Source organism: Miscanthus floridulus, chromosome 9 (assembly GCF_019320115.1).
Source record: "Miscanthus floridulus cultivar M001 chromosome 9, ASM1932011v1, whole genome shotgun sequence".
NCBI classification, from domain to species: Eukaryota; Viridiplantae; Streptophyta; class Magnoliopsida; order Poales; family Poaceae; genus Miscanthus; species Miscanthus floridulus.
Window position 1 is genome coordinate 106,268,209 of NC_089588.1, and position 72,089 is coordinate 106,340,297.

At 44.7% G+C, this 72,089-nt stretch overlaps 3 protein-coding genes across 4 annotated transcripts; all 3 read left to right on the forward strand.

The window, feature by feature from the left end:
• The first annotated feature begins 3,134 nt into the window (after positions 1-3,134).
• LOC136482556 (glutathione S-transferase T1-like) lies at positions 3,135-7,696 on the forward strand. Of its 2 annotated transcripts, none has more exons than XM_066479772.1 (7): positions 3,135-3,434; positions 3,515-3,588; positions 3,842-3,902; positions 4,548-4,601; positions 5,320-5,399; positions 5,856-6,064; positions 7,156-7,696. In XM_066479772.1, the coding sequence occupies exons 1-7, from the start codon at positions 3,151-3,153 to the stop codon at positions 7,372-7,374; spliced, it is 981 nt and encodes a 326-aa protein (XP_066335869.1). In that variant the 5' UTR covers positions 3,135-3,150; the 3' UTR covers positions 7,375-7,696. The 2 variants fall into 2 exon arrangements, with proteins under 2 accessions (XP_066335869.1, XP_066335870.1); XM_066479773.1 differs by having other exon boundaries at positions 3,135-3,430.
• Positions 7,697-25,160: 17,464 nt separating this feature from the next.
• Positions 25,161-25,712, forward strand: LOC136480510 (uncharacterized). Its single transcript, XM_066478033.1, has 2 exons — positions 25,161-25,320; positions 25,465-25,712. The coding sequence occupies exons 1-2, from the start codon at positions 25,161-25,163 to the stop codon at positions 25,710-25,712; spliced, it is 408 nt and encodes a 135-aa protein (XP_066334130.1).
• An 8,885-nt stretch (positions 25,713-34,597) lies between these two features.
• LOC136484062 (DEAD-box ATP-dependent RNA helicase 52C-like) lies at positions 34,598-42,308 on the forward strand. The gene is made up of 6 exons (XM_066481226.1): positions 34,598-35,501; positions 35,609-35,692; positions 36,392-36,634; positions 40,368-40,526; positions 40,623-40,736; positions 41,178-42,308. Exons 1-6 carry the CDS (start codon positions 34,770-34,772, stop codon positions 41,691-41,693), a joined length of 1,848 nt encoding a protein of 615 aa, XP_066337323.1. The 5' UTR covers positions 34,598-34,769; the 3' UTR covers positions 41,694-42,308.
• The last annotated feature ends 29,781 nt before the right edge of the window (positions 42,309-72,089 follow it).

A 72,089-nucleotide genomic window follows, 5' to 3' on the forward strand; every position in this document is an offset into this window, starting at 1 on the left:
AATAATGGGCATGGCTCTCTATACTAGCCTGACTGGCATGGCTCTACCAAATGAGAATAAGAGTATAGGACTGCGAAAACAGATTTGCTTTAGTTTCCTTTCATGCCCTAAGCATTTCTAATAAGGCTCCTAAATAGGTAGCCTACGACCCTACTTTTTGACGACAGAGTAAAAAGAAAAACACAATCAACGGGGCCCCACTTAGATCTCTATTATTTTATGGAGGCTCTTAAATCTACCTAAAGATGGCAACGGGCACAAAATATCCGCGTGCCCGCGGATAAAAAACCCGATGGGCATGGATATGGGTTTAAGTTTGTGCCCACGGGCACGGGCATGGGTGTGATTCTAAACCCGATGGATATTTGCTCGTGGGCATGGAAAATGATATCCACACCCGCAAACCCGCTAGACCCGCGCCAATGACCCTATAAGTCTATATACGGTTGTATGTCTTTATTCGTGTTAATTTGTGATGACTTGAGATACACTAATCTAGACGTACTTTTGATTACTCTTGTATGGTCAATGTGTCATACTTTATCTAATGTTGAGATATAGACGTTTATTTTTTGATATATTGTTTCTTACTTGCTATTAAGATATGGTTGGTGCTTTGTTGCTTCATTTTTGCGAGTATACGGGTGTGCCCGCGGGCATGTGATATCCGCGGATAGCGGGCACGGGCATGGTTTTCTACCCGTGATGGTTAACAGGCGCGGGCACGGGCACGGATTTTTGCTCGTGGGTATGGATATCTAGGGCTAGTATCCGCGCGGATTTTACCCGTTGCCATCTTTAAATCTACCCCTTGGCCCTATCACCCAGGGGTATATAGTGAGCTCCCTACTTTCTTTTTGGAAATTTTCCTCCTGCACAACTCATTGTCGCACCTCTTCTTTTTCATGCTGACTCTTTCCTGTGCTATCACCCTATTTCCCTCTCGACACGGCTCCCCTCTTGGCACCTATCCTGTCCTCGGCGAGGTTCACTCAACCTTGGTGTGGCATCTCCGGTGCTCCTCGCCCTCATAGCTCAGTCGATTGGAACAACGGCATAGGCGACTCGAACGACAATGGTGCTCCTCGCCCTCATGTCCCCACGCCCACATAGCTCAGTCAGTTGAAATAACAATGGATATGACCAAATGGCAAGTTGGTCCCCATTTGCCACTGTCTACAGGAATGGATTTGATGGTCCTAATAGGAGGGCTCCCGTTATATTGGACGAAAAAACAGACCATCAAAAATACACTACCGGACTCCTTGAGTTTGCCGAGTGCCCGAAACACTCGGCAAAAGACATAAAACACTCGGCAAATGGTTCGCCGAGTGTAACACTCGGCGAACAGCACTCGCCAAAAACAGTGACGGCAAAGCCAACTTTGCCGAGTGTCTTTTATCGGGCACTCGGCAAAGCCTTTGCCGAGTGCCCGACACTCGGCAAAGTTGAAACCGAAAAAAACCCGAAAAAAATGGGAATTTTTATCCAAAAAATTTTTTATCGATGGAGGACCCCACCGGCCAGCGCCCACCCATCTCCGACATTTTTTGCGTGAATTTCATGGCTACGTGGACGACGCGATTCATACCCGAGACCTCCCGCTGTGCACGTACCTCCTCTACCACTACACCACACTCTCACGTGTGTCTAGATTCCGTTTTAGTTCCCAATATATTATACTAAACCGAGTGTAAATTGCATGTTTGAGGCCCTAAACGAATTCAAATAAAAAAGTTGTAAACTACAAAGTTTCATAACTTTTCGAGATCTACACTTTTAGTTTAGGAAGTTTTTCCATCCGAGATCGTTTACAAAATTTGAATTTTAAAATTTTGAAATTCAAACACAGTTTTGCATGACAAGATTTTTTCAAATCAAAAAGTTGTCAACTACAATGTTTCATAACTTTTCGAGATCTACAGAGTTTATTTTGGTTGGTTTTTCATCCGAGGTCGTTTGAAAAGTTCAAATTTTAAAATTTTGAAATTCAAACGCAGTTTTGCATGACAAGATGTTTTCAAATCAAAAAGTTGCCAATTACAAAGTTTCATAACTTTTCGAGATCTACAAAGTTTATTTTGGTTGTTTGGTCATCTGTTCATCCGACATGGTCGTTCTAACATTGTTCACAAATCTTATATATCTCTCTTGTAGTTTCATAAACTACAAGAGAGATATGTTAGATTTGTGAACAAATATATTTTCACTTTGTCGTATGAAGAAAAGACCAAAACAAACATTGTACATCTTGATGAGTTATACAACTTTGTAGTTGAAAACTTTTTCATTTGAATTAATTTACTGCTTCAAAATGTGCTTTGAAATTTTCTTTGCCGAGTGTCAAAAAAAACACTCGGCAAAGAAGCTCTTTGCCGAGTGTCAAAAAAAAACACTCGGCAAAGAGACTCTTTGCCGAGTGTTAAAAAAACACTCGACAAAGAGCCTCTTTACCGAGTGTCAAAAAAAACACTCGGCAAAGGCGTCTTTGCCGAGTGCCCGAAAAACAACACTCGGCAAATCACCTGGCACTCGGCAAAGAGCCGGTCTCCGGTAGTGATAAGTAAAGCCCTCAAATCAAGAGTAAGACCAGAGTCCTGATTTGAGGTCACCTGTTGAAGTTGATCTAATACACTAAAGTATTTGCTAGTTTGAAAAAAAAAGGAAAAAAGCCCTCATAAGGTATAGATCTTTGTACCTAAATGTCATATACTCTTTCCATTCAAAAAATAATACAATTCTAGAATAATGTCATGCTTTACCAGCTTAAGTTTGACCAATTATATATAAAAAAATATTAATAGTTATGGTATTAAATAAATACTATTAGATTAATTATGAAATTTATTTTTATAATAAATTTATTTAAAATCATAAATGTAAATATCATTTAATAGAGACTTGGTCAAACGTGAATATTTTAACGGGCACGCAATCTATACATGTATTCTTTTTTTTTTTTTGACCGAGCGAGCATGATCTTTGTTTATTTGTGTACGTTTGCTTTGTCAGTACCTTTTTCTTATTATTATTACTCCATTTTCCTTTCATGAGTCAATGTCAGTCGTTGAAATGGAGATGGTTGCCACGTAGTGAAGCTAGCAGCGCAGCGGCTGCAGAGCTCCAACCCCAAGCGCAGCGGCAACGGAGATGGTTGCCACGTGTCGAGTGAGTCAATCTCTTCCTCCGTGTTTTCTCCACGCGAGGAGCAGAGACAAGAAGCAAGATTCGTTTTCGTCAGCAGCGGAACAGCAGAGCGCAGCGGCTGCAGAGCTCCAACCCCAAGTGCTTTGTGCCAGACACCCGGAAGCGGAAGCGAGTCCGGGCCGAGAAGCTTCCAGATTTCCTTGCGAAGCCCCGCCATGTCGCCAATCAAGGTATACGCCCACAGGTGGTCCCAACCCTGCCGCGCCGTCATCATCTTCTGCAGGTAGGTCTGCACTCTGCTCCGTTCGGTTCTTCAAGCAGTCCGGTCGCTCGATTCTTGAATCTTGATGTCCGCCGCCGCGTGCAGGGTGAACAAGATCGATTTCGAGGAGGTCACGGTGGATCTGTTCAAGTCTCACAGCCTTACCCCTGAATTCAAAAGTACCCCCTTTTCCCCTCATTAGTCACCGTCCTCATGCTCATCCGAATCCTGATTTCCGTCCTCTTTCTGGCCAATATTGCTGCAATTGTTTAAACTGTGTCTCAAATTGAGTGTGAATTATTATGTGTACTATGCTAATCAATAGTATGTACATATGTTCTTTCACTAGTAGTGGTGGAAAATCCATGAAACTCATCTGGCTAGTATTTGCCGAGCTGCTTGATTTCCTCTGATTGCTGCTCCTCTCTTCAGAGATAAACCCAATGGGACAAGTTCCAGCGATAGTCGATGGAAGGTTTAAACTTTTTGAAAGGTGCGCCTTATCAAAACTCGTATGGGTGAATTCCCCTGATTTATGAGTTGCCTGCTGATTGTCCCTAACTTTGTTGAAACCTCATCTATAAACATTCACTAACATAGATTCAGTACATTTGGCTTCATTGCTATTTAAAAATATGTTTGTTCACTTTTTTCCTTTTGCCTTCGACATATGTAATTTACAAACCAATGTTATTTTAATTCTGACAAGCACAAAAAGGGCTAGGAGGCATCTTCCCAAGCGAATGTTATAGACCTTGCTATAAGTTTGTTTAATCACAGTCCATGTAACTAGGACCACCCTTTAGAAGTATCTGTTTCATTATGTGTATCATCCTTTACATGCTTCAACTTTGCTAATAATACTACTGATATTAAATATGTGTAGTATCTCTAGTATAGTTTTCCAAGGCTTCTACTACATGTTGCATAGATCCGGAGATTTGGTTTAAAGAAATTGTAAGGAGATTGGATATAGCAGCCTAATGCTATCTGCAGCAGCCTGTAATTTGAGTTGCCAACGATTAGGTGCCTCTGCCCTTGTTTTGCAGAGCACTGATCCAACTCTCATCTCCTCACCTCAAATACCTTCACAATGGATAATTGACTTACTGTGATGAAACTTGACATTTTTTGACAGTCATGCCATTTTGAGGTATCTTGCGTCGGTCTTCCCTGGAGTTGCAGATCACTGGTACATTACATAACAGAAATGATTCCCAATTTATTTTTCTTTAAAGTTGCTGTTTCTTCTGGACTACCTTTTGCAAACTGTATTACATTGAATTGTTGTGTGCTTCTGTAACTTGTAAGCTGATGACATTTATAAATGATTTGCTTTGTGCAGCATATAAAATATTTCCCTGTAAGATTCAAAGTAATGAGTTTGATGTAGTCTAATCAAGTTATAAACTCATTTTTTTCAGTTTTGTTTTGTATTAGTATGTCAAAGAGGAGATCTGTCTCTTCATGAAAATTGAATTATTTCAGTAACTTCAGAGCTGATGAGTTTGTACAGAGAATTTGAGTTTTTTAGCCACTATGAAGATGTTTTGTTTTACCATTTAAGTAGCAAGGCTGGCAGAAGCTATACCAAACTTTTCCAGAAACCTAGTCAACTTTCCGGCAATGATTGATTTGTTGAAGTAGTTATATTGAAGCTGGATCATGATTCATAAGGCAGGATCATGTTGCTTAGTTGCTAGAGCTGGATTGCTTGAATTGATTAATTTTTCTATAACAAGTACTCAAAGTAAGCATATTTCTTAATGCAGAATGGGTCTATATCAGAAAATTAATAAGTAGCCTTACTTGAACAGGATAATGTGTGTTCTATTTTGATGATTGTTGCGAGTCATATATCTTCCTTGCTAATCTTGGAGCCACTGTTTTTTACATTTTGTATGATACAGGTATCCAGCTGACTTGTTTACCAGAGCCAAAATTGAATCAATCTTGGATTGGCATCACTTAAATTTGCGTCTTGGTGCAGGTGAGAACCAAAGTTACTCATGGAAGGTACCTCTAGGCTATTGTGGAGTAATCATTTACCATAAATTATTTCGGTATTTGGTTTGCATCCTATCCATCTTATAATCCTGTGAATTTGGCGGGATGGCACCAGTACTTATTTGTGTTCTAGCCTTGAGCTTATGGTGCATGTCGTAGTGATGGAATAATCCATTCTACTCCTCAAACTGAACAAATAGGTTATGTTTGGATTTAGTGTTGAAGGCTCCACTGATCATCTGGTTTGTTTTAACCCAACACCTTTTATGTATTCACTTGAGATTGTGCAGTGCAGTCAGACATCAATTATCTTTCAATGGAAATAGGCGATCCTCCAAAACTGTGCTGGGTCATACTTTTTTCATCCACCTAGTAATGTAGTTTTGTGTCTCAAAAAAATACCCCCTTTATCATATATTGATTGTTTATGCCTGTGCAGGAACCTTTGTATACTACACTGCATTGGCACCTTTTCTTGGCCTTAGGCCACGTCCAGATGCTACAAAACATGCAGAAAAAGTGCTGATGATGCAATCCCTGGCAAGGATTGAATCCGTATGGCTGAAAGGTGACGCCAAGTTTTTACTGGGTAGTCCCCAGCCATCAATCGCAGATCTAAGCCTTGTTTGTGAGATAATGCAATTGGAGGTGTGTACGTTCCTTATTTAAATCCATTGTGTATGTTTTCCTTGTCAGGAGTTAAAGTTTGGTGCCATTGCAGCATGGGCATAACACTAGGCCTGCTGTATTTGTTCTATCTTTTTATTAGAGTCTGTCTACTAGACAATTATGTGTTTTATACAATTCCAACACATGAATTTTTTTTCACCATAAGATTAAGATCCAACAGCCTCCATCTTCTTCTACCTCTAGCCTTCTTCTACCTCCAGACAATCACAAAATCACAGATCCACAGATCATAGATCACATATCACAGAAAACAATTTTTTTTCTATGGAAGGACAAATTACAGCCTCCACCGTTCGTCATGGGTCGTCACGTCGTGTTCCCCTGGCCGGGCGCGATTCTCCATGCGGACTGCTGGTGCTGCGCACTGCTCGACACAGTGAGCCAGGGCGCGATTCTCCATGCGGACTGTTGGTGCTGCGCACTGCTCGACAGTGAGCCAGTCGAGGCGCAGAAAGCGCAGTGCTGGTGCTGCGCCGCCGCGTGTTCTGTGCTAAAAAATTGATGTATTTTTTACATAAAACATACGTGTGTTGTATAGCATTCCTGTTTATTAAGATCAAAATGCAGACTTCAATGCTGTTTATTAGTAGCGAATGACAGTGCGATAATTTTTAATTAAGAAGGTTAAGAGCTATACCAGTGTTCAAACAGTGCTCCTAGGATAATGACTAATTGCAATTCATTGAAAAAAAAACTACTTGAATAGAGTGTTCCTTAGGTTTTTTTTTTTTTATGGCAAGAGTGTTCCTTAGGTTGGTGACATTTCCATACCTTTACCTAATATATATTTTGTATGGTCCGAAGCCTGAGAGCTGCCTATAGCTTTGGTCACAGCTCGTGCCCCTGATCGAATTTCTGCTTTCCATGTTTGTTTTTTGTGTTTAATTATCCTCTACTTGGTAGCAAGAGGAAGGCCATAATTCACTGTGGTATTTGCCTTCAATTGTGGTAGAGTTGCACTAGAATGCTGTTTTCTCATTAGACTCAAGAGTTTGTGAGATTATGTTTATCTGCAGTGTTATGTTATTGTGTTAACACATGGCTTGTAGGCTCTTGGTGATGATATGCGGAACAAATTTCTGGGAGGTCATGAGAGGATCCTCACTTGGATCGACAATGTGAGGAAAGCCACAAGTCCTCACTTTGACGAAGCCCACATGTTCCTCTTCGAAGTGAAGGCACAAATGCAAAGCAAGGCCGCTGCTGCAGCAGCAAAACAGGGTGGTTCTGAGGCAAGCTCAAAGCTCAAATTCGCATCGAAGCTTTGATAGATTGTGTTGAGAGAAGCGACGAGGGTTCAGTATAGGTAGATAGAATGAAAGAAGAGTATAGACAATGACAAGAGACAACTGGTTGTGTGTCCAGCATTTTGCTGCCTAGGGCCTGGATTTTCCTGTGGGTAAAAAGGATCCGATCCTTTGGTATGGTAATGTGCAACTCCTAATTTCAGTTTTATGCTTAATTTTGACTAACATAGCGCGAAAGGGTGCCTAGGCACACACTTCCTAGGTTGAAGTAGGAATTATTTGTAAATATGACGTCACTTGAGGGAGTACTTTCCAAATCTACCAAACTGGCTCAAAAACCAAACCGAGGCCTCTGTCTTCCCCTTTGTTCATGCTTGATAGAGATCTAGGGTTAGAGATATAAGAAGGGACGATGCTATGATATATCAAATTCTTCCATTGAAGAGTAAAATCGTGGGAATTTAGAGCATCCTAGTCTTGTTTCCCACATTTTGCATCTCCATTTTTTTAGTGGATTGTTTGCTTGTTTCTGCTTCTTATTTTTCTACGCAAAGGATTTTCACGTAAATCATAGTGCTGCTGAGAACACTGAGGACTAAGGTGGGGCACATGTTTTTTTCTGTTCTCAACATTGCACCATTCGAAGGCACATTGAAAAATCGAGGCTCCGTGTTGGCAAGAGATGACAGAGTTACCCACCAATGATATGAAAAAGTACTTTCATGCAATCGAATCCCGTCGTGACATCGTGTGGAAAAAGTGAAAAGTGGACTCAGCCTTTGAGCCATTCCCTAAGGGTAGGGCCAACGCTGATCAACATGAGTAGTGGTTTGAGGTTAAAGTTGTCTGCCATATAGATATAAACAGTTCGGAGATTTCTTCACAGCGCAGGCTGTTACTGCCTATTAAATGCTGGCCTCAGTGTTCCTTCTTTCATATAGCTTGTTCGCTTGCTAGTTTCAGCCAGGGCTTATCAGCCATGATACAGTGTTTTTCTCTCACGACAAACCAACACTAACTAGATTTATCAGTCTAGAAACCAACCAGCGAACAGGTTGATAGACTCTCAGCCCTGATAAAAGGTGTAGCAGACCTTCAACTTTTGGCAATGCGCTCTCTAGTGGTAGCTTATCTCTTTTGTCAGACCAAGCAGCTGCAGCTTCTGCAGGCAGCACTGGTGCCCTGCGGAACCACTATCCAAACAAACGTGTACAATGCATGCGAACATGGAAACTGGGGCATATAGCCACCATGTAGCGTTGGGACGGCCTAATGCTCCCACGTGTGGAAAAGGTGAAAAATGGACCAAGCCTTTGAGCCATTTCCTAAGGCCTTCTCCAACGCTGATTTTTTACTTACAGCTCCAAAGGTCATGTAGGATCGGATAGAAAAAGTAAGTGCTCTATAGTTGTCATAGTGGCTTATAGAAGCTACATATGCTTAGGAGAGATAATATGGTTCATGCTAAAAAAGAAGAGGGAGAGAAAATAAAGGTGATGCATGATGAAAGAAAAAGCTTCTGTGTAAACCACAAGTAATAATGGTTTGTATTGTGTGAATAATAGTTTCAATATTTCTTAATTTATGTGGATCACTCCATATGTACAGTATTAGCCTCCATTTGGTGGTGCCCTTGCTCCCGCTTGGCTATTGCATGTTAGTCGTATCCCCACGTTTGCACGACGTGATCTCCACATGACACAATTTAACAGCTCTGCAGACCATCACATTGGCTTTCAGGGATAATAAGTGCTTCTTCCGATAAAAGGAAGAAGCCCCAGACGCAGCGCGTGATGTAATAGAAATTTCTGTTGTTAGTAGTTTGCATTTTATATCTAACAAAAGATAGAAAAAGATCCAGTCACCCGGACCGACACCCATGCCTGCACAATCCCATTTCGCGCGCCTCACGTGTGAAAGGTCACCGTGACGTGAATTACGTAACTTAAAACTCTAACTCTAAACTATTGTCTTTTTTTTTATTCTTAGTAAAATCTATGCAAAAGAAAAAAAACTATCTAAATGTGCAACTACAGTTTTGCTAGTGTGTTGCTATCTCTACCGTAAAAGGAGTTATGCAAACAATGTAAATATAGAAGCTAAAGAGTAAAGTAGAGATATGCAAACTCCCGTCGACGACTCCGATATTTTTACCGAGGTATCGAGAAGCGTGCAAGCTTCCCCCTAGTCCTCGTTGGAGCCCCTCGCAAGGGCCAAGCTCCCGGTCGGGTAACTCCATGAATGGCCCCGGGACTTCCCCACGCGTAAATGGATCTCCGGTGTGCCTTTCGGCAAGCCTCTCTCAGACCGCTCCCCGCTGTCTTCACTATCAAGCTTCCGGCCAAACCGTCGCGGGCCTTGCTCCTTTCGGTACACGGTGGCGGCCACACCACAAACGCGGTTGGTGCGATCTCGCAAGACTACAAGCTCCTCTTATGTACAACAATGTGCGCGTAAGCACCGAGTGGTAAGAGGTATGCAAACCTCACTAAACACTAGGCCTAAACCTAGAGCAAGCTCATAAGCAGTGGTCTAATCAACCTAAGCACTTTGCAAAGCACCTACGCTAATCACCTAATGAATCACTAAGCACTATGCGAGTGGAGAATACTAAAATGGTGTATTAACACCCTTGGTATGTTTCCTCACCTCCACACACCTCAAATGACCGGTAGGAGGTCTATTTGAAAGCCCTCACTGAGAAAGTAGCCGTTGGGGACAAAACCTAGCTTTCTGCTACTAACCGGATGCTGATCACGTCCTAACCGGACGCGTCCGGTCGTCCCAATCGTTGGAGCGTGCGCGTTGATCGGACTCGGCTCAGAGTTCGGTCAACATCGACAGGACGCGTCCGGTCGCGCTGGTGCCGCTCTTGAACCTCTACGGCCTCGTGTCCCCCGCGGATGCATACGCTCGGGGGCTCCGAAGGATGATGGTGCCATCTCCCCTCACATCCGAATTCGTGGGAATGGTGAGCTGCGCTACTGCCACTCTCCACGAACTCTCGGATGACGAGGGTGAGAGCGACGGCTCCAGCATCGGTGACATGGCAACCCGCCACCATCCGTCCCGGGAGTGCGCTATGGGGGACGCTCCGAGACAGTCGCCGGTGGTTGTGGAATCTGCGTAGACTCACACCCCTCTGAACCCGTGTGCAGGGGCCCTCGCGTCTGCGCAAGCGCATGCCAAGGAATTACGACAACGGTGGCAGAACCAGCCGCCGCCTGCGCCGGCGCATTCGTTACAGCACGTTGAGCCCCATGCGCATGGCCTGGTGGGTGGCACCCAGGGTCGCGTCCGTCAGGTCCAACACAACATCATGAACGATGGGAACGATCTCCCACAGTTCGCTTGGGCTGGCCAGAACATCGCTGCTGCGGCAATGCTACTATGTGGCGTTCCCGAGCCCGTCGACCCTTAGGAGCGGGCTGTCTACCGGAACCTCTGGGTTCTAGTAGAAGTCGCCGCTGTTCAACAGGCGGAAAGCTCCGCACCGCGACTCCGACACGTGCCCTCTCTCCCCACCGGGGGAACAGGGACGTGCCAGACGGATCGCTCCATCCGCTTGCCACTACAGCCGCTAGGTACGGCTTGGGGGCAGTAACCGTGCCACGGTCCGACCTGGCGCCTGCCCCACACCGACTGCTGGTACACGAGTGGCCTGGTATGCACCAGGACGCTCGCATCATCGTCAGCAACTGGCATCGGGCCCAGCACGATGATGATGTCCACCAGGCGGTGGCAAGAGCAGGCGACATGGATCCTAGCCAAACCATCAAGGGGAGCAGCGAAACGTGCCCTAGGCACGGTCACCGACCGAACGATCGGAGTCCCAGCCTTGAGGGTCCGGGGCTATGGGCCTTTGACCGGTGGATCCAGAGAGCACAGTTCCCACAGCACTTTCGACCACCCACCAACATCACCAAGTACACCGTGGAGACAAACCCCGGTATTTGGCTCGAAGATTTCCGGCTCGCCTGCCGAACCAGAGGGGTCGATGATGACTATTTCATCATTCAATTTCTCCCCATCTGTGGGGGGAACATGTTCGAGCATGGCTTGAATTCCTCCCACGCGACAGCATCCGTGACTGGGCGGACCTCAAGAGGGTCTTCATCGAGAATTTCCATGGGACGTATGTCCACCCTGGGAACTCCTGGGACCTCAAGAGTTGCCAGCAGGAGCCCAGTGAATCCCTATGGGACTACATCCGCAGGTTCTCCCAACGATGCAACTCCCTCCCTGATGTTGTCGACGCAGACATCACCTGCAAGTCCCAAATCCACAAGCTTGGATGCCTGAAGCCCCGTACCACCCACGACCTGCTCGATGTCGCCACTAACCATGCCTCCAGCGAGGAAGCGATCGGAGCGGTCTTCAACAGAGGTTGGGACAAAGGCAAGGCCAAGCGCATGGACCAAGACGAGGGCCCCTCCACACAGAGGGGCAAGAAGAACAAAAAGGATCGGCGCCAACCGAACAACACCGCGCTGGTTGCCGCAACTGACCGCACGAGCAAGCAGCCCCAATAGGGTCAGCCTGACCACTTCAACAAACTCATGGAAAGCCCATGCACTAACCATGCTAAAAGCATCTAGGCCCCTAGTTGGGTTTCGGTGATTAATGACAATACGTGATTACTATGACTAACATGTGTTTTGTAGAGGCAATTAAGTTAGGTCATGGTAATGGAGATCGATTGGGCAATCATGGTGGTCATGCCCCTACGATGGAAGTCGTTTCGGTTTTCAAAGGATGGACGACAAGGTTAAGAATGGACTAGTTCTAAGTGTCATTTGGTGTTGAAGAGACACTTAGAGTAGTTTAGGACTTTGTTTTTCCTTTGGTCATACTATTAAGGGGGGTATGGATGGGTAGCTTGACCTAGGTGAGTCTAGTGAGTTAGGTGTGGTGCACACTTGCTAAATCTAGCACTAGGTAGCTCTAAAATAGCCCTTAGATCCATTGGAGCAAACTTCATTCACGTATGATCGAGAGTTGGCAGTGAATGGAGGGTCAAATACTGACCGGATGCTGGCTTCGGTGTGACCGGATGCTGGTGTAGAGTCTGTTCAGTTCATTTGATCAAGGTGAAGTCATCTGGAAGTGACCGGACACTGAGAGGTGAGTGGCCGGACGCTGAGTCCCAGTGTCCGATCGACTCCAGTAAGGTTCCAGAGAGGGAAAATCATGACCGGATGCGTCCAGTCAGTGCTGACCGGACGTTGTCCAGTGTCCGGTCACCATTTGATCACTAGAATTCAGGGTGAACTGACCAGAGCGTCTGGTCAACATGACTGGAGCGTCCGGTCACCCCGCAGAGGCACATAACGGTTTGTTTTTCATCCCATGTTATAAATACTTCCTCCATTCGTGTGTGGGGTACTTTTGCTCATTCCAACAACTGAGAAACACCCTTGAGAGTGCCAAGAAGAGCAAGGTCCTAGTGAGGTGGTTGAGATTTGAGAATCCCAAAGAGAGCCATCATTAGTGAGATCAAGAGTAGCAAAGTGTACATCCACCCTTCTCATTAGGCTTGTCGTGGTCAAGTGAGAGTTCGTGCTTGTTACTCTTGATCATTGCCATCACCTAGACGGCTTGGTGGTGATTGGGAGTTTGGTAATCATCCAGCGGAGCTTGTGGATGACCCAACTCAAGTTGTGAGCGGTTGTGGGTGATTCACCGCGACGGAGTGTCGAAGAATCAACCCATAGAGAGCACTTGATCCTTGCGTGGATCAAGGGGGAGCTACACCCTTGTGTGGGTGCTCCAACGAGGACTAGTGGGGAGTGGCGACTCTCCGATACCTCAGAAAAATATCACCACGTTCCTCCTTCTCTCTTTACTTTGAGCATTTACTTTGAGCAATTCAATACTTGTCTTTACATTTATAGAATTGCTATGCTAGAGTAGGATTGGAACTTAGGTTACGAGACTTTTTGTGCAGTAGAATATTAGAAACACTTTCTAGGCACAAGGGGTTAATTGGGCTAACTGTAGGAGTTAATTATTGCAAAGAAATTTCAAATTAGTCCAATTCACCCCCTCCTCTTGGGCATCTTGATCCTTTCAATTGGTATCGGAGCCTCGTGCTCATGTATTTAGGCTTAATCGCCTAGAGAAAGATGTCTCACGGGGATGGATCTCCTCCTATCTTTGAGGGGGATGATTTTCCATATTGGAAAATTCGCATGGAGGCATACTTAGAAGATCTAGATGTTGGAATACTTAGAGCCACCTCACAAGGCTTCCCAAAACCTTAGGATGCTACAAACCTATAAGGTGATGAGGTGAATTATGAGAAATGGAATGCAAAGGCTTAAAACACCATCTTTAGAGGCCTTTGCAAAGATGTGTTTAACCGGGTGAGGAACCACAAAGACGCCCATGCACTATGGTTGGATGTTTATGCGCTCCATGAGGGAACAAAGAGTGAGCGTGAGGAACGCTATCATCTTGTCATGAAAAAGCTTAACTCTTTTGAGATGCTTCCTAAAGAATATGCTAATGAGATGTACTCACGTTTGAATGTTCTTGTAGAGGAAGTCAATGGGCTTGGACTCACTCAAATGCAACCATCCGATGTTGTAAGAAAGATTTTGAGTGTCCTCCTCATTGACAAATATGGGCATATTGTGACCGTGCTTCATCAAGGTGATCTTTCCACTGCTACACCGACACAAATCTTAGGAAAGATCAATGCTCATGAGATGTATATGCACATCATGCCACAAGATGGCTCATCCTCTACCAAGAAGAAAGACAAGGACTTAGCATTCAAAGCTAGCCAAGAGAAGGGCAAAGCAAGACTTGAGTATGAGAGCTCAAGCGATGATGAAGTTGATGATGCAAGTCTTGCTCTCATGGTGAGAAAAACCACCAAGATGCTAAAGAATCTCAACAAGAGTCGCATCAAGTTCAATGGCAAGAAGAAGAAGTTCTTCACTAGCTCTAGAAGGAAGCCAATCTCCGAGATGGATTGCTACAATTGTGGAGAACTTGGTCATATAGCACACCAATGCACCAAGCCCAAGAAAGACAAGTTCAAGAAGAAGTACAAGGGCAAGAAAGATGACTCAAGTAATGAAGAAGAATATGAGAAGAAGAAAAATAAGCCATACAAGAAGAGAGATGGCAAGAAGAAGGACTTCCACAAGAAGAAGAAGAGTGGAAAGGCATACATCGTCGGTGATTGGCTCACGAACATTGATTCATCTAGTGGCTCATTCGATGATGATAGTGACAACGAGAAGGTGGCCACCATTGTTATTGACTCTTCATCATCTTCACCGCCACCACCGCCATCATGCTCTACACACCTATGCCTTATGGCCAAGGGTGAACGCAAGATATCAAATGATGATGATAGTAGTGGTGATGAGCAAGCTAGTAATGATGATAGCGATAGTGATGATGATGAATATGAATCACCTTCTTATGATGATCTTGCTAGATTGCTAAAACAATGCACTAAGATCATTATAAAGACTAGAGCTAAGAATAATTCACTTTTAGCAAAATGTGATATGGCCGAAAAGGCTAGTATTGAGCTTAGAGAAGCAAATGATGCTATATCATTCAAACTTAAAGAGCTTAAATCTACTAAGAAAGAGCTTAAAGATAAACATGATAAACTTGAGGGGATGCACAAAGAGCTCATCACTAGCCACAACAAGCTAAAAGAAGAATACACTACTCTTAAGATTAATCATGATAATCTTGTCATTGCTCAAGAATTTCTATCCAATGAGCCACATGATGCTACTAATGATGTTGTTAAGATTGATATAGCTACATCATGTGATGATTTGATCATTGAGAGCATTGAGCAAAGTTCTAGTAGCAAGGGCAAGCAAGTGGTTGAGGCCGATGATTATAATAAGTTTGTCAAGCTCAAGAATGATAATGAAAAGCTCAAGAAAGATCTTGAAGAGATCAAAAGCCACAACACTATTGTGCTAGAAACTCTTGATCATGATGGTGATTTGATCCTTGAGAATGAGAAGCTCAAAGAAGAGAACAAGAAGCTCAAGGAAGAGAAAAACAATGATGTTCTCAAGGAAGAAAACAAGAAGCTCAAATTGGAGAAAGAGCATCTCAAGATTGGATTGAGCAAGTTCACAAGAGGCAAGCATCTACAAAGTGAGCTACTTATAAACACCGTCATGAAGATGGATAGAAGTGGTATTGGGTATTTGGCAAACCAAGAGAAGAAGGCTCAAGCTCAACAACAACACAAGTCAAAGCCAAAGCCAAAGAGATGTTTTGAGTGTGGACAAGAAGGTCACTTTGCCAATGAGTGCCAAACTCCACCACCACAACCCTTGCCTAAGCATGCTAGACCTTTTGCCTTCAATGCTCACTACATGCTTAGAAAGGATTCTAGTGGGAAAATAAAAAGTCATGTTCTTATAACCTCCCAACAAGAATAGGCCTAAGAAAATTTGGGTTGCAAAGTCACTTGTTGAGAAGGTGAAGGGCCCTCAATAAGTTTGGGTTCCTAAAGCTTGATCTCTTGTGTGTAGGTGAACTACAAGACCGGTGAAAGTCATTGGGTTATTTATAGTGGTTGCACACAACATATGACCGGGGATCCTCGTATGTTCACCTCACTAGATGAAGAAGTAGATGGACAAGAATGAATCACATTTGGAGATAATTCAAAGGGCAAGGTTAAAGGATTGGGCAAAGTGGCAATATCAAATGATCATTCTATCCCAAATGTGCTATATGTTGCTTCACTGAGCTTCAACTTGTTATCCGTTGGACAATTGTGTGATCTTGGCTTCCAATGCTTGTTCATCGAGAAGGAAGTTGTTGTATCTAAGAAGGATGATGATCAAGTGATATTCAAAGGATTTAGATACAACAACTTATATTTAGTGGATTTCACCTCCGAAGATGCTAACTTGAAGACATGCCTTTTCACCAAAACAACACTTGGGTGGCTATGGCATAGAAGACTTGCTCATGTTGGATGAGCTCACTCAAGAAGCTAATGAAGAATGATTTGGTGAGAGGGTTGAAGGATGTGAAGTTTGAGAAGGACAAGCTTTGTAGTGCATGTCAAGCCGGCAAGCAAGTTGCAAATACTCATCCAACCAAAGCTTTTATGTCAACCACAAGAGTGCTAGAACTCCTTTACATGGACTTATTTGTACCAACAACATACAAGAATTTGGGAGGAAATCTTTATTGTCTTGTGATTGTTGATGACTATTCAAGATACACATGAGTATTCTTCCTTTATGACAAATCCGAAGTTGCATCTTGCTTCAAGAAGTTTGCCAAGAGAGCACAAAATGAATTTGAAGTGGAGCTCAAGAAAATTAGAAGTGACAATGGGAAAGAATTTGACAACACAAACATAGAAGCCTATTGTGATGAAGTTGAGATCAAGCATGAGGTCTCCGCAACATATACTCCTCAACAAAATGGTGTAGTTGAGAGAAAGAACCGGACATTGATCACTCTTGCAAGAACAATGCTAGATGAGTACAACACCCTGAAGCTCTATGGGCAGAAGCTATCAACACCGCATGCTATGCATCCAACCGCCTATTTCTTCAAAAGTTCCTTGGCAAGATACCTTATGAGTTGCTCAATGGGAAGAAGCCGGACGTCTCTTTCTTTAGGGTATTTGGTTGCAAATGCTACATCTACAAGAAGCGGCAACACCTAGGGAAGTTTTAAAGACGTTGTGATATTGGTTTTCTTGTTGGTTACTCATCAAAGTCCAAAGCATATAGAGTATTTAATCATGCCACCGGCTTGGTTGAAGAAACATATGATGTGGAATTTGATGAATCTAACGGCTCCTAAGGAGCACATGAGAATCTTGATGATGTAGGTGACGAACCATTGAGGGAGGCTATGAAGAACATTCTAGTTGGAGACATCAAGCCTAAAGATGATGAAGATGATGTACAAGTGATTGATCCACCTTCTTCATCAAATGTGCCACAAGATGGTGATAAAGATGGGAGAGTAGAAAATAAAGATACTCATGTCTCCCATGATTAAATGGTGGTACAAGCACAAGATGTTGATGCTCCACAACCTCCTCCTCAAGTGGTCAAAAGAAGAAATACACCTCTACTACAAGATCATCCACAAGATCTCATCATAGGGAGTCCATCAAAGGGTGTAATGACTCGCTCATAAAAACTTACTTCATTTATTGCTCATCACTCTTTTGTCTCTTGCTATGAGCTTACTAAGATAGAAGAAGCTCTTCAAGATCTGGATTGGATAAATGTCATGCATGAAGAGTTGAACAACTTCACCCGCAATGAAGTTTGGACTCTTGAAGAGCGACCAAATGGTGCAAGAGTCATTGGAACAAAGTGGGTGTTCCACAACAAGCAAGATGATCAAGGCGTTGTTGTGAGGAACAAGGCAAGACTAGTTGCAAAGGGGTTCTCTCAAGTTGAAGGTTTGGATTTTGGAGAGACCTTTGCACCGGTTGCAAGACTAGAAGCCATTCGTATCCTCCTTGCATATGCATCACATCATGACATGAAACTATATCAAATGGATGCGAAAAGTGCATTTTTAAATGGCTTTATTAATGAACTAGTCTATGTTGATCAACCTCCCGGGTTTGAAGACCCCGGATATCCTAATTATGTTTATAGGTTGTCCAATGCGTTATATGGGCTTAAGCAAGCCCCAAGAGCTTGGTATGAGCATCTTTGGGACTTCCTCATTGAGAAGGGATTCACCATTGGGAAGGTCGACACCACACTATTCACCAAGAAGCTTAATGGACACATCTTCATTTGTCAAGTGTATGTTGATGATATCATCTTTGGATCATCGAATAAAGATTCTTGCAAAGAGTTTGGTGAACTGATGTCGAAGGAGTTCGAGATGTCAATGATTGGAGAGCTTACATTCTTTCTTGGTTTTGAAGTCAAGCAAATGAGAGAAGGGATTTTCATCTCTCAAGAGAAATATACAAATGATCTTCTCAAGAGATTCAAGATGGATGAATGTAAGCCAATCAAGACACCAATGCCAACTAATGGACATCTCGACCTAGATGAGGGAGGTAACACGGTTGATCAAACTCTCTACCGCTCTATGATTAGTAGCTTGTTATATTTAACTGCATCTAGGCCTGACATCATGTTTAGTGTGTATATGTGTGCTAGATTTCAAGCTAATCCTAAGAAAACCCATTTGATTGTCGTAAAAAGAATCCTTAGGTATCTTAAGCACACACCAAGCATTGGCCTTTGGTATCCCAAAGGAGCTAGATTTGAATTAATTGGTTATTCTGATTCGGATTATGCCGGTTGCAAAGTTGCTAGAAAAAGCACATCCGGAGGGTGCCATTTGCTTGGTAGATCACTTGTGTCTTGGTCCTCCAAGAAACAAAATAGTGTGGCTTTGTCCACCGCCGAAGCGGAATACATTGCCACGGGTGCTTGTTGTGCTCAAATTTTTTACATGAAACAAACTTTGCTAGACTATGGTGTAGTTCTAGAAAAAAGTACCTCTTTTGTGCGACAATGAAAGTGCGGTAAAACTTGCAAATAATTCGGTTCAACACTCTCACACCAAGCACATAGATATCCGTCATCACTTTCTTAGAGATCATGTTGCAAAGAATGATATTTCACTAGAAGGTGTAAGGATCGAGGATCAATTGGCGGATATCTTCACTAAACCGCTAGATGAGGTGACTTTTTGTCGATTGCGGAATGAGCTCAATGTTCTTGATTTTAGTAACTTCACTAAAAAATGAGTCTGTGTTGTCCCTTGCATTGCATTGTAATATACAACATGTTTACTCTTTATGGTAATGCATATAGGGCTTGTCTAACATGGTTAAGATAACCGCCGTAAAGCATGTGAAGAAGCTTAACCTTGGATCAAACTTGACAAGCAACTAGATTTAATTTCAAGTATTGCATTGCATATGCATGAATGTTGCTTTGTCGTTTATCTTCAATTGCTCTCTTATTGCCTATTTTCTTAAAAAGAATTATAGCCTAAGGCAAAATTTTGAAATTTTTTAGGGTTTGAGAGAGGTCACTCACATCAGTCCCAATTGGTGTTTATTTAGATCTTATTGAAGTTGGGACTTGATTGGGAACAGACAGCACGAAGGACTTTGAAAATTTGCTAGAAAAAGAGTGACCGGACTCTGATGTCCAGCGTCCGGTCAGTTCACAGGAGGTGAACATGTTGCAAAGGTGTGACCGGACGCTGAAACAGTGTTCTCCCAGCATCCGGTCAGATGGCGTTCCAGTGTCCGGTCGATCGAAGACGATGAAGGCAGCTTGCACCAGACTCTAGCTGTGTCCGGTCGGGGTTCACCGGACGCGTCCGGTCATGATTTTAGGGGATTTAGACCTCTCTAGAAACGCTGCCACCAGAGCATCCGGTCAGTAGAAAATGTGCGGGAATCAAACTCTTTTCTCCGTTTCCTTTTCTACTCCATGGGCGCCACTATAAATCTCCACGCGTGTATCCCTATTCTGCATCTTCTCCCGCGTCGCCGCTCGCGCCTCCCCTACCGTGCGCCGCCACCGCCGTGCCCTGCCGTGCCGCTGCTGCCTGCGCCATGCGCCGCCATTCGATCCACGCGCGGAGTCTCTGCCATCGCAAGCAATAGAGCCGCTTTCCTACTCGGCCGTGCCCTAATCCACCACCCTACTTTTTCTTTTCTCGGCTATCACAGCACTTCGCCGGAACCCTAGCCTCACATTGCCCCCCGGTGGTTCCCTGATTGTCGTTCCTCTTCTTTTCGGATCGCCAATTCGTCAGGTAGCAAGCCCTCGGTTCTAATTTCGTACGTAATTTCTTGCTTTCTTAGGGTTTCGCATCTTTAGATATATTGTAATTATTTGTATATCCTATCTATTCTATCGTGCAGTGAGTCGGTGCTGTTGTGGTCCTATCTGCAGTTGTCAGTCAACTCGGGGCCAAGCTTGAGAGTACGGATCGAGGCCAAGCCTCAGAAGTGACAGTTGGCAGTTGATCTTCATCAGCAGCAATTGTTCTTTTTAGATCTATCAGATGGCTCGTGTCAAGAATGTTGGAGGTGGTCCCGGTGATGAGGATCTGAGGCCCCCGCCTTGCCAGCCTGTAGATACAAAAGGCAAGGCGACGAAGAAGCTTGCAACAAAGAAGCGAAAGTATCCAGATGCAGATATAGCTAGAGCAGCCATAGTTGCAGCAGCAGCAGAGCGTGTAGAGCAGGAGGTGCTAGGAGTGGAGTCCAGATCGTAGATCAGCTCTCTCCATCTACGAGGGCTGCACTAGAGCAGGTTGAGCACCGTCATGGTGGTCCAGCTGGGACTGTCATGGTTGCAGGACATCGAGCTGTCTTGGATGAGAGTCAGCCTCAGGGGGAGTCGCAGCAGGAGTCATAGCTAGCAGAGCAAACTCAGGAGGGAGAGTAGGCCGAGGCGATAGAGCAAGCACCTTAGCCATAGCTTCACCGCTCTGGTCATACCTGTGCTCCAGTCACTCCGAGGTCAGAGACACAGCGGAGGGGTTCACGTCCACCGCCTAGACCACAAGGTCCGCCTCTAGTGACCCACTTGGATTTGAGGGCTGCCATGGCCAAGCAGGTTCAGCAGCTCAGATTTGTGGACTTTGAGCAGTGGTTTCCACCGAGGTGGGATGAGCGTGCTTCAGAGGGTTTCTACACACCTCAGCAGGAAGATTTTTATAATGCATATCTTAACAGTGGGGTAGTATTCAGATCTTAGAGGATGTGCAACATTGAGACCATTGTAGCAGTAACTGGAGAGCATATTCACCCCTACCTAGCATATCTACCAGGGCTGACAGATTTACTTGGATGGATAGGTTTATATGTTCCATCTTGGGTCCATCAATTCTATGCTTCTCTCTAGATTAACCCGCAGCATAGATTTATACACTTTGCATTCAGAGGTACAGATTACAGGCCGACGAGCACTAGGGTCATAGAGATCCTCAAGCTTCCAGAGGAGCCCGTCCGGCTACATGAGGTTTGCTATAGACAGACAACACCTCCTAGATGCCCGCACAGCGGTCTTGTGCCCCCTATAGATCTAGTCCACCAGTGCTTCATAGAGCCTTTCGGCGAGGGGTCGAGCAGGACACCCAGTGATCTCACTCCTACTGCTCGAGTACTTGATGCTATTATGAGGAGGACACTGCTTCCAAGGATGGGGTATCGCGAGGGCTTGACTCGCATTCAGTTATGGCTTTTAAACTCTCTGATGTAGTAGACTATGTTTGAGATTTGGGATCTCCTTCTATCAGAGATGGAGGATACTATTGCTGAGGGGTTCAAAGGTCATCGTCAGTTGCCCTATGCTCACTGGATCACATTTCTTATTCATAGGGTAGTTACAGTGAGGCCGCCTAAGATGCTAGCTGAGTACATTGGTGCTACTACAGAGTTTCCTGCATACAACCTGACTCAGATGATCTGCCATAGTACACTAAGTGCACCTAGCCAGCCGCGCCATCATCTAGAGGTGCCAGAGACTATAGCCCAGCAGGATGATACTATCAGGGGCATAGCAGCTATAGAGGAGGAGGAGCTTGATGCTTAGCAGGAGGGGATGGTCGAGAGCGACCCCAATGATAGCTCTGATTAGGACTACCAAGACATTCCTCAGATGCCTCCACGTCAACATGACCATGAGGCCAGTAGCTCCAGCTTAGCTCCACCTGCACCATAGACAGACCCCGCTCTACTTGCCATACTTGAGCGGATGAGGCAGGATCAGGCTCGCTAGGCTCAGGAGACAGCTGCCACTTTTGCATACTTTCAAACTCGGTAGGATGAGTTTCAGCGGCAGCAGTAGGCCATACAGCAACAGCAGCAGGCCATGCATCAGCAGCAGCTCCTTGGGTTTATGCAGCATGTTATGACAGCTATTGGGGTTCAACCGCCATAGCCTTCACCCCAGCTTGGTCAGACTGCCACCACTTCTATGACTCTAGCTTTACAGCCTAGTGGGCTTCAGAGTCAGGGATAGCCTCCAGCACAGTTTGCTTCACCTACAGAGCAGGTGTCCTAGTGGTTTGCCTCGCCAGTGTTAGCCCCGCAGTTCACACCTCTTTAGACGGGCTTCACACTGGCTCAGACTTCCTCGCTGATAGTGCCAGATACCTCAGTCTCTAGGAGTCTTGGAGCGACTTTTAGTGAGTTGACAGAGCAGCCTACTCTGCCATATTTGCATGTCCCAGGTCCTTCTTTAGTTGCACCTATTACTGGGACTATAGAGATGCTTTCTTCTTCTGTTGCATCATCAGAGCCGTCTACTTCAGTGATACCTACACAGTCTACGACCGCTCTAGTTTCCGATCCGACCCAGACCACTTCAGCATCGTTTCCAGCTATAGAGGGTCAGACAGCTCAGAGCTCAGGGTCAGATGATGATGGCACACAATTCTAGCTCACTCCTCGTACCTCAACACCCGACTTGTCCGCTGTAGCCCCGCTGACCGACCCTTAGGTTTTGGTGTTTGACGTCAAAGGGGGAGATGGATCGAGTATGTTAGTCTTAGGGGGAGCGACATATCTAGGGTGAGCTTAGTTTATCTATTAGATTATCTATTATATTTGGTTTTTATGTGTGATACACTATTATGCATTATGCATTCGTGTGTTTACTTTTATGCATCAAACTATATTTATGTGATAGTGATATCTATGTGATCGTGATATATGACATGTGTGCTCTCTACTTTGAATTATTTATATGTCATATCACTTGTGCTTTGCTTCTGCATTTTACTCCGATGCAAAAGAGCTTTATTACTGGTACTCATGCTTATTTCATATCTTTTGAGTACATTATGTTGGCTTGGGTCATATAAGCTTGCCTAACTCTTTTATTCTCATTATCAAAAGCTTATATGAACCAAGCATGTTAAAACCTCAACTCTTTCACATACTCGAGGTGGTATTGTCATCAATCACCAAAAAGGGGGAGATTGAAAGCATCTAGGCCCCTAGTTCGGTTTCGGTGATTAATGACAATACGTGATTACTGTGACTAACGTGTGTTTTGTAGAGGCAATTAAGTTAGGTCATGGTAATGGAGATCGATTGGGCAATCATGGTGGTCATGCCCCTACGATGGAAATCGTTTTGGTTTTCAAAGGGTGGATGACAAGGTTAAGAATGGACTAGTTCTAAGTGTCGTTTGGTGTTGAAGAGACACTTAGAGTAGTTTAGGACTTTGTTTTTCCTTTGGCCGTACTATTAAGGGGCGTATGGATGGGTAGCTTGACCTAGGTGAGTCTAGTGAGTTAGGTGTGGTGCACACTTACTAAATCTAGCACTAGGTAGCTCCAAAATAGCCCTTAGATCCATTGGAGCAAACTTCATTCACGTATGATCGAGAGTTGGAAGTGAATGGAGGGTCAAATACTGACCGGGCGCTGGCTTCGGTGTGACCGGACGCTAGCGCAGAGTCCGGTCAGTTCATTTGATCAAGGTGAAGTTGTCTGGAAGTGACCAGACGCTGAGAGGTGAGTGACCAGACGCTGAGTCCCAGCGTCCGGTCGACTCCAGTAAGGTTCCAGAGAGGGAAAATCACGACCGGACATGTCCGGTCAGTGCTGACTGGACGCTGTCCAGCGTCCGGTCACCATTTGATCACTGGAATTCGGGGTGAACTGACTAGAGCGTTCGGTCACCCTATAGAGGCACATAACAGTTCGTTTTTCAGCCCATGTTATAAATACTTCCTCTATTCGTGTGTGGGGGTACTTTTGCTCATTCCAACAACTGAGAAACACCTTTGAGAGTGCCAAGAAGAGCAAGGTCCTAGTGAGGTGATTGAGATTTGAGAATCCCAAAGTGAGCCCTCATTACTGAGATCAAGAGTAGCAAAGTGTACATCCACCCTTCTCATTAGGCTTGTCGTGGTCAAGTGAGAGTTCGTGCTTGTTACTCTTGGTGATCGCCATCACCTAGACGGCTTGGTGGTGAATGGTAGTTTGGTGATCATCCGGCGGAGCTTGTGGATGACCCAACTCAAGTTGTGAGCGGTTGTGGGTGATTCACCGTGATGGAGTGTCGAAGAATCAACCCATAGAGAGAACTTGATCCTTGCGCGGATCAAGGGGGAGGTACACCCTTGCGCAGGTGCTCCAACGAGGACTAGTGGGGAGTGGTGACTCTCCGATACCTCAGAAAAACATCGCCGTGTTCCTCCTTCTCTCTTTACTTTGAGCATTTACTTTGAGCAATTCAATACTTGTCTTTACATTCATAGAATTGACATGCTAGAGTAGGATTGGAACTTAGGTTGCAAGACTTTTTGTGCAGTAGAACATTAGAAACACTTTCTAGGCACAAGGGGTTAATTGGGCTAACTGTAGGAGTTAATTATTGCAAAGAAATTTAGAATTAGCCCAATTCACCCCCCCTCTTGGGCATCTTGATCCTTTCACATGCCTACCCCATCAAACACCTCTATAAGGACTACGAGCTCCTCAAACGTTTCCTACAACAGGCTGGCGGGCCAAAAGAAGGGGACGGCAAAGAGGCGGCAGCCAAGAAAGGAGGCACGGTGGGCAAGGACGGAGACAATTTCCCCGACGCCGATGAATGCATCATGATCTTCGGTGGATCTAATGTCATTTGGTCCAAGCGCCAGCACAAGGTACGCTATAGGGAGGCATGCACCACCGAGACGATCGTCCCCTCATTTCATAGCTAGTCGAAATCTCCGATCACCTTCGATCAGAGAGACCATCCCTCCCACGTCGCGAGACTGGGATGCTACCCGCTCGTCGTCGATCCTATCGTCCACAAGAAGCGCCTCACTAAGGCACTGATGGACGGAGGCAGTGGCCTCAACATCCTCTACGTCGACACCCTAGACGCCATGTGCATCCCTCGATCGGAGCTCTACCTGGCGGGCTCTCCCTTCCATGGAGTGATCCCGGGAGCACAGGCATACCCGCCCGGGCAGATCGACCTGCCCGTCATGTTCGGTAGCCGATCCAACTTCCGCTCGGAGCTTCTCACCTTTGAAGTGGTGGACTTTTTAGGATCCTACCACGCCATCTTGGGGCAGCCATGCTACGCCAAATTCATGGCAATCCCCAACTACACCTACCTCAAGCTAAAGATGTCAGGACCGAATGGCGTCATCACCGTGAGCAGCGCCTTCTCGCACGCCTTCACGTGCGACCGCGAGCACTATGAGCTTGCCACTGCGGTCGTCAACTCGTTCGAGCTCTCGTGGCTTGGGGAATCATTGATCCCAGTAGTCTCAGACTGCAACAAACCAACCTCCTCGACATCCTTTCGACCGCTCGAGGAAACCAAGGCGGTGGGAATCGACCCCACTGACCCAACCATGACGGTTCAGATTGGGACCTAGCTCCCGGCCAAAAAGGAACGTGAGTTCATTGACTTCCTACGCGACAACCGTGATGTCTTTGCATGGCAGCCTTCTGACATGCCAGGCATACCATGGGGGGTCGCCGAGCACGCACTGCGCCTCATCCATGGGGGGTCGCTTCAACGATGAGAGGCGCAGGGCCATAGGCGAAGAGATTACCAAACTCTTGGCAGCCGAATTCATCAGAGAGGTATTCCACTCCGACTGGCTTGCCAATCCCATTTCTGTTAAAAAGAAGACCGAGAAGTGGAGAATGTGCGTTAACTATACTGGCCTCAACAAAGCATGTCTGAAGGATCACTTTCCTTTGTTGTGCATAGACCAGATAGTCAACTCCACCTTGGGTTGCGAGATCCTCTCCTTTTGGGATGCCTACTCAGGCTATCACCAGATCACGATGAAAGAGTCTGATCAGCTCGCAACCTTGTTCATCACCCTGTATGGTTCGTACTACTACATAACTATGCCATTTGGCTTGAAGAACGCTGGCGCCACCTACCAAAGGTGCATGCAGTAATGCTTCGTCGACCAAATCGACCCGCTCGATCAGCCTAACCAAACCGAGCGGCCAAGACCAACGATCGCCGTCTATGTTGATGACATAGTGGTCAAAACAGCTCAAGCCTATGACCTAATCGCAAACTTGGCCGCAACGTTCATGAACCTCCGAAGGTTCAACATCGAGCTGAATCCCGAAAAATGTGTTTTTGGGGTTCCATAGGGGAAGCTGCTAGGATACATTTTGTTCGAGCGCAGCATCGAGGCCAACCTCGAAAAAATCATGGCTATCTCCAACATGGGTCCCATACACAACGTCAAGGGCGTGAAAAGGCTCACCGACTGTCTGGCTGCCCTAAGTCGATTGATCTCCCGGCTCGGCGAACGGGGGATGCCACTGTACAAGCTCCTAAAAAAGATGGACACTTTTGTCTGGACTGAGGAAGCCCAGCAGGCCCTAGAGAGCCTTAAAGCATCCCTGATGTTAGCCCCAATCGTCGTCACTCCCGAACGAGGAGAACCCCTTCTCCTTTACATCGCGGCCAACAACCATGTGTTAAAGGCCGCGCTGGTCGTCGAAAGGGAGGAGCCAGGACACCAACTTAAGGTCCAGCGGCCCATATACTTCATCGGCAAAGTACTCACTGACCCTAAGGTCTAGTACCCCTAGGTGTAGAAACTCCTATATGTCGTGCTAATGGCGACCCGAAAGCTCCTGCACTACTTCACCGACCATGAAGTCACAGTCGTCACTTCATACCCACTCGAGGACATCATCCGCAACGGCGACGCCGCAGGATGAATATCTAAGTGGGCACTCAAACTCATGGGCCACAACATGAGGTACATCCCTCGTACCACCATTAAATCTTAGGCTCTCACGGATTTTGTCATCGAATAGATAGAGGTACAGCTACCGACCCCAGACGTCACCCATGAGTACTAGACAATGTACTTCGACGGGTCCATAATGGCACCCGGCTCGGGGGCTAGAGTGGTTCTGATCTCCCTGGATGGGAGTAGGCTCCGCTATGCCATCCGCCTCCACTTTTCAGCCTCAAACAACACCATGGAGTACGAGGCCCTCATCAACAGACTACGCATCGCCATCGAGCTCGATGCTACGTGACTCTATGTTCATGGCAACTCGGAGCTAGTCGTTGATCAGGTCATGAAGGAGTCCTCCTACAAAAGCCCCCTCATGGCAGCATACTGCCAAAAGGTGCGCAAGCTCGAGGACAAATTACAGGGGATCGAGCTACATCACGTCCCTCGAAGGGACAACGATGCCGCCGATTTTCTTGCAAAATTGGCTGCTAGGAGGGATCCATCCCCAAGCGGGGTCTTCATCAATGACATCCACGAGCCATCCACCCGCATCCTGGAAGGTCTGATCCAGACACACCCCGATGCCCAGCCGACGCTCGGGGGCTCCGACCCCGACGCCAAGCCAGCACACGAGGGCTTCGACCCCAATGCCAAGCCGGCGCTCGGGGGCTCTGATCCCAGTACCTCCATGACGACGTCACCCGCAAATGTCACCATGTTGGCACTTGATCAAACTGACTAGCGAGCGCCGCTACTCACCTACCTCCTTGAGGAGGTTCCCCCGCCCGAAAGGACTGAAGCCCGATGGATCGCTCGATGCGCCAAGACCTTCGTCGCGCTCGGTGATGGGCTCTACAAACGAAGTTCGTTAGGAGTGCTCATGAAGTGCGTCCCCACTAGCTAGGGGAAGTAGCTCCTCCTCGAGGTCTATGTCAGGATTTGCGGACATCATGTGGGCCCAAGGTCGCTGGTAGGAAAAGCCTTTCGCCAAGGTTTTTACTGGCCCACCGTGCTACGAGATGCATAGGAGGTCATCTGCAGGTGTGAAGGATGCTAGTTCTATGCTCGGCAAACCCATTTGCCAGCATAGGAGCTCCGAACCATCCCCATCACCTAGCCATTCATGGTCTAGAGCCTCGACATGGTGGGGCCCCTCAAAAAGGGCCCAAGCGGCTTCACTCACCTACTCGTAGCAGTCGACAAGTTCACCAAGTGGATAGAGGCCAAGCCCATTACCAACATCCTCTCGGAGGAGGCAGTCAAATTCTTCCTCGACATCATCTACCTATTTGGCGTTCCTAACTGTATCATCACTGACCATGGGACTAACTTTACCAGAAAGAAATTCCTAGACTTCAGTGATGGATACGGCATCAGGATCGACTGGGCCTCGGTCGAACATCCACGAACTAACGGTCAGGTCGAACGTGCCAATGACATGGTCCTCTAAGGACTTAAGTCACGCATCTTCGACCGACTCAACAAGTACACGGGCTATGGGTTGCAGAGGTCCCAGCGATCTACTAGAGCCTAAGAACGACCCCAAACCGATCGACAAAGTTCACACCTTTCTTCCTGGCCTACAGAGCTTAGGCAGTGCTGCCCTCTGACCTCGACCACAGCGCCCCAAGAGTGAAGGCTTTCGACCATGACCGAGCCGCGGAGGCTCAACAAGACGCAGTCCACCTGCTCGAAGAGGCCCGCGAGACGACCGTCATTCGCTCCGCTCGCTACCAACAAACCCTCCACAGGTACCACGAAAAGGAAGATCAGAGGGAGGATACTCGAAGTCGGCGATCTCGTGCTCCGAAGGACCCAATCAACGAAGGAAAAACATAAGCTCTCTCCACCATGGGAAGGGCCCTATACGGCGACCGAAGTAATTTGAGCAGGCACCTACCGACTGGAGGACAACAATGACAACGTTCTCACCAACACTTGGAACATTGAACAGCTACGTCGTTTTTTCCTCTAAATTTTGTCTAACCGCTTTTCAGTCAACACTTGCCCCTATAAAAGCACCCCAGCCCAAACACTTTCAGCCCAGGTCGCTCGGGGGCTCCAGAAGGTTGCAGGCATGGAACCCTCCACCGACACGATCTTGAGCAACTTCCCCTCCAACAAGGCTCGCCCAGTGAAGATCCACCGGAGAAAGTCCACACACGGCTCCATCCCAAAGAAGGCCTCGCAGATGAATCTAGCACTGCCCCGGGCAGCCTCTAGCTCAACATCGCACTCTGGATTCACGAAAGGATCTATAAGTCCTCCCCCTCGCTCACCCCCTCTCTCACTTAAGAACCGCCGCGGCATACATGTAGTCTCAGTGAGAAAGGAGGAGAGACAATAGTTGGTGAACAGGCAAAGGACTATGATGGAGAGCCCTCTCCCTCCCCTATTTAAGGAAGAAACACGATAGCCGAAGAGGGGCAAAAGATCAGAGCGAAAAACACTCCCCCTTCCCCCATTCAATGCGGATGGGAAACGATTAGACACACCCTAACCGATGGGACGCACGCTGGCCGATGGAACAATGCCGGGTCAGACGGAACACCACCTGGTGAGACAAAATGTGGCCTGGGTATGGCCCACCACTATCGCACGACTGGGCGTGAAAATGGAAACGTCACCACACGTAGGCAGCTCTCCGCATCCCCAGGCGAGACTTGGAAAAACCCAAAACAGGATCTCCACCGGGAGAGACCATCGAGCTTCCTAAGTCGATCGAATGGCTCAGAAAAACACACCGAGAGACAGGTAGGAAGCGAAGGGACACCCCATGTAGGCCATGCCGACTCCGTCACGAACGACGAGCATGGGTCCCGATCGAACGTTTCTGACTGAAGCTCTCCAAACCCTATCACTCAAGTCATTAAGGTAAACACTACCAACCCCCTCTATTTCTTTATAATCATTTCATACATCCATACACGCATTCATTCCATACGCCTGTGCCTCCCAGACAATTCGGGCCCTGAACCGCCCGGGGGCTCGGGAACTAAGCATCGCACGTGCAGCGAAATGCATCACAACGCTCCGTGTTGCGTCACGAACAGGCGGTTACCTCATTCGACATGAGCAACCAATAGAGCCAGGGGAGAAAAACATAGATGAGCCTAGTACGGCCCTCGCACAGTCTGGCAGACAGGGTCATCTTAACCTTCTCGTTTGATCTTGAACCTCTTGCCAAGCCCATAAAATCTCCATCGAGGGGAGGCCATTAGGCCACCCGGGTCGGTCTTTGGAATGACCCAGGCATCTACCGGGTTGCAGGTAAAGGAGCAGTGGAATGTCACAAGAGGGCTATGCCGACCCAGTCACGAACGACGGACCCGGATTCCACTCGATCATACCCGTTAGCGAACTCACCGAGTGCGTCACTCGAGCCCGAGCGATTGGGACAAGCGATAAAACTCAGCCCCTCTGGTTGTGAGGAACCGAGGATAGGGTAATGCACACAACTCACACCGACCCCTTCTAAGGCCCAACAGGGCTCGGTGGCTGAAGACACAAAACGCATGGGTCTGCGACCCCGAACTCGCCCCATCCTGCTATGCTCCGACTGTGCTCCACATACCAGGGTCTGCGACCCCAAACTCGCCCTATCCGGCTACGCTCCGACTGCGCTCCACACACCCGGGTCTACGACCCCGAACTCGCCCTATCCGGCTACGCTCCGACTGCACTCCAAAAACACCCGGGTCTACGACCCTAAACTCGCCCCATCAGGATCTACGAGCTCCGGCTCGCCCGATCCTAAACTAACTAAACTAACTGCCTTTGTTGCATGGGCAGCACCGAGGCCAGGATCCGTGAGTCCGTCTCATCCGATCCCTAAAAAACAACTGACCACCTCGGTTGCACAATGACGCCTTGGTTAAACAAACTCCATCTCAACTGAAAAACACGCACACACGCCCGCTAAACAAAAGCACCCCCAGACGGTTCTGCTCAAACCGCCCGGGGGCTCAGGGGCTACACCCGCGGGTGCGCTCGCGCGCACCCGCTGACGAAACAAAAACCTCCCCCACTGACAACACGGAAAACCCCCTAGACGGTTCTGCGGGGCTCCTGTTGGGTTCATAAACCCGGGGTCCCTCGCAGACCGGCTTCCCCACAAAGGCTCGGCCCAAGCAGACAGCGTGCAACTCATGGGCTGGCCCATGAGTCTAAAACAACAGGCTAGAAGGGCGGTCCAGTCACCGACCGGAACGTCTGGTCGAGGAGGAACAATGCCTGCTTGTCAACTCTGGCCCACCTCTCTGACCGGAGCGCTCACTTCGGTCTCCTGCCGCCTTCGGACGGTCTCTACGACCGGAAGGCCTAGCAAAGCACTACCTCCGACTCTGACCCCACGTCTCCGACCGGAGTATGCAAAGACCCTGCTCACTGCTCTTCTCCGACTAGCGCAACCAGAGCCGACTGGGACCAACCGATCGGGGACGCCCGCCCGGAAAGGACTAGAGAACGAACGGAGAAAGCAAGGCAAGGCGCTCAAGTCAAACCATAATATCAGGTACCGTACCCGGTCACCTGCAGGAACAGTACTCTGCAACCACCCTAACACAAACAACATTATAGGCGCCGACATTTTCCTCTACAGTGTTGTGGGCGCCGTTAACTCCCATACAGTAAGGCCCCCCACATGCCTCTGGGCATCGACAGTGTTGTGGCCGCCGGGATTTATCGTACCAAGTGAATGTGGTGAAACTCCTCACATGCCTCTAGGCATCAGCAGTATATGCAGGTGCCGACATCTGCCACACCCAAAACAAGACGACGTGACCACCCACATACACCCGACATCCAACAGTGTTGTGGGCAACAAGACTTAGAAGCATACAAACTCTCTCACTCTCACTTGTAAGGCCATCCCTTCATCTATAAAAGGGGATGCGTTCTCTCGCAAGAGACTCAGTTGATTCAAGTTTATACAAGCTAATCCAGATCTATCAAGTTCACTAGCTCACATCCACAGAACCGGTAGGTTCAGACCTCAAGCACATGCTTGAACACTTAGCTCATAAAGGAGCTCCTGTCGCTCTCGGCCCTTCCGACCGGAGCCGACCGGACCACTCGCGCACCCCCATCTTTCTCCTTCTCGTTTGTAACCCCACTGCAAACTTTGAGCACCTGAGCTCAGGAATAAAATCACCGACCGACTCAAACTGGACGTAGGGCACGTTGCCTGAACCAGTATAAACCATGTGTTATTGAGTGCTAGGCCACCTCCGATCACAACGTGCGGCAAAACTATAAATATTTATTTGTTGGTCACTTTCTACACCGACAGTTTTACTCTAACTCGTACGGACATGGAAAGCTAAAGTATCATGTGTTTCAATTCACCTTCAAATTAATTGACTGTGTTTTGCTCTAACTCGTACCAACATGAAAAGACTGTAGATTTATCCAACGATGCGTCATGTATTTTAATTCATCTTATAAATTGAACTCCGCAGGCCATGCTCATTAACTTGAGACCAAATACTTATTTTTAATAAAAAAACTAAGACATAAGAGTACCTCTTGTTTGAATGAAAACAAAATAGAAAACAATGCTAGACCTAGACAACCCAGACGTAAAACAGCCTGAGAAAGCATGGTGCCCTCGAGCTCCACCTCGTCCTCACCGGCAGGGTCTGAGCACCTGAGCTCCGCGTCGTCGTTGCGCTCTAGCTCCACCTCGTTTTGGCCCGCGCTGGCGCTCGTCCTCACCGGCAGGGTCGGGACCAGGCCTAGGGCCAGTAGGGCCATGGCCCTAGTCGCGGCCCAAATTGTTTTTTGGAACAGGTCTTCAATTTTGGCCCAACAACAAACAGCCCAGTAAGCAGCCGATTAGGGCAAACCATAGAATCTCTCGGTGCCTCGATCGCTCACGCCGTCACGCACTGCTCGTGGCTCTTCTTCCTCTTCCCGCTTGCATCACGCGCCGCCGCTCCTGCCTCCCGGCTCCCGCTCGCACATCTCGCACTCGCCGGCGTCGGCGCGGCGGCACCCAGCCTGCTCGGCCCTCGCCTGCCGGCAGCTGCCGTTGCCCTCAAGGGGCCGAGCCTCGCCCCTCGGCTGCCAGCCCCGGCTCGTCGCAGCGCCGCCGCAGCCCTAGGCTTCACGCGGTGCCTGCGCCTGTGCTTGCCAGAGCCCCGTAGTATTGCCGAATAGAGCAGCTGAATATAGTAGCCGGCGAGCTGGCCAGCATGGAGCACCGCGGACGCCTGATCGGCCATACGTAGCGAGCTTAACGCGGCCACGGGTCCGTGTTCCCCGATGAGGAGTTGCAGCGGCGGCTGGCCGAGCTCCGACGTGATTTAGACGTCGTTAGCCGGATCAAGAACCACCCTCGGTCTGGCCGATGCGGAAGAGTTGGACGAAATTTTTTTTTGGCAGAAATTTGTCTGGTTTCTACTCAAAAAATGGGCCGTCACTTTGTTTTAGCTAGCAGCGATTGAAATAGAAACGGATGTGGAAATAAATGCGGAAGAGTTGGACGAAAATTTTTTGTGGGCAGAAATTTGTCTGGTTTTTACTCAAAAAATGGGCCATCACTTTGTTTTATTTTTCTCCTAAAAATTGTGGCAAAGCTCGTTGTCCTTTTGGAAAAATGTATGTTTTTACACTTGTTTGTTTGGTCCCGTGAGCTATAAGGTACTTAACTATTGATCGAATCTAAAATATTTTGTTGTATATCATGTAAAGCATGTGGCGTGGTGGCATGCAATCACTTGTCGGAGACTTGGGTTTAAACCTCATGTGACTTGTATTTTTTGCGTCTTTTTATAGTTGTGGGTGTTTTTGTCGTTGGGACTCGGGTGTGCTCGGAAAAAAAATACAGACGGAATAGAGACGGGATGCGAACTGAAACGTGGGTTGAACATGGACTCGGAAAGGAAAACGGAAGGAATAGTCAAAAAAAAAAAGAGTACGACAGAAATTAGGAAGTGGACTAGAATACGGATTGAACGTGGACTGGAATATGGATTGAACATAGATAGAAAAAGAAATATACGGAAGGAAGAGGCAGAACAAAAGTACCATAGAAATTTTGTATATTTATTATTAGGTATATATATAAATTATTATTAGGTGAGACGTATGTTTTCGGTGCACATTGCCCCTACAATTAGTTTCAGTCTAGGAAAGAAACTTAAAATCAGCTCCGGAGTTTCTTTTTGACCCGCCCCGTCCGATCCGATTTGAGAAGTTTGTCACGCCGAGCAACTACGCGAAGCAAGCTCAAACACGCAAAAAAAAAAACGGAAAAAGAAGCTGGATGGAGCAGGACACGTCACGAAACCAAACCAAGAAGCCGCATCCCTCCCGTCCCGTCGCCCGCTACGCGTCACCAAAAAGACCACGAAACCTCCATCCACCCAGCCATCACCGATTCCAAGGCCGACGCCGGCAGGCAAGATATTTTGCGTCTCGCTTCGTCCACCTGTCGTCCCCGTGCTCTCGCCACGCCTCCCCCACCGCCTCGCCACCCCGACCCCGCTTTTAGCCGCAGGCAGGAGCCTGGCCCTGCCCCCGTCCACCCACACACCTCACCTCACCTCACCACCGAGACGAGATCGCAAATCCCACCCCTACGTCCCCGCACCCAGAAAAAAAAGAGTTCACGCCAAATCCCCCTCCCCAACCCGATTCCATCCCTCCTTCCCCTCCCCATCCGCCGCCGCCGCTGCGCAAATCCGCAATCCCCTCGCCGCCGCCGCCATGGCGTCCTCCCGCACCTCCTGTGCCGACGTCGCCGACGCCGAGCCCGCCCTGCCTCCGCCCGTCACCGCCCCCTCCCCGGCCGCCGCATCCAACGGCCCCGCCCGCTCCTCTTACGTCCCGCCCCACCTCCGCAACCGCCCCGCCGCCACCGCCGCCGCCGCCGCCGCCGCCGCGCCCGCCTCCTACGCCCCGCCGCCGCGCTCCACCGCCGACCTCCTCTCCCGCCCCACCGCCGCCGGCGGATTCGGCGGGGGCCGTCCCCGCGGGCGGTGGGACCGGGAGCCGGACCCGTTCGCGGACTCCGACCCGGCCCCCACCTCCCTCTCCGCCGCCGACACCCCGTTCGAGGAGCACCAGAACACGGGGATCAACTTCGACGCGTACGAGAACATCCCGGTGGAGACGTCCGGCCGCGACGTCCCTCCCCCCGTCTCGACCTTCGCGGAGATCGACCTCGGCGAGGCGCTCAACGACAACATCCGCCGGTGCAAGTACGTGCGCCCCACGCCCGTGCAGCGCCACGCCATCCCGATCTCGCTGGCGGGGCGGGACCTCATGGCCTGCGCGCAGACGGGGTCCGGGAAGACGGCGGCGTTCTGCTTCCCCATCATCAGCGGCATCATGAAGGGCCCGCCTGCGGGGAGGCCGCAGCGGGGTGGGGGGATGGGGATGAGGACCGCTTACCCGTCCGCGCTCATACTGTCGCCTACTAGAGAGCTCTCCACGCAGGTCGGTCATTCTAGAGCATGATTCTAGAGCAAGATTCGGCAGATCCATTCATGTATGTGGTGGGTGGTTGCTAATACTACCATATTCTTTTTTTGTTTGTGTTGCAGATTCATGAAGAGGCGAGGAAATTTTCGTATCAGACTGGTGTTAGGGTAGTTGTTGCTTATGGAGGAGCGCCAATTACTCAGCAGGTACAGTCTATTTTTTCCTGTCAAAGTCTCTGTTTTTCTTTTCAGTTTTTGAATACATCTCGGCAGCTGATTTGACATGGTTTAATGTACTGATGGACTATTTGTAGTTGTTAATCGCTGGATTAGTTTTGTGAAAGTTGTTTGCTTGGCATATATTTCTGACCCAATGTAACAGTTCCTGGTATACAACAATGCAATGTTTACATGTAACAGTTACCTGGTAGACAACAATGCAATGTTTACGCGGTACAGTATATGCTATTGCCTCTTTAAATAGGTCATGCTTGACCTCTCACTTTTATGATCTTGGTGAAATTTTGGTGCACATGTGAAAAGAAAGTTTATCGAGATTTTGTCTAAATAGCCATGCACAGAGAATTTGGAGCTTATATTGATTTTTCTGTTAGAATGATAAGTTCATGTGATTCACGTGGCACAAGATTTAACCAAAAGAGAGAGTTGTTAAAGCATCATGGCACATTTTTGTTCAGTTCGTGTTAAGCCTTTACAATTGCAAAGGTGACGTAGTTAATACTAAAGGTTGCAAGGCATGGTACACAACATATAGCTCCCCTTATTTATCATTAGGTTAGAAATAATATATTTTTCCAAACATCCATTATGGAATGGTTGAACCTTTGACCATTACTTATTTTCTTAAATTTGTATCACATTCTAAATTTATACTCTTATTTGCAGTTAAGAGAGCTTGAGAGGGGTGTTGACATTCTTGTGGCTACCCCTGGCCGACTGGTTGATATGTTGGAAAGGGCAAGAGTATCTTTGCAGTCAATTAGATACCTTGCTCTTGATGAGGCAGATAGAATGCTTGATATGGGTTTTGAACCACAAGTTAGAAGAATTGTTGAGCAAATGGACATGCCTCTTCCAGGTGTCAGGCAGACAATGTTGTTTAGTGCGACGTTCCCAAAAGAGATCCAGGTTAGCAGTTTTCTTATATTTTGTTAGCATTACGACGATGATAAATGTTAAACCTGTGCGTTTCCTGAATAAGCGATCCTATTTCTTGTAAGCTGTTCTTTTAGTAAATCTGTGTCTTCGTTGTACTTTCTACAATATTTCTTCACTAATATCCTGTATTTGATCAGGCGTTGTGGCTATTAGCTTGGCATATGTTTCTAGAGGGATAACATTTATTTCCATGCTAGAAATTATTCAGAAATAGAAAAATAGAGAAAATTTGGCATATTTTGGCACATCTTATATCTGTTTTTTGTGCTTCAGTGTGTTGCAGGATTTTAATTCTGTCTATGAATGAAATGATCAATCTGATAAATCCACACTGGTATAGCTGAATATTTAATTTAATACGTGGGCAATGTGATACTGTCCATACTATAGTAAAGGGTTGTGTTATGCAGTGCTAATATTTAACACAAATACCTTAGTATGCCTGATCTATTAATATGTGCATGTATATATCTGGTTCCTTTCTGCCTTGTCCATATCCAGCTTCTTGTTTATTTTCATAAAATGAAACACTTAGTGTGGACATCAGATTATCTTTTGCTGTTACTTGTTCCGATCTCCAGATATATTTTTGAACCATCTTTTTTTCCCCTTGTTGACGGATGCGAAGGGTAAGAAAGCTAGTCGAACCATCTAGGATCCGTTTAAGTAGTTGGAATATAGGGTCGCTTACAGGTAAGTTAAGAGAATTAGTTGATACCGCGACTAGGAGGCGTGTAAATATATTATGCGTTCAAGAGACTAAATGGAAGGGTCAGAAGACGAAGGAGGTGGACAATACAGGTTTCAAGCTTTGGTCCACAGGGACAGTCGCGAATAGAAATGGAGTAGGAATTTTGATTGATAAGAGCCTCAAGAATGGTGTGGTGGGAGTGAGAAGGCAAGGAGATAGGATTATCTTAGTCAAGCTTGTCGTTGGTGATATGGTCTTGAACGTAATTAGTGTGTATGCCCCCCAAGTAGGCCTCGACGAGAGTGCTAAGAGACAGTTATGAGAAGACTTAGATGGTTTGATTAGAGCTGTACCTAGTAGTGAGAAGTTTTTTATAGGAGAAGATCTTAATGGGCATGTAGGTACTACAAGCGCAGGTTTCGAGACAGTTCATGAAAGTTTTGGGTATTGTAGTAGGAATCAGGAGGGGGAGGAAGTTCTGGACTTCGCGGTAGCTTTTGACCTGATGATAGTTAACACTTTCTTTAGAAAGAGAGAATCTCATCTAGTGACCTTCAGTAGCGGCAACATTCTAGCCAGATTGACTTTGTCCTCGCAAGAAGAAACGACAAACGAGCATGCTTGGGTTGCAAGGTGATACCAGGGGAGTGTGTTGTTTCTCAACATAAGCTTTTGGTGGCAGACTTTCGTTTTCAGGTGTGTGCCCGTAGGGATAAACAAGCTAAAGATTGAAAGAACAAAGTGGTGGAAACTGAAAGAGGAGACGTCAAAGGTATTCAGGGAAAGGGTTATCAAGGGCTCTTGGAAGAAAGAAGAGGACATAAACAACATATGGGAGAAGATGGCAACCAACATTCGAAAGGTGGCCTCAGAGGTGTGTGGAGTAACCAAAGGAAGTGGAGGCGAGGCTAAAGATACTTGGTGGTGGAACGAGGTAGTCCAAAGGGCTATTAAGGAGAAGAAAGAATTCTATAGACGCTTGTACCATGACAGGAGTGTGGACAATATAGAGAAGTACAAGGTGGCAAAGAAGACTGCAAAGCGAGCTATAAGTGTGGCAAAGGGTAGAGCGTACGAGGACCTTTACTAACATTTGAGTACGAAGAAAGGAGAGAAGAACATTTATAGGATGGCTAGGGTTCGTGAGAAAGAAAAGGGACTTAAAGCAAGTTAAGTGCATCAAGGATGAAAGGGAGCATCTCTTGGTGAATGATGATGAGATCCGACATCGATAACAAGAGTATTTTGACAAATTGTTCAATGGTGAAAATACGGACACGACCTTTCAGTTGGATGACTCTTTTGATGACACCAATAGGTGCTTTGTGTGGAGAATCCAAGAATCTGAGGTCAGAGGGGCGTTGAAAAGGATGAAATGAGGTAAGGCAATGGGACCAGATGGTATCCCAATCGAGGTGTGGAGATGCCTCGGGGACATAGCTATAGTATGGCTAACCAAGCTGTTCAACCATATTTTTCGATCGAACAAGATGCCTGACGAGTGGAGGAGAAGTATATTGGTACCGATCTACAAGAATAAAGGGGGTATTCAAAGTTATACTAATTCCCGGGGAATTAAGTTGATGAGCCATACTATGAAGCTATGTGAGAGAGTTATCGAGCATCGCTTGAGAGCAATAACGCGGGTCTCTATGAACCAATTTGGTTTCATGCCCGGAAGGTCAACCATGGAAAAGTTATTTTCTTAATAAGACAAGTTATGGAGCGGTATAGGGAGAAGAAGGACCTGCACATGGTTTTTATTGACTTGGAGAAGGCTTATGATAAAATACCAAGAAATGTTATGTGGTGGGCTTTGGACAAACATAAAGTCCCAACGAAGTATGTCGGGCTCATTAAGGACATGTATAACAATGTTGTGACTAGTGTTCGAACAAGTGATGGAGACACAGATGACTTTCTGATTAGGATAGGACTACATCAAGGGTCAGCTTTGAGCCCTTATCTGTTTGTCTTTGTGATGGATGAGGTCACAAGGGACATACAAGGGGACATCCCTTGGTGTATGCTTTTCGCAGACGATGTAGTGCTAGTTGATGAAAGCTGGACAGGAGTGAATCAGCTGGAGTTATGGCGGGAGACTTTGGAGTCCAAAGGTTTTAGACTCAGTAGAACTAAAACTGAGTATATGAGATGTGACTTCGGCACTACTACTCAGGAGGAGGAAGATATTAGTTTGGAAGGTCAAGTAGTGCCTAGGAATGATACATTTCGATATTTATGATCAATGCTACAGAGAGACGGGGATATTGATGAAGATGTTAGCCATAGAATCAAAGCAGGGTGGATGAAGTGGCGCCAAACATCTGGTGTCCTATGTGACAAAAGGGTACCACAGAAGTAAAAAGCAAGTTTTATAGGACGGCGATTAGACCTGCTATGTTGTATGGTGCAGAATATTGGCCTACGATTAGACGACATGTTCAACAGATAAGTATCGCGAAAATGCTTATATTGCGTTAGATTTGCGGTCATACGAGAAGAGATTGAGTTTGGAACGATGATATACGTGATAGATTAGGGGTAGCACCAATTGAAGAAAAGCTTGTCCAACACCGGTTGAGATGGTTTGGACATGTCCAACGGAGACCTCCAGAGGCACCGGTGCGTGGTGGAATCCTAAGTCAGGATTGTAACGTGAAGAGAGGCAGAGGAAGACCGAAGTTGACTTGGGTAGAGGCAATAAAAGGAGACTTGAAAGGATGGAATATACCCAAAGACTTAACCTTAGATAGGAGTGCTTGGAAAACAGTTATTCACGTACCTGGACCTTGATTGCTTCTGCTGGGTTTCAACTCTAGCCTACCCCAACTTGTTTGGGACTTCAAGGCTTTGTTGTTGTTGTTGTTGTTGTTGTGTTGAGAACATCTGTTTGGTAATGATCAATCTGGGACATCTGTAACTTTATCAAGTTACTCCTTGTGCTGATTACTTTCTGTGTCAAAGTTCCAATTTGCATGCTTAATATTGATCTTACTCTAATGAATACAGAAAATGGCATCGGATTTCCTGGATAACTACATCTTCCTGGCTGTTGGAAGAGTTGGGTCGAGTACTGATTTGATTGCCCAGAGAGTTGAGTTTGTGCAGGAGGCAGATAAAAGAAGCCACCTGATGGATCTTCTTCATGCACAAAGAGATACAGGAAAGGTAATATTCGACAATCGGTTTTTTGTTCTGCAATTCAATCAACGTTCTAATATTTTATATTTGTGTACTCATTTTCTTCTCTCTTTTCTGTTGCAGCAAACTCTCACGCTTGTCTTTGTGGGAACAAAGAGGGGTGCTGATTCATTGGAAAGTTGGTTGTGCATGAATGGGTTTCCAGCTACTTCTATTCATGGAGATAGAAACCAGCAGGTTTGTTTTTGTTTTTAATCTGTTCAGAACAGCTCATGTCTGTTCAGAACAGCTCATGTTGCCTAGAAACGGAGGCATTTAGCTATAATTGTTCGCTGCAGTATGTTTATACCACTGGACGGTGCCATGAAATACATATTAAACATGTTACTGTTGCTATCTGGTTTAGTGGTGTTCTGGAAGCTTTATTGAGCATTTTGTTATATCCAGATATTGTTAGTATTACAGAGCACACTTTTAGATCTACATAGCACACTGAGAAGATTTTGCTATTGCTGTCTACTTGTTTGTTCATATATCAAGTTTGAAGTTCCAATGTTGCTGTATTCTTTAACCATGTTCGGCTTTATTTTTTAGAAGTCTGTGGCTACTTGTTATAAACTAACATGTTTTTTTGACAATGGTCTTTTCCTAATGTAATTGATCTACTGTTTTTGGCAGGAAAGAGAATATGCTTTGAGATCCTTCAAGAGTGGGCAAACTCCTATTTTAGTTGCAACTGATGTGGCAGCTCGGGGCCTTGACATTCCTCATGTTGCTCATGTTGTGAACTTTGATCTCCCCAATGATATTGATGACTACGTACACAGGATTGGAAGAACTGGAAGAGCTGGGAAGAGCGGACTTGCAACTGCCTTCTTCAATGATAATAACTCATCACTGGCAAGATCTCTTGCTGACCTAATGCAAGAATCTAACCAAGAAGTACCGGCATGGATCTTGCGCTATGCAGCTCGTCCTTCTTATGGTGGTGGTGGGAGTAACCGGCGATCAGGTGGAGGGGGCCGCTTTGGTGGCCGTGACTTCCGCAATGATTCTTCCTCATTTGGCAAGGGGGGATCTCGAGGTGGTGGTGACTACTACGGTGGAGGCAGCAGTGGTAGTTATGGTGGTGGCTCCTCATATGGTGGTGGTGGATACGGTGGTGGAGCTGGGGCTCCGAGTGCCTGGGATTAATGTTATAGTTGCTCCCATGTAGGGTCTGCCAAGTTTAGGTCACTTTTTACTCTAGTTTCATTTAGGTATACATTTTTGGTAGGAGCTGTTATACAGCAACAGTACAAGGTGAATGTGGTCATCCCCTTTTTTTTCTGTTTACTACTCGCTGCAGTCTTATCTTGCAGATGTCCGTTACGGAGAGCGTTCTTGAGGACATTCAAGCACACGAGATTCCTAGTTAGGTGAAATTCCTTGGTAGGGATAGTAGCTAGGCTGACATGTAGTGCATGGTGCGAAATTTCCCCCTTTGCTTTTCTTTCCTTTTAGTGTCGAATTTTGGTGGTCGGTTGTAAAGCTTGTGTTGAGGGGGCTTTTGCGGCTTGATTTTTGTCCTGGATTCAGAGTCTTGACACCCGGAGGTTGAAGAAGCGGTAGGATGATGATGATGATAGTCCTTTAGATCCCTGTTGTAATGTATATACTGTGAGGTGAGGCTGGTTACAATAAATTATGTAGGCTTGTTTAGAGGAAGAAGGGGGAAGTTGTGTGTGATGGTTTCTTCATAGAAGATTCCAGTTATTGTGTACTGCGAATTTGTTTTGGATGGAGTTAAAACTGATATTATCAATGTCATCCAGATGCTGTCTCCTGTATTACTGTTTCATTTATTTATTTCTGGTGGTAATGTTGCCATGACATGATATGCGCCTGAAGATGTTTGTGCTTATGTTTGGTTTTGTATTGTCATGTTGTGTCTCAATATCCGTGGCTTTCTAACTTCCGATTCAAGTGGTATCTGAACAAGCAATACCCAATTTTTATGCACCGTTTCGGATGTGCGTGGGGGGTGAAATTTTTGTATTTTGGTCTCTTTTGAAAACATTTTTTACAAAAAGACCTACGCAAAAACGTTTGCTGAAAATAGACCATTTTTAGGTGTCTTAGGACATGACGCCGAGATATGAGGGTCGGCGTCGACTGACACGACGTCGAGGTCTTGCCACGTCACGGACGACCCCGGTCGACGACAACACGGTGGCGCATGGGGCCCACTATGTCGGCGTCGTGTCAGCCAACGCCACAGGCCTAAATTCGGCGCGGTGGGACTACACGCCGAGCTATTGGCGCGCGGTCCAGGCGGCCCAATAACGCTTCGTGGCCCAAACAACGCTTCGTGGCCCAATAGCTCGGCGTGCGATCAGAAGACGCCGAGACGCTAACCTCGGCGCGGCCCGACTCAACGCCGAGGTTCGATCAGAACCCCACCCCACGCATCACGATTCATGAGATCAGAGAAGCATGCATGCAGCTCGATCGGTTTCATTCCACTAGTGATGGAGACATGGCATGTTCGTCTGCGGGTGCCGGGAGACAATTCAGAGCAGCAGAGACCGGAGGTAGTGCATGCCCGCTGCCTAGCCTGTTGCGGGATTGCGGCAAGCCGAGGTAACGTCTCGGCGTCATAGGTCATGGCGCCGACCTCTAAATTTAACCTAACACCCTAGTTTTACCGTGAGATGAAAATTTTATATATCCATCTCACGGTAAAACTAGGGTGTTAGATTAAATTTAGTGGTCGGCGCCATGACCTATGTCTTCTCCGAACCTCGGCGTTGAGTCGGGCCGCGCCGAGGTTAGCGTCTCGGCGTCATTTGATCGCACGCCGAGCTATTGGGCCACGAAGCGTTGTTGGGCCACCTGGACCGCGCGCCAATAGCTCGGCGTGTAGTCCCACCGCGCCGAATTTAGGCCTGTGGCGTTGGCTGACACGACGCCGACGTAGTGGGCCCCATGCGCCACCGTGTCGCCGTCGACCGGGGTCGTCCGTGACGTGGCAAGACCTCGGCGTCGTGTCAGTCGACGCCGACCCTCGTACCTCGGCGTCATGTCCTAAGACGCCTAAAAATGGTCTATTTTCAGCAAACGTTTTGGCGTAGGTCTTTTTGTAAAAAATGTTTTCAAAAGGGACCAAAATACAAAAATTTCACGCGTGGGGGTTGCCTCTATTATACCATGCAAAAATATGAAACGTACTGTGAATTGGATGATTCCTGTTTACATAGATTACAGAGACATCTTAACAATAGAGGTAGAAAATAGTCGTAACGTTACACAATACAACCGATCCTATCCTATTGTACCAGATGGATCAATCACATCTGTACCATATTATAAGAGCCACTACTTCGATGATGCATTTTGGTGGTTCAAATTGTCAATCGGAAATGCTCCTTGTGGGGGGGCGTCCAGCTGGAAATGCTCCTTGTGGTGTCCAGCAGTCCGGACGACGGCTTCCCAGGCCTATGCAACGGACCGGCTCAACAGGCCCACGCTTCTCTATTATAAAACAACTGCTGGACATCGATTTCCCCAATCCACCTCGCTCGCCTGTCGCGGCATTCTTCATTGCCGCACCACGCCATCGACCTCCGCGGTAGATTCAACCATGTCGCCCGCTGCTCGCCTTCTCCAGTGTGGGGGGTGCCTCGCCACGATGTTCTCCAGCATGCAGGACGCCTCGCCATGGGCATGGCATCAGCCCGCCACGACCTTCTCTAGTAGTGGGTGGCGCCTCGTCGCGAGAGGCCACACCCGCCTGACCGCCACTGCTGCCTCCACCGCGGGGGCCGCTCGCCGGGGGCGCCACCACTCACCGCCGAGCCCACGCCGCCGCGGATTCCAGCGTGGTCCATGATGACGGCTGCGGCGCACCTGGGCGCCTACTTGGCGCCATCCTTCCTTTCTCCACCGCGTCGAGCCGCCCGCCTGCCGCCATCCTCGCTTTGCACTATACTCAAGCGCCGCTTGTTGGCTACCGTAGTTCCCCACAAGGCTGGACGTGGCCGCACGATGATGTCGTGTTTCAGATGTATTTGTTCAAGTGTTTATTTGGATTTTGTGTATGTTGCAATGGTTATATACGCATGTTGCAAGCGTATTTTTCATGTAGCAAGCATATGTTTAAGGTGTTTGAAACGCATGTTTCAAGTGTTTTATCTGCATGTTGCATAACATGTATATTGCAAGCGTATGTTTCAAGTGTTTCATACGTATGTTGCAAGTGTTTTATCTGGATGTTGCAAAAGTAGATCCGGTTGTTGTATATGTTTTTGGAATGGATTTCAAGTGTTTTCACGTGTTTCAGACGTATGTTGCAAGTGTTTCAGCTGTTTCAAACGTATGTTGCAAATGTTTTCATCTGGATGTTGCAAAAGTAGATCGGGATGTTGCACATATTGCAATGGGACCCACCTACTGCAAACGTGTAACACCCTAAAATTTGCCTCTTTTGAAAATATGTTTAAAATGATTTATTTCTGAATTTTGTGCTCATAAAATATAGGAAAATAAAAATTTTCATTAAATTAAAATTCATCATAAGGTTTAGCAACATGTTTGTGCATACATGCCCTTGCATTTGATGTATTTGATTGAGTGGTTTAAATTGCTTTTGCAAAAGAAATTAAAAATAGTTTTGAAATAAAAGAAAAGAAAATTTGAAAATAAAAGAGTTTAAAAAGTTGAAAAATTTATTTGTGGGAGCATACCAAAATTTCTCATTTTTATTTGTATTAAAAAGTGTATTTTAAACTATAATTGAATTTGATTTGGTTCAAAATTGCACTTGGTTTTGAAAACAAAATAGCAAAGAAATTCTTTCCCCTTCCCCTGCTTTTGGCCCACTCGACCTTGCACCTCCCGTCGGCCCAGCTGGCTGTTGGCCTTCTCCTCTCCTCCCCGCTCGGGCTGAAGCCTAGGTCGCCTCACTCCCTCCCGCGCCGCTCCGCATGGCCCAGCTCTGCTCGGCCCTAGTCGCGCCGTGCCACGAATCCCTTCTCCCTCCACCCTGCTGACGCGCCTGGCCCACCCGTCAGGTGTTCTTCTACCTCCATCACGTAACCGAGCTGGAGACCACCACGGCGACGCCACCCGTGTCCGTCCCCGCCACGGGTCCTCACGGTGGCGTGCCTCCCAAGTACCAGCACCTCTTAAATACCGGATGCCCCGAGCCGCCGCCTCCATCCCAAGCTCCTACGCTGCGCCGCCCCTGCTCGAGCTGAGGTAGCCAGCCCTAGCGCCGCCGCAAGAGCCGCCACCTCGTCGAGTCTCGCCCCTGCCTTGCTCCTTGTCATCCACCGAGGTGACCCTAGGTGAGCCCGCCGTCGCCTCCTCTCTCTCCTGGACTTTCCCGTTTGAAAAACCATGCTCCGTAGGCCCTAAATGAACGTCGCCGGTGAGCTCCCATTGACCGGCCATTGCGCCACCGCGCCGGCTTTACTATTCCAGCCAGCCGCGCCCCTTCTTCCCTCCCTCCTCTAATCTCTGCCGTCCAATCTAGATCCCACGGCCTCCATCAGCCAATACCCCTTCATCAGCTGATTTTGCTAGAGTCCCTACGGTTTTCAATAATAGAACCCGCAGTCCAAAGCGCAATCATAGATTACATTTTCTTCTTTGGAAAGCGTAGTTTCTTCGGTTTAGATCCAAAATACGTTTTCGCTTATTTACAGTTTTGCCACTCTTCTTTAGGCCATAACTTCTCCGTTTTAACTCCGATTTGACCCGTTCAAATTGCGTTAGGTTCGTATTTACGTTGTCTACGTGTTTATATCACTGTTAGATGTGTTTTCAACTTTTAAAATTCATGATTAGATTTAATCTATTATTTTACTAAAGGAAATCTTGTTTAATTCATATCTTCTACGTTTTAGCTCTGAATTGACCCGTTCAAGTTATGCTAGATTCGTTACAATAAGATCTACGCGTTAGTAACAATGTTTATCATGCCACTTCATGGTTTAAATCATATCTTGATTAATAATGATGCAACTGGATTTTATAAATAGAATATGAATTGTTTTACCTTAGTTTATAAATCAAATCTAAATTTGACTTAATTTAATTTATAAAATATCTTATATATCTGAATTTATATGGTTAAAATAAACGAAGCCTATAGTTTTCTTTTCCACGTATAAATCAAATCTCTCGGTAGTTGTATCTTTTCAACCGTAGCTCCGATTAGAGTGCTTCTTGCGACTGTGTTCGTAGCGATGTGTAGAATCATGTTTCAAACTCTTTTACTTATTTTTCTATGATTGGTGTACTACTCTAATTTAGATCTATTGTTTGCTTCGTGTATGATTGCATGGATGCTTGTGTGGTGCTTTATGATCTTGTCCAGTCGGTGAGTTATACGTGGTGAATCAAGAAGCAAATCTTTGAAGTTTTGGACTTGAAGAGGGATCTAAGTTTAAGGCAAGTATAGCATGGGATCTTCCTTGTTGTCCTATACACCTTTAATCATTTAATTCATACCGCATGTGTCTACCTTGACTACCACTAGGGATTTCCTAGTACTTTGTACTTATACCTTGACACCTTTGGGTTATTGCATTGGGTAGCTTGCTAGTGCTCAACAACAACCATGATCTTGTAACTTGACTAATGGTATATGCAATAAACACTAAAAGATGCTTTTTAGCAACATGGAACAAGAGGGCTAGAGCATTGGGCTGTTTTTATGGTGCTCTAGATTCCTCTCCCTAAGGACTAATCTGTAAGTGATCATCCGGGACTTACAGTACAACTATGAGGGCTACATGGCTCTGGCTTTAGCTCAGTATGAGGACCTTTTCTAGCTTATTAGTGGTTACCTTTATTGGCGTAAGAATGGCTTGACAAATCGGGTATAGTGCGGCCTCTGTCCCCTTGAGTATAGGCTGCACGTCATTGTGCCATCAAGAAGGGGGGCTTTACATCTGTTTGCCGAGTGAATCTAATGGCCCTAACTTGTTAGACGAACCTTTGAAAGGCTTCATAGTGAACCCTACCGACCTTTCTTAGAAGTGGGTCAAGAGATTAGCTACCTCGGGCGAATGGGTAAATCACGACTCACAGTGAAAGTGTACAACCTCTGCAGAGTGTAAAACTGGTATATCAGGCATGCTCACGGTCACGAGCGGCCTTGGAACCCTTACGGAATAGATGATGAACACTAATAACACTAATGATGAAGATGCTCACTAATGATTACTGTTTATGCTATTCATTATTCATGTTTACCTGATCATGTGTTTATATGGGCTTGTGATGAACTTGTTGCCACCCAATTGCTAAAAGATGATTTATTAAAAGCTAACCGCAGTTAAACCAGTGTCAGCCTTTTGAGCCTCATGAACCCCATATTATATTTGTTGAGTACGACATGTACTTACGCTTGCTTTATTTTTCAAATATTTGGATAAAAATCTCAGATGGGTACCAGATTGCTAGAGTTTGGAGGAATTAAGCTTGTGATCAACCAGTCAGTTGTCCCTGTGGATTTGGAGTCTTCGCCTGAAGATCGGAGTTGTCTTTCCGCTGTCTATACTCTGAGGTTATAATCTTTATACTAATACGCTATGTATTTAAGCATTGTCTTTTGATAGTACCCTTATTTGTAGATATATGTGAGATTTGACTTCCTGTGCTCACATATGGTGTATATCTAGTTTTGTTCTTAAAATCGGATGCTACAAAACGCCTGCCGCTGCTTCTGGGGCGCCGCCATGGGTCACCGTGCGGGGGCCTGGGGCCAGCAGACGCCTCCGCAAGCAGGGCAGGTGACTGGGACCCATGTGGCTTTCCCATGTGCGAGCGTGATAGTCATCGGGAAAAAGAGCGAGCACGATGGTTGGGGCAGGAAGCAGCATGGGGGTCCGTGTGGTGGGGGCGCGAAAACAGGCGGGCGCTGTCTCTCTTACGTGCGCGGCAGCATCTAGACGCTAGCGCCCCAGATGGACATCCAGGCGCTAGCAAGTCCGGTTATCAATACAATTGCACAAGCATCTCCGAAAAGCATAATTAAAGTGGCTGCTAGTCATTTAAGTTTCATGTGACATACACAGAAGGTGATTGACCTGCTTCTAGTCCTTAAGATTGTTCAATTTGTTTATAGTTTCGACATTCCCATAAGGTTTGGGCTCTGTATGAAGATTGTGAGATTGATTCAATAGAACCGAAAATAAAATAAAATGCACGACAAGAGCATGTAGGCACGTAATTCAAAATTTGGGCAGATTTTGTTTGAATAACAAAGTAGTTTAAAACAATATACTAAATTTTTTTACTAGCATCATGGTATTATAACAATTTGGTTATACTTATTTTTACAAACTAGCATAATGATATTATAACAATATACTAAAAATGAGCTCCATTGAATTTTTGCAACTAGTAAAAATTGAGGTATCTTAAAATGAGTATATATATAAACATATTCAAACTGATAATTGAGGATGTAGGTGGTATATTGAAGACGGGGTAAACTACACCTTGGAGTAGAAAAAATCACTACACACATTTTTTCCTTATCCCTCGATCCATCGTCCCTCACTCCCACCGCTATTCTTCTATCATTCACTTTGATCCTTCTTTTGCTCTCACCTCCCTTTTACCGTCCCTTAGTTCGTCATCGCTTGCTTAGTGTGGAGCAGCAAAACTTCACTGGCATCATACCACCCATGTTGTGGCCTAGCCGGTTGAGCTCGAGCCCATACGCATGGCACCTTGGCATGCACACATCTGTCACACACATTTAGGTTTAAGTTTGTTAATTGTGCTCTGCTAACCTTCTATCTTAGATTAATACTTTAAAAGTTTTTATATAAAAAAGTACCTATTAGCAATTTCCATATGTATGTGCAAGTTAATTTTTTCTTGATTTATTTTATACGTACACTAGGTCATTTAAGTTATTCCAAGTTAAGCACTCCAGGTTCATATCAAAGACAAAAAACATGCTGAGGTCATAGATACACTTACTGAATTTAAGGATTTGGATGAAAACATGCTGTTATTTTATCACAAAACATGTGATGGCTTATTATTATCTTTGTATCATATTACTTTTCAAGCAATAGGAACCCTTTATATTTTCCCTAGGCACACTTGAGTTATACAGTACAATAAAAATATCGATTAAATTATTTAAAGCTTTTCTATATTTTCATGCGTTTATAACTTAAACATAGAATTAAATTTGTAATACATTCTATGCTACTCAGATTGGCTTGAATCTTTAATTTTGGCAACATGATTTATCTAACATTATACCATGCTGATTCCAGTATTTCTGGGTGAATAGTTTAGCCTAAATAAAATAAATAACATATTGTACGAAATAATTATTATGGCTAACATAATAAGCTTATCTGGTGATTTATGGCTTTTATAAGATAGATAAAAACATAAAAATGCTATCAAAAATGGATTTACTATTTTATGAATTTTCTATAATTAGTATTTCAAGTTCTGCTAGTGGTTAAATAATTTTTTAAAATACTCAAAACCGCAAATTCTTCAGCTTAGGCTTTTCTCACCTGGCCTAGACTATCCCTCACCCACTCCATCTCACCGACATACAGAACGGCAAAAGTTCTGCTAATTGAAACATAAACACTGTACAAAAACATAGCAGAGAAGCTTAACAAGCTCATACTTGGCAGAAACTAGTACAAAAACAATTTGAGGAGAGCATCGCCTCTAGAAACCACATAGTATATAAAAGCTTTAAATGGGCGGCACTTTGTTTGTTTGTACTGGCATTTTTTGTTTGTACGGTAGCAGATGTATCCTAAAGCAGAGTCGGTACTTACTTCATATTTCTCAAGAACGGCAAAAGTTCTGCTAATTGAAACATAAACACTATACAAAAACATAGCAGAGAAGCTTAACAAGCTCATACTTGGCAGAAACTAGTACAAAAACAATTTGAGGAGAGCATCGCCTCTAGAAACCACAATAGTACATAAAAGCTTTAAATGGGCGGCACTTTGTTTGTTTGTACTGGCATTTTTTGTTTGTACGGTAGCAGATGTATCCTAAAGCAGAGTCGGTACTTACTTCATATTTCTCAAAATCCTGAGTCATTACTGTGATTTTCAGCATAAGTAACAATCTGTGGAGGGGGGGCTGGAACCTTGTGAATTTGTAGCTACTCTAACTTAATTGTTGAATGAACTTCTGATTATCATTTCATTGTTCTAGAGGGCATTTTTCTGATGATAATGATCTCATGAAGCAATACTGGGTCGAAGCGGAGTACGGCAATCATGATCTCATTGTTGCCGTGCACCATACCATTGGTCCATTCATAGGTCCTTTTAGTTTGATTGATGTGATGAACCTTGCTTGTAAAACTATAGTTATGTTGAGAATACATTTGCCCTGGGATGATACTTTATTTACTTTTTTTTTGAAATTTGAATTTAATGACAATTTGTTGATTGAGTTTTAGAAATTTGTACGAACTCCTAGCATTTTTTGTTTGAAATATGTCCTGTCAAAGAGATAGAATTTATAGAGTATGTGAACAAGAAAAAAGAGAAACACAGTAAGTAGGGGCCCTGATTTGTTTTGAGCTCAAACTGTGGAGCAAAGCTCCCCAGCATTTTATTAAAAGTAGAGAGTGCTGTACAAAGGGGTGGTTAGTGGAAGGCTAACCAAGAGAACTAACCTAATGACAAGGACTATTGGAGTCACAAAACAGCAAAAAATGAGAAAACCCTATTACAGAGAGTTGATCAAATTCATAACTAACGGATGAAAACAAGCTGGCAAACAATTCAGGTGAAATTTAAGTTTGGTTGAGTAGGGGCCCTGATTTTCAGGGTTTCTGCTGGAGTTTTGTCTCTTGGGACAATTGTAAGAGAGATGATCAACATCACCACAACACAAAGCACTTGTTGGGGGTATTTGGGGCACTGCTCTTCATTGGAGTGTTGTTGGGCGTTCCCTAGCATGGAGTTTGATTGCCATTCTGGTGCTGGTTCTAGGGACGCTGCTGGCTCTGGTTGCGGTTCCATTGATTGGATGGTCCCTGGTACTTTTGCTGATAGCCTTGTTGCTGATTGGTGCGCTGGCAAACATTTCCTCCAAAAACTGGCTCTTGAGCCTTCCTCTTCTTTGCCTCCATCTCCTTGTGCTTATTATCAATCACGATAGCGTGATCGACTAGGCATGAAAATTGGCATAGGTGTTGGACATCAGCTGCAACTGGAGGCCATCATACAGACCCTTGAGGCTAGCGTGACAACTGAGTGAACTTGTCCTGATATTCGCTCACCTCATTGATCCTTGCCTCAGAGTCTGGAACTCTTCTTGCTTGAGCTCTACCAAACCTGTGGGAATGTGATTAGACCTAAAATTCTCTCTGAACTCCTGCCAAGTGATAGCAGGAGCATTGTTGGGATGCCCATACTGGAATGACTCCCACTAGTCCTATGCTGCTCCCTAAAGTTGGCCAGACGCGTATAGCACCTTCTTGCGGTCATTGCACTGTGCTATCTCAGCTGCTTCTCCATTGCACGGAGCCAATCATTAGCTTCCAAAGGATCAACAGCGTGATTAAACACCAAAGAGTGACCCTTCAAAAACTCGCCATGCTTGTCCCGAGGTGGAACATGTGTCACTCCTCCAGCTGGCGGATTCTGTATATGCTACACCAGTGTCTGCATCAACTACGTCTACACTACCAGCAATTGCTCAATGCTCGGTGGTGGTGGTGGTGGATCATTGCCAACACCTCTGCCACCTCTGCCTCTTCTACCCTTGGCGGTCATCTTTTTTTCCAAAACAGTGGTATAAAATTTAGAGATATCCAAGTTATAGATCACTTATAAAAGATAAAGAATAATGCTAGAAGTTTTCTGGGTGAGGTCCATCAACAGCAGATCGGTAAAACATTCATAACCCGAGTTCCAGATACCCAACAGAGGCATTATTTATATGCTTGGAAAGCTTAAGAAGTTATTTACAACATTTATTTAGATCACTTTTCCGATTTCTGTCGTTAAATTAGTCAAAAATAGAGGACAACAGAGACTGCTCAGAATTCCAGACAGCGCAGAAACTTCAACTTGTAACAGCTATATCTCCCAAACCAGAACAGATAAAAGGGTGATTCTTGCGGCCATAGAAAGATACATTCCCATAAAAATGTCGTTATTTTTGGTCTTACAGAATTAAATGAGCATAAAGATTAAAGCAGATTGGTTTGAAAAACAGAACTGAGAGAGCATGATATAACCAACCCAAACTATTTATTCATTAATCTTAGAACTTAAATACTTAACTAAGAGATTTGTGGACATGCCCACAATATCCCAGCACTCATTACAAAAACTCCAACTCAACCATAAACACAATCATAAACCAACTAAGAAAACCAAAGTTCACACTGCACACATTAGACTTGACTCACTAACGCTACTAGCGTTTTTATTACATTGAAGGGACATCCAACTCCTATAGTGAAAAGGCTGGGGGCATGTAACACCCTAGGTACCACAAAAGCCCAGGATGTCACTAACATCCCTTCCCTCATGCCAAAGTCTAAAACGCGGCAACATAAACCCATGAACAAAGTGTAACGCGGAAGCAACAACAAGAACAAAACTATAATTAAGTAAAGCTCACACTTAAATATTTTGTTTAAACCATGAAGGATCACCATGAAGATAAACTAAGTTTATTACAACAAGCCAAGAGTGATATTGTTATATCTAAATGTGGGTGAAACCGTGAAGATGTGCCGCTAATCCCAACCATTCAAGCAAAGCATCCAATCAAGCACCTGGAAAGATAGAGGGGTGAGAATAAATCTCAGCAAGCAAACTGCCTGAACATATCATTCATACTACAATTTAATTAGACATCGATTTAATTGTAGAAGAATGTACAACATGTGAAAATAATAATTTATAGTCAATGTATTTATCCAATGACATTGCCATAAAGAAGTTACCAACATTATACAAGATATCCAACAAAATTTCCATAAAGAAGTAAAGGGTATGATATACAATAAATAAACCACCCCCATATATATTAATAAAGTAATACTCCTCATAATAAAAACAATACTCCTCATCTCCTCTTCATCCCAACATAAAACTTCGATACAAATAAACCTCAAAGAGTGCAGATGCAATGCATATGCATGTCCACTGCCTTCATACCCAACAAGGTATGAAGCTGCATCGTACCCCTCCTCGGGCAATGTACGATGTTGTACCGGTATGGTCGTGACCATAGGTCAATGACATAATCCACAAGAGCACTCTAGAATAGTCATATAACTTTCTCACCGACCTGGCTCAAGAGCACTCCAGAATAGTTATATGACTTTCTCATTGACCTGGGTCGACGCATATGTTCATGACAAGAATGCACATGATGCAATAATATGATGCAACCGCAAGAATACTTACCACATAAGGTCATATACCTCCATAATCATAAAACATATCACTTACCTTCCGATGATAGACAAATACTTACCACATATGCCATATACCTCCACAACAATAAAACATAACACTTACCTCATGATGATAGACAAATGATGAAAGATTCAACAATGAAGATCATATATAAATTACTTTAAAGGATAAGTGATTTCATGATAATATCATCTTGGTTTCATTGATGTTATGAAAAAGTGTAGGTAGAATAAATAACAAGTCAAGCTGTAGCAACCACCTCTACGTTTACTTGCCTCGAAAGACGATGCAAGAACATGAGCTAAGAATGATCCAAAGGTACACCACTTTTCCAAACATCATTACCTCAGAAACATACTCATACTAACACATACAAATAACACATAAAGCATTCATACGGCCTGCGCTATCGTTTCCCTCAAAACAGCGACCAAACAACCCACCAACAGCAGCAACCATGCTTCACATTTTTGGTGTGGATAAATTACATGTTAAAAAATTAATAAACTCATACTGAAGATGGAAAACACCATTATATACAACTTTTATATAAAACAATCTAGCATATGAGATCTCCAAGATGGCATAAACAACCTCTGAACTTAACTGAACTTTTCTAACGACAAAAACAGGACAGCAAGCTTCTAAAATTCATAACTGGAGATATACTAATTAAAAAAATATAAGATTTACCAATATAGAAAGATTAACTAATATTCTACGCCTTCATGTTATAACCTTTGGATTTTAAGGATTGAAATATACTCATAACAAGCCAAGAATATAACTATACTTTTCTGATAATAGAACAACAACAGCTGACTAAAACACACATAACTAGAGCTATAATGATCCAAAATCTATGATGTTTAACAAATCTGGAAATCTTATGAAATTCCACACAACTTTGATTTAGATCATTCCACGAGGTTCTCGACTTTAGATACGATAAAACTAAATGCATCTAATACTGTCCAGAATTCTGACAGCGCAAGAGCATCATCAAACAACGACCATATCTCCCCAACCATAAAGTCTATAAATGTGATTTCTATGCCAAAAGAAAGGTAATCAAGTCTAATACTTCAATATAATTTTTATATGATTTTTAGACACATAAAACTGGCCCTAAACAGCACCAAACCCCTGACTGCGCAATCTGAAAAACTGCAGGGCCCAAATTCGAGATTATAACCCTAACCCCGTCAACTAATTGAATGAATACGGTAAACCCTAACATTGATTTCACATCTAAACAGTAGGGAAACAAAGATCTTACCCCAAAAGCAACTGTGACATGATACACAACGATTGATCTCGTATTTTTCACTTGCTGTGATCCCCACTGTTACTCCTCTCGTCGTCTCGATCTACTCCACCCGTAGCAACACCATCCAGAACAACGAAGGGAAGCATGGAATTGAGATGAAACAAGAAGAGAAGAAGATGACCAACCGGTTCTAGAGGAAGAACGATACAGCGACGAACAGCGGCCCTAATTTCTTGCCCTCTTCTCTCTTCTCTACCCTCGGGTCTTCTCTTCTCTCGTGAATACGAGGCGGCGGCGGCAGTTCAAGGGATGAAGGGGATTAGGTTTTGTAGGGAGAAGAAAGGAACAGCCCAAGGAAGGAAACTAAAAGGACTCGACAAAACAAACGGCGAGGTGGGCACTGCAGCCGTGTGCTACAGTTAGCACATTGCTGTTCATACATTTTTTCCTCCCCCAATCTTCTGACAACCGTAGCTTCTTGATCCGAAGTCGAAAAATGCGTATGAGTAGTCAAATGACATGTATTCGACGAGCTCTATGTAACTATAGGATCTGATCGTCTATCCGAGCAACGGATTAAAAAATATTGTTTTGCCACTCATTAAGACACCTTTTTAATTATTTACCACTTTACGCTTCTTAAGATATAAAACGTATTTTGGGGTGTTACAGGGCATCCTCCCGTAGATCTTGGGCATCTTGAGATGTTCTCTTAAGCCATCGTTTTGCACACGGGTTCGCTTGTGTGCTTTCTTTTCAGCTCTTAGCTCCTTCGCAAGAATTTCAATTTGTACCAACTACTTGTGAGCAAAGCAGATCATCACTTCAACAGTTGGGCCAATGTCATGAGGTTCCATCATAGCCCATCCATCCCCATGGTAAAGAGGAAGGTACTAGAATTGGTCTTCCCACATAGCCTGAAAACATCGAGCATGGAGGCCCAGGCAGGCATGGAGAGCTGCATCCTCCATGCTATCCACCATAGTGGCACGACGAGCAACATGGTCGTAGACGGAATTCACCCGAGGAGCATGCTTATCTTCGTCCCAAATAAAGATAGCCACCATCGACTTCTAGTGGGAAGACTCCAAGGGATGCATGTTCTCGTCATTATAATATTCCACAGAGGGCTATAGGTCAAAGTAGTAGGTTGAAGTGTCCTCATGAGATGGGAGTGATAGTAGCCAGCGTCATTTCCTGGCTTGGAGTAGTAATACTTTGTCCATCCCATGGGGGACTCATCCTCCTCTGCTGGAGCATCCTGTGGTGGCTTAGGGGCACCATGCTCAGGTTGACCACCTCTAGGGACGGCATCTTCTTCATGGTTGTTCTCCTTGGCTAGAATCTCCACTTCTTCCTCCTCATCGTCCTCCATGTCCACTGTATCCACAACATCCTCCTCCCTGAGAGTTTCCTCTAGGATCTCCTCAACTTCAGGCTCATCATGGGGCTCCATAGGTGCATACCTCAGGGGAAGGTATCCTCCAACACTCAATCGAGCAAGATGGAGTTAGAATAGAGGCAATTGATTTTATATAATAGAATAAAGTTATGAAGAGCATCTGTTAGCAAATAACAAGATGAAGATAGAAAGCATGAAGTAGATGAACAAGAAGCATCCTAAGACGGCCAATTTTAGCTGGGCTTGCATCCTACAGTCAACAATGGCTTTGATACCACTTTATATCACCTGGTTCTAAGGACAAAACCAGATACACACCATATGTGAGCCCATGAAGTCAAATCACGCATATGGCTACAAATAGGGGTAATCTTAAAGGACCATGCTTAATACATAACATATTAGTACAAAGAAGATAACCTTAGGCAAAAATAGTGGATAGACAACTCCAATCTTCGGGTGAAGACTCCACTCCATAGGGACAACTAACTGGTGGATCACAAACCTAACTGCTCCAGAATCTAGCATTCTGATACCCATCCGAATTTTTTTCCAAAGTATACAAAAGTAAAGCAAGCATAAGTACATATCAAACTCAGCATATACAACATCGGGTTATGAAGCTCAAAAGGATGACACTGGTTTACTGTGGTTAGTATTTTAATGAGTCACAATTTTAATATTTAAGTAGCATATAGTTGTGCTTAAGCCCCAATTAAACCATATGATCATATAAGATAGCAATAATCATCATCATTAAGTGAACAAAATATTATGTCAGTTTTCAAGGCCGCTTGTGACTACGAGCATGGCTGTTATAATATTTTTACACTCTGCAGAGGTTGTACACTTTCACCGTGAGTCATGTTGCCCATATGCTTGGGTTAATTATTGTCAAAACACCTCCAAGGTGAGTAGGCAGGGTACACTATGAAGTTTTTCAAAGGTTTGTCTAAGAAGTTAGTAGCTGCTAGGTTTGCTAGGTTCTAATGGCCTACAAAGATAGAACCCCCTTCCAAATGGCACATTTCAGGTAGGCTATACACATAGGGACCGAGGACACACTATACCCAACTCAGTCAAACCCCTTTTGCGCCATTCGGTAACCACTAACAAGCTAGAAAAGGTCCTTCTACTAAACTAAAGCCAGAGTCATGTAGCCCTAATGGTTGTACTGTAAGTCCCGGATTTTGCTCATAATAAGTCCTTAGGGATAACCAAGAGCATCATGTATAAAAGCCAAATGCCCCCTCGCCCTACGTCCATGTTCCTAAAAAACAAGTTTTATCCTTTGTTGCATAAAGCCATTAGTCAATATTCAGATCATGTATAATTAAATCTAGAGCTAGCAAAACTACTCATATGCAAGTAAAGCCATAGGTATCAAGGTACAAGGTAACAAAGTACTAGATCAATCCTTAGGGGTAACAAACTAGACACATGCACATGAATTTATAGTGAATTTATGGTTCATAGGTAACAAGGATGGTCCCATTGTATGGTTGCCTTACTCAAAAGGTTCTTGCTAGTCCTGATCGTTAACAAAGTACTCCTAGTCACCCACGTACTGCTATCCACATAGCAACACACAAGCATCGATATCTAGACGCAATCATGCATAGCAAACAAGGACTACAGATTAGAACAGTACACCAACAGTGGAAAAAGAAGTTAAAAGCTTATAAATCTGATATAAGCTTTGCTACGATCACATAGGCGCAAATTGCACTCAAATCGGATCTAAAACAAAGAAGATGCGATGAAATTGGGCTCTAGATGCCAGTTCTGTAATTAACGCGAACTATTTTCATAATAAAATAAATAAATTGGTGATTTAAATCTGAACCAAGGACGGCAGGCAGAATAATGAAGAAAGCGAGGGGGTTTTCTGAAACAGTGATGGCCCAACCGGTATGGTTAGAACGGGCTGCTAGATCTGATCTGGACGGTGGAGGTTAGGAGGGGTCGCCGACGCACAGTGAACCGATGGCGGCGGCATGGTCGGAATAGGCTGGACCTCACCGGTGTTCGTCGTTTCCGTGAACCCAAGTGTCATTGGTCGAAATAAAAGCACTAGGAGGGAGAGAGAAGCACTGCAAACTCGAAGAGGGGTTCGGGAAGAGCCGTGAAGAAGCGAAGGCGGCGATGAGCTCGGTTTGGCGGCTAGGTTACGATGGTGAGCATGCGAGCAGCACAGAGAGAGAGGCGGGTTGAATGAGAGGCCTTGGGTGCCTCCTTACCTTCTTACTAGGACCGGCGAGCAACCCCAAACGGCGACGAAGCGGCGAGACGAGACCAGCGGTGGCGGCTAGGGTTTACAGCGGCACTGTGAGCTCGAGACAGGGCTTCGTGATTTCTTGGGTTATGGAAACTGTGAGAGGGTGGCAAGTTTGCGTGAATGTTAATGGTATTAGGAGTCCATACTTTAAAACCTTTAGAGGGCTGAGATAGGGGGACCCTCTCTCTCCTCTTCTCTTCAACTTAGTGGCAGATGCCCTGGGTGTTATGTTTGACAAGGCCAAAAACAGGGGTCGCATTAAGGGGGTCCTTGATAATCTGATTCCTAGGGGAGTAACTCATATTCAATACTGTCATACCCCAAAATTTCTGATTTTGGGTTGTGCATAGAAAACACTAAATAAAATGAATTATTTTAATATTTGGATAAAATTTACTAAGTTTAGTTTGAGGTAGCGCAAATTTAGTTGTAAGAAAAATGTGAATTTTCAAAGTTTTCTAATTTTGACTGGCGTTTGGACGATGTGATGTTAGCATGTTGCTTCTTTGTGTGTTGAGAGTGAGCAAAGTCTTTAAAATGCGTAAGTAGGTTGATTTTCCTTCTCCGGCACGTCTTTATCTTTTTCTACAATCAAATTCTTTGTTTCTCTGCTCAAGTTTTCGTTGGGAGCTTCCTAAAATCTTTTCTTTGTAACGCAAATTACTCCTTTCAGTTCCTCGTCCGTCAATCAATCTCTACAAACTTCTCGGGAAATTTTCTAGCTTTTTCTAGAACTTGTTCCTACTTGTCTGTGAGCATAATTTAATTTTAGATGCTCCAAATTATCTTATCATGGACTCCAAATACTTTATTTGGATTCCTCATGTTCCATAATGTCTCTGGGAATTTCCCTGAATTTTCAGAGCTTTCAGAGTATTTTTCGCGGCTTAAATAATAATTCTAGACTTTTCTGGAATTATTTTATCCATGAAATTAATTAATTCCGAAAATAATAAATCTCTTATTTTTCTCAACGCTCAAAGCCCATGTGCAATAATCCTAATAAATCCTAAAGGCCCATGCATTTATTTACTAATGTGCTTTAATGATTATTTAGGCCCATTATTAAATGTGGAGGGAGCAACATCAATTAGTACCATATTGCTAGTTGATGTAGATGTAGGGAGTTTTTCTTCTAATAAATATGTACCAACCTCTTAGGCAAAGCACACCAAAATTACCATAAGGGAGCCCCTAGTTTGGGAAATCCATCGTGTAGTAAATTAGTTTTTTCTCCTCCTTCTCTCGCCGTCGTCGTCACCGTCGCACTGCCCAGCCCGGCCATCCTCTCCTTCGTGCAGCAAGTCAAGCCCACCCATGCGCAGCTGCTGTTGCCATGGCCGTGTGGTGGCTGTACGGGAGGCCAAAGGATGAAGACGAGGTAATTACGAAATTACCACCGGTTCGTAATATCATCGTCGTATATTCGTTTTAAGTCCGTTTCGAGTCGTTCCAATTGCGTTAGATTCGTATCGATGTGATCTACATGCTAGTGTCGTCGTTTTTTCATGTCAAGTGACTTTTATATATATGCTTAAATATTAATTTGATTAATATGCATGCAACTAGTTTTTATAAATAAAAGCAACATAATTATATACAATGCTCTTTTGCAAATAAGTTTTAACGTGACTAGTTGCTAACATAAATATGTTTCTAAATTATAATATGTTTATTCTAAACACACATATCTGATTTGATTAGATGTTCTCACATGATAGTTTGTATTTGCAAGTTAAAGTTGAATTGGCATAAATGATATCAAAATATTTATAAATAAAATATGATTATCTTCAACTCAGTTTTAAGTATAAATATGATTTGTTTAATCTAAATTAATGCTACTCACATAATTTTTCCTAATTAACATAAATCAAGCTTATAGTCTTCTCTTTTCTTTTATAATATAAAACCCTATAGTTGTTTCTTTACAACAGTAGTTTCGATTAGCATGCTTTTCATGTCTGTGTGTTCGCAGCGACGTATAAAATATCTTTAAAACCTTTTTACTTGCTGTTTCATATATTTGGTGTACTGTTCTGATTTAGTTCTATTATTTGCTTCGTGTATGATTGCATGGATGCTTGTGTGGTGCTTTATGATCATGTCCGGTCGGTGAGCTTTACGTGTTGATCAAGGAGTTCCATTGAAGGTTTTGACTAGAAGAAGGATCTAACTTTAAGGCAGGTATAGCATGGGATCTTCCTTATTGTCCTATACACCTTTAATCATTTAATTCATATTGCATGTGTCTACCTTGACTACCACTAAGGATATCCTAGTCTTTTGTACTTGTGCCTTGATACCTATGGGGTATTGCATTGGGTAGTACTATGCTAGTGCTCAAACTATAGTCATGATCTTGTAACTTGACTAATGGAATAAGCAATAAACATTAAAAGATGCTTTTTAGCAACATGGAACAAGGGGGCTAGAGCATTGGGCTGTTTTATGGTGCTCTAGATTCCTCTCCCTAAGGACTTATCTGTAAGTGATCATTCGGGACTTACAGTACAACCATGAGGACTATATGGCTCTGGTTTTAGTCTAGTACCTTGCTCTTTCTAGTTTGTAGCAGTTTACCGAAAGGGCAAGAGGGGCATACCAGGCAGGGTATGGGCCTCATCCCCAGGGTGTGTACTATGCTGCATGTATAAGTGCCACTTCTGGAGATGACTCCATAACACTTGGGAGATGAAATCCTTAGCGGCTGCTCCTTATTAGAACGACTAGGTAAAAGCTTTATAGTGTACCCTGCCTGCTCATCTTGGAAGTGTTTTGGGAGTTGCAAACCCAGGCATATGGGTATCATGACTCATGGTGAAAGTGTACAACCTCTGCTGAGTGTAAAACTAGTATATCAGCCGTGCTCTTGGTCACGAGCGGCCTTAGAACCCTTACATAATAGATGATGAACACTGATGATACTAATGATAAAGATGCTCACTAATGATTACTGTTTATGCTATTTATTATTCATGTTTACCTGATCATGTGTTTATATGGGCTTGTGATAAACTTGTTGCTACTCAATTGCTAAAATCATGACTCATTAAAAGCTAATCGCAGTTGCACCAGTGTCAGCCTTTTGAGCCTCATGAACCCCATATTATATTTGTTGAGTACGACATGTACTTACACTTGCTTTATTTTTCAATTATTTGGATAAAAATTCTAGATGGGTACCAGATGGCTAGAGTTTGGAGGAATTAGGCTTGTGATCAACCAGCCAGTTGTCCCTGTAGAATTGGAGTATTGACCCGAAGATCGAAGTTGTCTTTCCGTTGTTTGCTATCTAAGGTTATATTCTTTATACTAAGTACGTTATATATTGAGCATTGTCTTTTGATATTACCCTTATTTGTAGCTATATGTGAGATTTGACTTCCTAGGCTCACATATGGTGTGTATCTGGTTTTGTTCTTAAAACCGGATGCTACAAATACGCTGATGATACTGTAATCATGGTTGATGGGTCGGCTGAGTCTATAAGGAACCTCAAACTGATCCTATACTATTTTGAGTGGCTCATAGGCTTTAGAATTAACTTTCACAAAAGTGAAGTTTTTCTCTTTGGGGTTAGTCAAAAGGTGAAGGAGGAGATGGCCAATAATCTTAACAGTGTTCTGGGAGAGCTACCTTTGAAATATCTAGGGATCCCTATCAGTGATAGTTACCTGAACATATCTGCCTTTATCCCCAAGACACAGAAAATGATCAAACGGTTGGACCCTTAGAAGGGTAAATTTTTAACATTTGGGGGCAAACAGATCCTAACTAACTCATGCCTAAGCAGTATACCTATGTATTGTATGGGCTTCTACAATTTGCAGGATGGGATACATAAGAAAATGGATAGTATCATGGCAAAATTTATTTGGCAAGGGGCTGAAGAAAAGTTCACATACCATATGGCCAAGTGGGAAATGGTGGCTAGACCCAAAGACCAGGGTGGTCTTGGGATCATCAACACCAAACTGATGAATGAATGCTTATTGGTAAAATGGATTTGGAAGATCATGCAAGAACCTAATGAATTATGGTTCAAAATCTTGCAAGCCAATTACATGGATTCTAGAGGGCTTTTCCACTCTAAGGTTAAGGGGACTTCCCAATTCTGGCAGGGATTGCATAAGGTGAAGCACCTTTTCAAATGGGGGGGCCTTATTCAAAGTAGGAAATGGTCAGCATTGTGATTTCTGGCAGGACAGTTGGGTGGGAGATGTTCCCCTGAAGATACAATATGAGGACTTATATAAGATGGTCAGTGATCCCAATTGTTCTGTGGAAAAAAGTTGGGAAGGAGAGGAGTGGGTAATGGAGTTCATAAGATCCTTGTCTGTCCAAGAACATAACAGGTGGCTGGAATTAGTGGATGGGCTTCATGATTTCTCTGTTTCCTCTGATATTGACTCTATGAAATGGGCATTGGATAAGAGCAATATTTTTACAACTAAATCTCTTTATAGGTTCCTGTCAGATAGTGGGGCTTTCTAGCAGGGTAGCTGGTTATATCTAGAAGAGTAAACTGCCCTTGAAGATTAAGTTCTTCTTGTGGCAAGTTTTTAACAATAAACTCCAGGTTGCTAAGAGCTTAGCTAAGAGAGGCAGGAAAGGGAATAGCCACTGCTACCTCTGTAATTGTGTGGAGGATGTAAACCACATTCTCTTTAAATGCCATTTTGCTTGGGGGATGCTCTCTGATCTGCTCTGTACACTACTACATAAACATTTTTTAGGGGCGGCTCGTAACCCTTTGTAGGGGCGGTTTGGCCAGCCGCCCCTACCAAACCGTCTCTACAAATCATGCATTTGTAGGGGCGGTTTCCAGGTTGCCCCTACAAATCGATTTGTAGGGGCGGTTGATAACACCAGCCACCCCTACAAATCATTTGTAGGGGCGGCTACAGTATCAACTGCCCCTACAGTACATTTTTTCGCCAAAAAAAATTCAAATTTACAATTTAAATTCGACCAGAACATATATTTTTCATGCACAACTCCATCATGACTTATCTTCTTCTGCGATTGTACTAAAACTCAAATCTCTACTACATGAGTATTGGTCCAACTACAATGAACATATTACTTAATGCTGACTTGTTAGATGAGGAACTCTACAACATGAGTATTGGTCCGACTGACCATAAAATGCTATCATGCTGCCTAGATAGCAAAAGATGTTAACAGCTAAACAACAATGCTAAGACAATGAACTGATCCATCGTGAGTCCAAGTTCTTCCAAAACCTAGAAAATCATAAAGAATGGCTAAGACACTAAAGGATAAAAGAAGATAAAGAAAATTTGTGATGATACCTTTGACACATCAAATTCTGTCACAGGAGATTTCTTATAACCAAGGTCAATTAAGTGATGAAGAAACCTTCGGGCACCAAAAGTCAGTCAGTCCATGTCCTCTGAAGCTACAGCATAAACCTGGCATTCACAACTCAGAATGAAATAAAAAATAAAATTATGCTAAGATACAGGAATTAACTTGGTATACCTGGTGATTTTCACAAAGTGCTGCACACTGTGCTTCAGCCTCCCCTGGTGCCTGTGGAAGTGATCAGGAAACTTAATTACTTATTGTTGGAATGATCTCCCAGCCAATAAGCCCAACGACCTATTGGGCCTTGGTCACGCGCCCTGATCGGGGGCGCCCAACCCTACATGGTTGGTGGGCCCCCGTCGCACTGCGCTATATAAAGTGGTGGGGGCCAGCGGCTCATCGCACGAGGTTCGCCGTGAGCCACTCTGCCCCACCAACAAACCCTAAGTCCGATCTCAAAAGGGTGCGCAGCCAACGACGGGAAGCCGCCATCGTCATCACCGTCGGCCTCACCGCGCCGCCCCGCTCCGACGACGGCACCTACACCGACATCTTCCCCAACCATCGCTGCCCGTGCGCAGACTGCATCGACGAACCTGATGGAGGCCACTGGATCTTCCACCCCTGCGGTCTCAGGTTCGAACCCCCTATCTATCTATCTATCTCTATGTCTCCATCTCTCTGTCTAGATATACTAGGGCTTGTTTAGGATCCTATGGTTTTAACATTAGTATCAGAGCCAGTTTTGTTCTAGGGTTTTTTAGATCTAGAACGGGTAAATGATTAGAAAAGGATAAGAATGTTTAGATCCAGTGTGGGTCTAAGAAGAAGAAGGGGGCTTCGGCCGACAAAGGGTTCGGATGAACCCTAACCCTAACTGGGTTAAGAAAATTAGAAAAGAAAAGGGTTCGGTTGAACCCTAACCCTAACTGGGTTAAAGAAAGAAGAAGAAGGGCTCGGTTTCACGTTTAAACCAAACCTTAAAACACGAAATCAATTTGGGAAAAAAACAGTGAAACCCCATCCCCAAACCCTAACCCTAATCTCCAAATCGGATGAAATCCGAGCATAAGAACCAAAGAAACCGAAAGGGGAAGAGGGGGAAGGGGGTGGCTTACCTCGCCGCCATGCAGCGTTGCTGTCACGCCGACGCGCGGGGAAAAGAAAGGGCCGGCCGAGGGCACAGCTCGCCGGGATCCAGCCATAGGGGCGCCGCGGCCAGGCCGCTCGACGGTGGCATGCTCACCCGCTGGGGAGCGCGCACACCGGCGAGGGGGCCGGCGACGGCGCCAGGGCTCCACCGATTCGCCGCTTGAGTCGCTCGGTGCTGCTGTGGCTGCGCTGAGGAAAGAGAGAAAGAGGGCAGGGAAGACAGAGAGTGGAGAAGGCCGAATGGCACTAGGGTTCGAGGGCGCCGTGGCGGTCGCCGGTTTTGATCCTGCGATGCGCGCGGACGGCCGTCGGATTGGCGCGGACGACCGAGATTGATCGGGCCATTTTCGCAGCCCAGGCGGGCGCATGCGGCAACACGGCTTTGGTGGCCCAGGCCCTGGTTGCGGCCTGGGTGCGGCCGGGTGTCGCGAAGAGGTGGTGGGCCGGGCTATTTTGCCGGCCAGGCCGAATGATCAGTACTGTTTGAGTCAATTTTGTTTTTTCCTTTTCCAGTAAAAATTTTTATTTTCTGGAAAATGGAAATTGGCTAAAAAGAAAATAGAAAAGAGGATTTTCCTGTGGGTAAAATTCAAGAAAATGAGTTCATTTTTTCCGCTGCGTATTTAAAGATGTAATTTTCATTATTAAATTCGAACCAACGGGAGAATTTAATTTTAAAAATGGATATGTTTTAAATTGATTATAATATTGTTGTTATTCTGACCAACGTTTGATTAATGGCAATATTGTGATGTTTTGTCTTGCATTAATTCTATTTCTGCCCAATGGTGATGTAGAATTAGTGTAGAGAACAATTGTATGTTTTAATTTTAACCAACGTTGAAAATAAGGCATGCAATTGTTATTGTTATTATTTGTGTTCTCACACTATTTGAATTGTGTTTTCAAGCGGATACAACTTGATGAGTTGTATCAAAGAGATCCCCACTCTAAAAGGGGGTAACTACATTGAATGGAAGAAAAAGATCGACTTGGCCTTCATATTGGCTGAGGTGGACTGGGTAGTCACCACATCGTGTCCCAAAGAACCTGTGGCACCGGTGAGGGAGACAGATGAGACTGATGCTGCATGGCAGAACAGAGAGCGGGACTTTGCTCCCGTAAAGATGTCTTTTGACCTTGAACATAGAAAGTGGGTCACAGCCAATAAGAAATGTTTGGCTGTGATAAAGAATACAATTGAGCCTGCAATAGTGGGCTCAATTCCAGACTATGACACGGTCACAGAGTACCTAGAAAGAATAAAGAGTCAGTTCACTGGCTCTTCAAAGACATATGCAACCCAACTGATCAAGCAGCTGGTCACAGAAAGGTACTCTGGTGGCGGCAGTGGCATTAGAGAGCACATACTGAGAATGAGCAATTTGGCATCTAAGCTCAAACCAATGGATTTGGCTCTCAAGGATGAGTTTCTTATTCATTTGATTTTTGCTTCTTTGCCAAAACAATTTGACACTTTTGTTGTTAATTACAACATACAGCTCGAGAAATAGGATTTAGAAAAGATCATAGCCATGTGTGTGCAAGAGGAGGAAAGAATAAAACTTTAACAGGGTGGTACTATCAACTACCTAAAAGATAATAAGAAAAAGAACTATAATAACAGCTCTTCCTCCAAGTCATCTGGAAAGGGTCCCATGCAACAGTCTCAGAACAAGCAATTCCCAGTGGATAAAGACCAGTGTCTCTATTGTAAGAAGACGGGACATTATAAGAAGAATTGTCCCGATTTCCTAAAGATGATTATGAAAAATAAAGGTGAGAACATTATTACGTTCATAAATGAATCCTTGTATGTCAAGTTTTCAAAATCTACTTGGTGGATTGATTCAGGTGCAACTATTCATGTTGCTAATTCTTTACAGGGATTCCATTCGATGAGAACTTTGCAAAGAAGCGAAAGTTTCATTAAAGTCGCAAATGGAGTACAAGCAGATGTTGAGGCCGTTGGCGATCTTCCGCTAGAGCTTGCTGATGGCTTCATACTTTTTCTTAGAGATGTTCTTTATGTACCTTCTTTGCAAAGAAACTTGATTAGTGTATCAAAGTTGGACCATGATGGTTATGATTGCCATTTTGGAAATGGCAAATGTTAGATATTGTTTAATAATAGATGTATTGGTCTTGCCTTCCGACAAGACGAGCTTTATTTGTTATCACTTCGTGAAAATGTGAATTCCGTATGTGATGTGAATGAGAATGTATCCTCATCAAACAATGCAAACAGAAAACGAAAGAGAGCTCATGATGCGTTGTCGAAATTATGGCACTGTCGTTTAGGCCATATTTCGAGGAGGAGAATAGAAAGACTAGTTAAGAATGATATTCTTCCTCCATTAGAGCTCTCAGATTTAGAACAATGTAGAGATTGCATAAAAGGAAAGTATGTAAAGAAAATTAAGAAAGATGCCAAACGAAGCACAGGAATTCTACAGATTATTCACACAGACATCTGTGGTCCCTTTCCTGTAAAGGGTGTGGATGGTTTTGATTCATTCATAACATTCACAGATGATTACTCCCGTTATGGCTACATTTATCCAATCAAAGAAAGAACAGAAGCATGGGATAAATTTAAGATATTTAAGGCAGAAGTTGAAAATCAACACGATTTAAAGATAAAGATAGTCAGGTCTGACCGTGGTGGGGAGTACTACGGTTGGCATACCCCATATGGCCAAGTTCTTGGACCTTTTGCAAGGTTCTTACAGGAGAATGGCATAGTAGCCCAATATTCCACACCGGACGAACCTCAGTAGTATGGAGTTGCTGAAAGGCGCAATCGTACCCTGATGGATATGGTGCGTAGTATGATAAGTTACTCCACTTTACCGATGAGTCTGTGGATGGAGGCGTTAAAAACCGCCATTCATATTCTCAATAGAGTACCAAGTAAGTCGGTGCCCAAAACACCGTATGAGTTGTGGACAGGAAGAGTACCCTCACTTAACCACTTGCGTGTGTGGGGGAGCCCTGCTGAGGCTAAAGTTTTTAACCTAAACATTGGGAAGCTAGATCCCAAAATAGTGAGGTGCCATTTCATTGGCTACCTAGAAAAGTCAAAAGGTTTTCGTTTCTACTGTCCAGATAGACACACAAAGTTTGTGGAAACAAGACATGCTGTCTTCCTAGAGGATGAAATGATAAAGGGGAGCATGGTAGCTCGAGAAATTGACCTTGAAGAGAAGCGGGTGTATGCACCCACTCCGATAATTCATGAGCCATTTTTCTCACTACCTGCTATTGCTGCACCGACAGTACAAGACACTGTGGTGCCAGCACCTGTTGTTATCCCGCCTGTGGCAACAATGAATGATGATGAGGAACCTGTTCTTCAGGATCCTATAGAACCTATTGCCACACATGAGGGGGAGCAACAACAGCCTCAAACAGAAAATGTGCCAAATGAGGAGGCCCCTAGAAGGTCTCAAAGAGTTAGAAAATCAACTATTCCTGCTGATTATGAAGTGTACAACATTGAGGAATTTCAAATGGAGGATGATCCCACCTCATTTGAAGAAGCCATGAAAAGTGATCATTCATCAAAGTGGCTTGAGGCCATGGAAGATGAAATGAAATCAATGAATGCAAATAAAGTTTGAGATTTGGAGATAATTCCTAAAGGAGCCAAAACAGTAGGCTGTAAATGGGTCTACAAAACAAAACTTGACTCTCAAGGGAATATAGAGAGATATAAAGCCCGACTTGTGGCAAAAGGCTTTACACAAAGAGAAGGGATTGATTACAATGAGACCTTTTCTCTAGTCTCATGTAAGGATTCCTTCAGAATCATAATGGCATTAGTGGCACATTACGATTTAGAATTACATCAGATGGATGTAAAGACGGCATTTCTCAACGGAGACTTAGAGGAAAATGTTTACATGGCACAACCGAAAGGTTTTGTCATGGAAGGAAAAGAACGAATGGGATGCCGCCTAAAGAAATCCATTTATGGATTAAAACAAGCTTCAAGACAGTGGTACTTGAAGTTTGATCAAACAATAAATAATTTTGTGTTTAAAGATAATGTTGAGGACAATTGTGTCTACGCAAAGTTTAAGAATGGGAAGTTTATCTTCCTTGTCCTGTATGTGGATGATATCTTACTTGCTAGTAGTGATGTCAGTCTACTACTGGAGACAAAGAAGTTTTTGTCCTCAAAATTTGATATGAAAGATCTTGGTGAAGCTTCGTTCATTCTAGGGATCGAGATTCACCGAGATAGAAGAAAAGGGGTATTAGGACTGTCACAAAAAGCATACATAGAAAAAGTCTTAAAGAAATTCAGTATGCACAAATGTAGTCCCTCACCTGCTCCTATAGTCAAGGGCGACAAATATGGGGATTTTCAATGCCCTAGGAACCAATATGAGATCGATCAAATGAAAGTGGTTCCATATGCTTCAGCTGTCGGAAGCTTGCAATATGCTCAAGTGTGCACGCGCCCTGACTTGGCATTTGTTACTGGGTTACTTGGCAGATTCCAGAGCAATCCTGGAATAGAACACTGGAAATTGGTAAAGAAAGTCTTGCGTTATTTGCAAGGAATGAAAGGCCTCATGATGACGTATAGAAGATCTTATTCACTCCATATAGTGGGATATTCAGATTCTGATTATGCGGGAGATAATAGAAAATCCACATCTGGATATGTATTCACTCTCGCTGGGGGAGCTATTTCATGGAAAAGCTCAAAGCAAACCGTCACTACATTGTCCACAATGTATGCCGAGTTTGTAGCGTGTTATGAGGCAACGGGGCAGGTGAACTGGCTAAAGAAGTTCATACCCGGTTTGAAGGTGGTTGACGGCATCAATAGACCACTGAAGTTATACTGCGATAATAATCCAGCAGTACAGTATGCTCACAACAATAGGTCAAGTGGTGCTGCCAAACACATTGACATAAAGTATTATGTTGTGAAGGATAGAGTCCGGGATCAAATGATAAGTCTTGAGCATATAAGTACCGAAAAGATGCTTGCGGATCCACTTACAAAAGGCTTACCACCCAACGTGTTCAGAGAACATGTAGCTGACATGGGTTTAAGGGAAAGCCTATGATTCCTGGACTATAAAGAGCCCAAAAGTTAAAGTATCTATTTTAGATCAGAGATGTGCATTGTAGCTGTTAAATCTATCGGCAATTGACCGTGACGATGAAACATGCTCTATGCATCATCTGTGAAGAAATGAGAAAGGAGAAGAGGATTGAAGTTTAAAGTTTAAAGATAAAAGTAATAGTGTGAGATCAAGGGGGAGAATGTTGGAATGATCTCGTAGCTAATAAGCCCAACGGCCTATTGGGCCTTGGTCACGCGCCCTGATCGGGGACGCCCAACCCTACATGGTTGGTGGGCCCCCATCGCACTGCGCTATATAAAGTGGTGGGGGCCGGCGGCTCATCGCACGAGGTTCGCCGTTAGCCACTCTGCCCCACCAACAAACCCTAAGTCCGATCTCAACAGGGTGCGCAGCCAGCGACGGGAAGCCGCCACCGTCATCAGCGTCGGCCTCACTGCGCCGCCCCACTCCGACGACGGCAGCTACACCGACATCTTCCCCAACCATCGCTGCCCGTGCGCAGACTGCATCGACGAACCTGATGGAGGCCACTGGATCTTCCACCCCTGCGGTCTCAGGTTCGAACCCCCTATCTATCTATCTCTATGTCTCCATCTCTCTGTCTAGATGTACTAGGGCTTGTTTAGGATCAACTGGTTACCTAGAAGTCCTTCGGTTCTACCCTAGATCGATCCTTTGGTTTTAACACTTATTACCTTTTTTCTCGAACACACAGGAGAGCTATGTGTAATTCCATAAAAAGGTAGAAGCGGTCCAATTACAAGCCGGTTCCACGGCTTGGGCTAGTTTTTCAAAGGATTTGTGGTCTTTTACCTTATTACCTATGATTCTATAACAGTACGAGATCACAAAGACCAGGTACCATGCTTGCATTGCTGCCATCAAATCAGAGTACAGAATGTGGTCCAGACAGAAGAATCACACCCGCACCCGATAAAAAAATTGTGTTTTTCTCGGTAGTGATAATATCTATATCATGTGTGGGCAGCTATTGATTGCCAAAGTTTACATATCAACGTGTGCAATGCATAGCAATGGTCTATTTGTACTAGTTAAAGCCCAATCTTAACAGCAAATAAGTTTAAATCGATACCAAAAAGACATCTTATTTTCAGTTAAGCCATCTGCTTAATCCCCATCAGCAAGAGACTTGGCTAAGCTTACCTAAAAAGTTTCTAGAGCCCTAAGCTCATGAACCTAGAGGGCTGACTCATGAGTTCAACTTGAAATGTAGTCCCTCAGGCCATGTATCTATGGTGTTTAAAAACTGTATACTATTAGAGATATGTAGAGTCTAGAGATATGTATGTATTTTAAGCATTCCTAATATTCCACCTCGGTCACAAGCTCAAAACAGCCCTCATTAAATTGTCTCCCAAGGCTCAAGCGCTTTAGAGAGGAGCATCGAAGTTTTTCCCTGCATGCGCGCTTAATCTTTGCTAAAAATCTCAGGAATGCTAATATACAAGACAGAGGGAATGGCTTAAACCTGTCTGAGAAGCCATACAAATAGGAGTTAACCAAACGCTTAAAGCATCCTAGTGCAAAACCATTCTTTAAGTTCAAAAGATTATCAATATTCTACTGACCCCCCTTGGCACTGG

What these genes read in the sequence shown, in the direction of transcription:
- LOC136482556 (XM_066479772.1), top strand. Translation starts at nt 3,151, where the DNA reads ATGGTTGCCACGTGTCGAGTGAGTCAATCTCTTCCTCCGTGTTTTCTC. An exon ending in CCTTACCCCTGAATTCAAAA is followed by an intron (nt 3,589 to 3,841) that starts GTACCCCCTTTT and finishes TCCTCTCTTCAG; the next exon opens with AGATAAACCCAATGGGACAA. An exon ending in CCTGGAGTTGCAGATCACTG is followed by an intron (nt 4,602 to 5,319) that starts GTACATTACATA and finishes TGTATGATACAG; the next exon opens with GTATCCAGCTGACTTGTTTA.
- LOC136480510 (XM_066478033.1), top strand. Translation starts at nt 25,161, where the DNA reads ATGGACGGAGGCAGTGGCCTCAACATCCTCTACGTCGACACCCTAGAC. An exon ending in CGACCTGCCCGTCATGTTCG is followed by an intron (nt 25,321 to 25,464) that starts GTAGCCGATCCA and finishes TAAAGATGTCAG; the next exon opens with GACCGAATGGCGTCATCACC.
- LOC136484062 (XM_066481226.1), top strand. Translation starts at nt 34,770, where the DNA reads ATGGCGTCCTCCCGCACCTCCTGTGCCGACGTCGCCGACGCCGAGCCC. An exon ending in GAGCGCCAATTACTCAGCAG is followed by an intron (nt 35,693 to 36,391) that starts GTACAGTCTATT and finishes TCTTATTTGCAG; the next exon opens with TTAAGAGAGCTTGAGAGGGG. An exon ending in CGTTCCCAAAAGAGATCCAG is followed by an intron (nt 36,635 to 40,367) that starts GTTAGCAGTTTT and finishes TAATGAATACAG; the next exon opens with AAAATGGCATCGGATTTCCT.